The sequence below is a fragment of the Hydractinia symbiolongicarpus genome, chromosome 1 (genome assembly GCF_029227915.1).
Source record: "Hydractinia symbiolongicarpus strain clone_291-10 chromosome 1, HSymV2.1, whole genome shotgun sequence".
Lineage (NCBI taxonomy): Eukaryota > Metazoa > Cnidaria > Hydrozoa > Anthoathecata > Hydractiniidae > Hydractinia > Hydractinia symbiolongicarpus.
In genome coordinates this window covers 11,121,317-11,191,336 of record NC_079875.1, presented here as the reverse complement: position 1 = coordinate 11,191,336, position 70,020 = coordinate 11,121,317, and the positions used below count along the sequence as shown (strand labels likewise).

Here is a 70,020-nt window from a genome sequence, read left to right as displayed (position 1 = left end):
GGCTGTCACGCCTTGGGATCTAAAACAAGTAACTATATATTTGAAGGCTGTCTCGTCTTGAGACCTAAAACACATAAATATATATTTAAAGGCTGTCCCGACTTGGAATCTAAAACAAGTAACTATATATTTGAAGGCTGTCTCGTCTTGAGACCTAAAACACATAAATATACATTTGAAGGCTGTCCCGTTTTGGGATCTAAAAAAAGTAAATATATATTTGAAAGCTATCCCGTCTTGTTATCTAAAACAAGTAAATATACATTTAAAGGCTGTCTCGTCTTGAGACCTAAAACACATAAATATACATTTGAAGGCTGTCCCGTCTTGGGATCTAAAACAAGTAACTATACATGTGAAGGCTGTCTCGTCTTGAGACCTAAATCAAGCAAATATGCATTTGAAGGCTGTCCCGTCTTGGGATCTAAAACAAGTAACTTTGAAGGCGGTCTCGTCTTGAGACCTAAAACACATAAATATACATTTGAAGGCTGTCCCGTCTTGGGATCTAAAACAAGTAACTATATATTTGAAGGCTGTCTTGTCTTGAGACCTAAAACACATAAATATATATTTAAAGGCTGTCCCGACTTGGGACCTAAAACAAGTAACTGTATATTTGAAGGCTGTCCCGTCTTGAGACCTATAACAAGCAAATATATATTTGAAAGCTGTCCGTCTTGTTATCTAAAACAAGTAAATATATATTTTAAGGCTGTCCCGTCTTAGGATCTAAAACAAGTAAATATATATTTGAAGGCTTTCCCGACTTGTGACCTAAAACACATAATTATACATTTAAAGGGTGTCACGACTTGTGACCTAAAACACGTGAATATATATTTAAAGAAGCAAATATATATTTAAAGGCTGTCCCGACTTGGAATCTAAAACAAGTAACTATATATTTGAAGGCTGGCTCGTCTTGAGACCTAAAACATATAAATATACATTTGAAGGCTGTCCCGTTTTGGGATCTAAAACAAGTAAATATATATTTGAAAGCTGTCCCGTCTTGTTATCTAAAACAAGTAAATATACATTTAAAGGCTGTCCCGACTTGGGACCTAAAACAAGTAAATATATATTTTAAGGCTGTCCCGTCTTAGGATCTAACACAAGTAATTATATATTTGAAGGGTGTCTCGTCTTGGGACCTAAAACAAGTAAATATACATTTGAAGGCTGTCTTGTCTTGAGACCTAAATCAAATAAATATAGATTTGAAGGCTGTCCCGTCTTGGGATCTAAAACAAGTAACTTTGAAGGCTGTCTCGTCTTGAGACCTAAAACACATAAATATACATTTGAAGGCTGTCCCGTCTTGGGATCTAAAACAAGTAACTATATATTTGAAGGCTGTCCCGACTTGTGACATAAAACACATAAGTATACCTTTAAAAGGTGTCACGACTTGTGACCTAAAACACGTGAATATATATTTAAACAAGTAAATATATATTTGAAAGCTGTCCCGTCTTGTTATCTAAAACAAGTAAATATGCATTTAAAGGCTGTCCCGACTTGGGACGTAAAACACATAAATATAGATTAGGCTGTCCCGACTTGGGACCTAAAACAAGTAAATATATATTTTAAGGCTGTCCCGTCTTGGGACCTAAAACAAGTAAATATATACTTGAAGGCTGTCCTGACTTGGGACCTAATATTCGAAGATATATTCCGAAACAAGTAATACTTGCAGGCTGTCCCGTCTTGACCAGTCTCAATGGACCTAAAGCAAGTGAATATATACTTGAAGGCTGTCCTGACTTGGGACCTAGAACAAGAAGAGCGGAAATGTTTTATTATGTTCGAACTTAAAACAATTATTAGAATGGTGTGTTTATGGTTTGTTTGTAAAAGAGAGTTTGACAAAAGTAGTTGTTCTGGTATTACTATGTGGTAGAAAGATTTTAATTTATGGTTTATTTGATGAGATGAATGACAATATTCAAGGTACCTTACATTTATATCACAAACCACAACCCGAGAGCTGAAATAAAATGTGAGTCAATAATAACCGTTTTTGAATTGGTTTTTGCCTAATGCATTGGCCTCGGGTTGTGTTTTTTTTATTCTATTGAGAGGTTCTGCGTGCGCTTTTGTGTTTGTGTTTATTTATAATTCTATTGATTAACTTATGCGGCGTTTAAATAAGTAGAGTGGGTGGGGGGTTGGGAGAACCCGGGGTGGGGGGACAGGAGTCGAAGCGCGTTTAATTAATTTTATGAATTGTTATTATTATTATTTTTGTGTATGCGCGAAAGGTTTTCGTTGTTTTTATTCTTTTGTATTATATATTGTAGAAATTCCGTACAGTGTTGATGAACACTACGGAACTTCAAGCCCCTAAACTTAAGACATAGTTAATTTCAAAACAACACAGCAGCGGCGGCGGTTTTTTGTTTTTAATAAGTAACATTTTTGTCGTTTTATCGGAATTTTTCACCGTTCGCGTGTTTTTTGTCACTTTTGTATCAAGATCACTAAGAAGCAGGTTTGCATCACGCAACCAAATTTTTTACAGAGGATAAGAAGACATTGTGGTAAGTGAAACATTGATTATCTCACATTTTATGTTAGTTACACTTCATATTTTTCTTATAGACTGTTGATTTTTTCAATAATAATTTGAATTGCGTAATTGAATGTAATTATAAAACATAAAATTTGCCCAAAAAAATGCGACAGAGAAGCACGTGTATGTATGACAAGATATGGCGAAATTGGAAAATAATGATGAAAAATTTGTGAACACAAAATTGACAAATGTTGATTCTTGCATGAAAATGGGTACGTATAAACAGTAAGTATGGTTGTAGCTACTAAAACATCGAGTGTAACATTCTTTTTCGCTATTTTTTATCGCTTTTATCGATCTCTGTATTTATCATTCAATGAGAAATTAGACGGAGGTTTCGTATGTATATGGTTGATTTGTGTTAGCAGTTTCCATGAGTGGTACGTAATCTTGGTGTGAAGGTCTTCTTAAGCAGAGTTTTAGTTGAAAAGAATAGCAGCAATTTTGGGACTAAAAACATAGATTCTTCCAAGAAGAACGGTACGTATAAGAAGTAAGTATACTTGCAACGAAACATTAAATTCAAAATGCTTTGCTTTTTAATTTCTTCTAGTCTCTGTACTTTTCAATGTATTCAAAACAAAACAAAACTGACGAGTCAATGTAAAATAGCTTTGTACATGCATTAAAACGTTTTCAAATATTTTTAGGTTGATTTTGGAAAAAGGTTAGATAAAGGCCTCGTTCTGAGTGAAATGCTATGCAAATGCCAATGCAATAACAACCAAATAATCTTTTAACCTTTTGTAGAAAAAGAAAACATCGTCAGTTTCATTAATAAGTTGTATTTGACGACGTTTCGGCCGTACACAGCTTCAGATATCTGATAAACACCAATATCTACAACATTAATTAATCATGTAAGCATCCTTAAAAAGACTTGCGTAGTTTGTTCATAACAATTTAGGCTATAATGAATTACAAACCTTTAAGACTTTAATTCAAATGAAAGAAAATAATTATCACACACAAAAACAATTGCTACCTCTGCTGCAACAACATACACAGTCTTTTCTTAACAAATTACAAACCTTTAAACCGAGATGAAATAATTATCACACAGAAACAACCGCTACAAATGCTATCACACACCAGAAGCGATGGCCACAAATGTTGAAAAAACATACACAGTCTTTTCTTAACAAATTACAAACCCTTCAATTTTAGTAAAGTGCAATAATTATTACACAAAAAGAAAAGAAGATATTGCCATTAATGCTGCAGAAAAATACACGGTTTGTAACAAATTACAAACATGACTTCAATCTTAGTAAAGTGCAATAATTATCACACAGAACGGAAAATATTGCCATCAATGCTGCAAAAACATATACAGTCATTTCTTAGCAATTAAAAACCTTTAAGACTTCAACTCTACTGAAATGAGTTATCACATACCAGAAATAACTGCTGCAAAAAACAAACACATTCATTTCTTCACAAATGCCAACCTTTAAGACTTCAATTTAAGTAAAGTGCAATAATTATCACAGGAAATAAAAATATTGGCATCAATGCAGCAACAATATACACACTTATTCGTTGAATTGAAATAATATGCAATAATTATCACACAGAGAAAATATTGCCATCAATGCTGCTAAAACATATACAGAATTGAAATAATATGCAATAATTATCACACAAAAAAGAAAATATTGCCGTCAATGCTGCAGAAGCATACACAGTCTTTTCTTAATAAATTTACATGACTTCAATTTTAGTGAAATGCAATAATTATCGCACACAGAAAATTCTAACCATCTCACGAATTAAATACAATACTGATCATAGAAAAATAGAATTACCCTAACCAACCAATTGGTCCAATGTATTGTAAGTAATCCTGAAAATATTTACACAGCTTGTTCGTTACACCACTTGCTATCACAAATTGCATATCTTTTAGACTTCATATGAATAAAGCAGTATTTACACGAAAGCAATATTACTTAGACTTAGTTTCTTCATATCACTGCATACCACAATAAATTACAAACATGACTTCAATTTTAGTGAAATGCAATAATTATTACATACAGAAACTTCTAACCAAACCATAAGTTTAATACAATACTGATCATCAAAAATATAATGTACCCTAACCAACATTGCAATGACATACCCAATTTTTTTCGTCAGACTACAGTCCTAACAATATACAAATATTTACAACTGCAACTTAAGTAAAATGTTAAAGTGGCCACAGTGTATTGTAAGTAATCCTAAAAATACTTGCACAGCTTGTTCATTACACCACATGCAATAACAAATACATATCTTTAAGACGTCAATGTAAATGAAGAAAGCAGTATTAGACTAAATAAATATTGTAAATCAATCTTGAAACACTAACAAATTACAAGCAGTTAGGACTTTAGTTATACTGAAATGCCATAATTATCACACGAATAGAATATTGTAAACCAATCTTAAAAAGACTACACAGTTTGTTCGTGTAAAACAGATTACAAAGAGTTCAATTTTATTGAAATGCAATAACTATCACACGAAAAGAATATTCTAATCAAACGTGAAAATACATGCACAGTTTGGTCGCAAAAAAATTGTGTATAAATATTTTACAGGAAAAAATATTCTACGGGAAAATATAAAATTATAATTTCTGGGAAAAATGTTTTGTAAAAAAAAGGACGCATAGAAATATTTTTGTAAAAAAATATTTACCACGATTTTTTTTTGTTGATTTCTTTATTATTTGTGTTTGATAATCCGAGAAAAATGTTTTGCTGGAAAAAAGGACGTATATACCTTAAAGAATTAATTTTAGCGAAAACTAATATTCGCGAGATATTTCTTTGTCAAAAATTTTTTTTTTCCCAACTTAGCATATTACGCGAGAATAAAATGTAGTGAAATATTGCCCTTTAGGGACATGAAATTCTCAAAATAAGTATTAATTTTAACTACTTGCATTTGAATCTATCTAGGTAGTAAAAGTGCATGACTTGATCGCGTACAGAGATTACAATACAGATAAGAAGAAAAGAATGAATGACTAGAGAAATGAGTTAACGGATGCTATCTAAATTTTATAACATCTGCATATAAAATGTCACGAATTTTGCGAAAACGCAATTTGACATTTTTACAGGTTTTTAAGTTTTTTCTATAGGCTACTAAAAATCGCTGAAATAATTTTTAAAAAAAATCGACACTGCGTAAAAATTTGAAAACACGATGTCATTTTGAAACATTAAAACTAATGAGGTAGGAACCAAAATCAAACACCTTTTCAAATTTTGTGCAAATAAAAAATTTGTTTTGTGTGATTGTGGAGCCTTAGGATTATTATGACAATATTTTTCAAATTTCATTGAGAGAAAGTGAAAAAAAAATAGAATTTCGCGGTAATTGAACTTTTGCAAATTTACGAATAGCAAGATTTCCAATAAATTTCCCAAGATTTAAAAAAAAAAAAAATACAAAATTGTTTCCCGCGCAAATTCTAACTAACATGACAGCACGTTAGTTGTTTTTTCTACCTCAAAAATTTTAATTTCAGATAAACAAACAGTACAATAAAACAGACGAAGAGCCCACTGCAACATTTCGATGTCTAATTTTAAGTATAAGAACAGGTATGTGTATTATTTACTCTTATTTTTGTTGTTTATTTATTTATTTATTTGTTTGTTTGTGAACCTTAGGTCATAGTTTTGGAAACTTTGTATTTTTATTTATAATTGATAGAGAAATTAATTTACAAAAATTAGAGAAAGTCACATTTGACCTCCTCTCCATGGCTTTTTTCTTTTTCTGATAATCTTGTTTTAAACACCCACATCCAATATTTTCAAATATATTCTCAATTTTCTATTAAAAATTTTAAGTTGTTTATGATAAAGAATGTTTCAGTTATTCGGTGATTCTAGTAGGGAATTACTCAGTAAAAAACAAAAAACATTTGTGATGGGTGTTTTATTACACTCACGCTTTCCATTGTTGGTTGTTAGATTGAGTTGTCCTATTTTTGGTTTGTTGGTTAACTGGTTTAATTTTTTTGTTGCTTAGTTGACAAGTTGGTTAGTTGGTTTAATTTTTTTGTGAGTTGGTCGATTGGTTGGTTTCATTTTTTTAGTTAGCAGCTTGGTTGGTTTGTAAGTTGGTTGTTGGTTGGTAAACTTGTTAGTTGATAAGTTGGTTAGTTGATTGGTTTAATTTGTTTTTAGGTTTTTCATTGGTTGGCTGGTTAGCTTATTAGCTTTGTTAAGGTGATTAGTTGATTTGATTTGTTGGTTGGTTAGTTATTGGTTGACTTGTTTAATTTGTTTGTAGGTTTAATGATTGATTGATTGGTTTGTTTATTGCTTAGTAAGTTGGTTAGTTGATTGGTTTGTTTTCAGTTAGCTAAATGGCTTAGTTTATTCGATGGTTGGGTGGTTGAAGATGAGATTCTTTACTTTTTTGTTTGTCTTTGTTTTGTTTTTTGTTGTTTTTATTTCTTTGTTTTATTTTGTTTGTTTGTTTTCTTGCTTGTTGTTTTCTTGCTTCTTTTCCATTAATTGCTAAAGTAAATGGATTGCTTGTTTGCTTGTTTTGTATGCCTGTTTGATTATTTTATAAGTTTGGTGATTTGTTGTTTTTTGTTACTTTGTTTTGTTTCTTATTTTTTGCCATATAATACGCAATGCTATTTTGTATATTTGTTACTTTAATATTACGAATTAAGGATATGTGCCAATCACCAATTATGTTTAGATCGTTTTGGAAGGAACATTTTTGCTGATAGAAGAAACAAGAAGGAGGATGAATAGTAAAACACATTGTACAGTAAAGATGAACAAGAAGAAACATCGTGAAAGGAAGATTGATGCTGACAACACAAGACAAGAACCAGTGAGGATTAAAATAAAGTAAAAAGAAAGAAGCTGTATATCAAGTACAATTTATTTCTCCTTTGCTTCTGTTTCGCGCTTAAGGTAAGTTTTTAAGTAAGTAGGCAGGTAGGCAGGATTGCGCGCTTAAGGTAGGGAGGTCTCTAAGTAAGTAGGCAGGTAGGCAGGTTTGATAAGGGACGCGTCTTTCATTTTTTCTTCTATCTCGGCTGCTTACTTTTCACGATAAGTTAGGTGGTCTCAAAGGACAAGCAGTTAAGCAATCAGATCTGTTTTGTTTATTTGTTTATTTTATTTGCTTATTTGTTTATGATTTATGGCTATGTCGTAAAATGATCTTGCCATAAACATCGTTTTGCTTTTCTTAATACATATAACGCGCACGTGTTTTTAAGTGTTGTTTTGAAATCATACTAGTCTTAAGTTTACCCCACAAACGAAGGTAGTCCGAATAAGCTGTTATTTTATTATTTAAAGAGATAAAAATTATATTACCAAAAAAAATTTATCAAAGAAAAATAATATCAAAATGTATTATTTAAAAAGCTTACTCGGACTTTTGGCAACTGACAACAACCTTCGGACGCCAAAGTTTGTTTCAAAAACATGTTTTTTGAAGCAAACTTATTTTTTGTTTTACTCACACATACCAAATGTCAGTTGTCAACACATTTAGTGTACTGGTAAGTCATACATTTTTCTACATCAAGAAAGAAGAAAGAAGACAAAGAAGGGACGCTCGGACGAAAGGAAAAAAGAAGAGAAAGAAAAAAAAGACAGAAAGAGGACAAAGAAGGCGAAGAAGGAAAAAAAAGAGCTTCGCCTGACTGACATTTAAAGAATTACTTTGTGGTTAACAGAAGAAACAATGTATTTAATTCTCGGCATTCATTGATCACCCTGTTATTTGCACTTAAATAAATACAAAATAACAAATACACAATATAAGGCTGCCTTGTCATCAGACCTAGAACACATAAATATACATTTGAAGGCTGTCCCGTCTTGGGATCTAAAACAAGTAATTATATATTTGAAGGCTGTCTCGTCTTGAGACCAACACATAAATATATATTTAAAGGCTGTCCTGACTTGGGACCTAAAACAAGTAACTACATATTTGAAGGCTGTCCCGACTTGTGACCTAAAACACATAAGTATACATTTAAAGGGTGTCACGACTTGTGACCTAAAACACGTGAATATATATTTAAACAAGCAAATATATATTTAGAGGCTGTCACGCCTTGGGATCTAAAACAAGTAAATATGTATTTGAAGGCTGTCTCGTCTTGGGACCTAAACCAAGTAAATATATATTTGAAGGCTGTCCTGACTTGGGACCTAAAACAAGTAATATTTGAAGGCTGTCCCGTCTTGGGATCTTAAAAAAGTATAATATATATTTGAAGGCTGTCATGACTTAGGAGCTAAAACATGTAATATTTGAAGGCTGTCCCGACTGGGGACCTAAAACAAGTAAATATACATTTGAAGGCTGTCCCGACTGGGGACCTAAAACACATAAATATACATTTAAAGGCTGTCCCGACTTGGGACCTAAAACAAGTAAATATATATTTGAAGGCTGTTTCGTGTTGAGACCTAAAACAAGTAAATATACATTTGAAAGCTGTCCCGACTTGGGACCTAAAACACATAAATATACATTTGAAGGCTGTCCTGGCTTGGGACCTAAAACAAGTAAATATACATTTGAAGGCTGTCCCGACTTGGGACCTAAAACACATAAATGTACATTTGAAGGCTGTCCCGTCTTAGGATCTAAAACAAGTAAATATATAATTGAAGGCTGTCCCGCTTTGGGACCTAAAACAAGTAAATATTTATTTGAAGGCTGTCCCGTCTTGGGACCTAGAACAAGTAATATTTGAAGGCTGTCCCGTCTTGGGATCTTAAGAAAGTAAAATATAAATTTGAAGGCTGTCCCGTCTTGGACCTAAAACGAGTAAATATATATTTGAAGGCTGTCCACTTGGGACCTAAAACACATAAATATACATTTGAAGGCTGTCCTGATTTGTGACCGTCCCGACTTGTGACCTAAAACACATAAATATACATTTAAAGGCTGTCCCGACTTGTGACCTAAAACACATAAATATACATTTGAAGGCTGTCCCGTCTTGGGACCTAGAACAAGAAGTGCGGAAGTGATTTATTATGTTCGAACTTAAAGCAATTATTAGAATGGTATATTTATAGTTTGTTTGTAAAAGAGAGTTTGACAAAAGTAGTTGTTCTGGTATTACTATGTGGTAGAAAGATTTTAATTTATGGTTTATTTGATGAGATGAATGGCAATATTCAAGGTACCTTACATTTATATCACAAATCACAACCCGAGAGCTGAAATAAAATGTGAGTCAATAATAACCGTTTTTGAATTGGTTTTTGCCTAATGCATTGGCCTCGGGTTGTGTTTTTTTTATTCTATTGAGAGGTTCTGCGTGCGCTTTTGTGTTTGTGTTTATTTATAATTCTATTGATTAACTTATGCGGCGTTTAAATAAGTAGAGTGGGTGGGGGGTTGGGAGAACCCGGGGTGGGGGGACAGGAGTCGAAGCGCGTTTAATTAATTTTATGAATTGTTATTATTATTATTTTTGTGTATGCGCGAAAGGTTTTCGTTGTTTTTATTCTTTTGTATTATATATTGTAGAAATTCCGTACAGTGTTGATGAACACTACGGAACTTCAAGCCCCTAAACTTAAGACATAGTTAATTTCAAAACAACACAGCAGCGGCGGCGGTTTTTTGTTTTTAATAAGTAACATTTTTGTCGTTTTATCGGAATTTTTCACCGTTCGCGTGTTTTTTGTCACTTTTGTATCAAGATCACTAAGAAGCAGGTTTGCATCACGCAACCAAATTTTTTACAGAGGATAAGAAGACATTGTGGTAAGTGAAACATTGATTATCTCACATTTTATGTTAGTTACACTTCATATTTTTCTTATAGACTGTTGATTTTTTCAATAATAATTTAAATTAAAAGTCGCCAAAAAAATGCGACAAAGAAGCACGTGTATAGAACGCTGACAATTTTGTAAACAAAAAATGGCAAGCGTTGATTCTTGCATGAAAATGGGTACGTATGAACAGTAAGTATGGTTGTAGTTACTAAAAAAAATAAGTGTAACATTCTTTTGTGCTATTTTTCATTGCTTTTATCGATCTCTGTATTTTTCTGTATTTGTCATTCAATGAGTGTGTATTTAAAACACAAATTAGACGGAGGTTTCGTATGTATATGGTGGATGTGTGTTAGCAGTTTCCATGAGTGGTACGTAATCTTGGTGTGAAGGTCTTCTAAAGAAGAGTTTTAGTTGAAAAGAATAGCAGCAATTTTGGGACAAAAACATAGATTCTTCCAAGAAGAACGGTACGTATAAGAAGTAAGTATACTTGCAACGAAACATTAAATTCAAAATTCTTTGCTTTTTAATTTCTTCTAGTCTCTGTACTTTTCAATGTATTCAAAACAAAACAAAACTGACGAGTCAATATAAAATTGCAAATTACATGCATTGAAACTTTTTCAAATATTTTTAGGTTGATTTTCAAAAAAGGTTAGATGAGTGAAATGCTATTCAAATGATAATGCAATAACAACCAAATAATCCTTTAAGCTTTTGTAGGAAAAGAGAACATCGTCAGTTTCATTAATTAGTTGTATTTGACGACGTTTCGGCCGTATACAGCTCAGATAACTGATAAACACCAATACCTACAACATTAATTAATCGTGTAAGCATCCTTAAAAAGACTTTCGTAGTTTGTTCATAACAATTTAGGCTATAATGAATTATAAACCTTAAAGACTTCAATTCAAATGAAATAAAATAATTATCACACACAGAAACAACTGCAAAAACATACAGTCTTTTCTTAACAAAATACAAACGTTAGGACTTCAGTATAAGTAAAGTGCAATAATTATTGCACAAAAAGGAAAATATTGCCATCAATGCTGCAAAAACACATATGGTCATAAGACGGCAACACAACTGAGATAAAACAATTATCACTCACAAAAACAACTGCCACAAATGCTGCTAAAAAACAAACACATTCATTTCTTCACAAATGCCAACCTTTAAGACTTCAACTCTACTGAAATGAGTTATCACACACCAGAAGTAACTGCTGCAAAAAACAAACACATTCATTTCTTCACAAATGCCAACCTTTAAGACTTCAATTTAAGTAAAGTGCAATAATTATCACAATAATTATTACACAGAAAATGAAAATATTGGCATCAATGCAGCAAAAAGCATATACAGTTATTTCTTAACAAATTGCAAACCTTTAAGACTTCAACACAACTGAGATGAAATAATTATCACTCACAGAAACAACTGCCACAAATGCTGCAAAAAACAAACACATTCATTTCTTCACAAATGCCAACCTTTAAGATATATATTTGAGTAAAGTGCAATAATTATCACAGGAAATAAAAATATTGGCGTCAATGCAGCAACAATATACACACTTATTCATTGAATTGAAATAATATGCAGTAATTATCACACAGAGAAAATATTGCCATCAATGCTGCAAAAACATATACAGAATTGAAATAATATGCAATAATTATCACACAAAAAAGAAAACATTGCCGTCAATGCTGCAGAAGCATACACAGTCTTTTCTTAATAAATTTACATGACTTCAATTTTAGTGAAATGCAATAATTATCGCACACAGAAAATTCTAACCATCTCACGAATTAAATACAATACTGATCATAGAAAAATAGAATTATCCTAACCAACCAATTGGTCCAATGTATTGTAAGTAATCCTGAAAATATTTACACAGCTTGTTCGTTACACCACTTGCTATCACAAATTACATATCTTTTAGACTTCATATGAATAAAGCAGTATTTACACGAAAGCAATATTACTTAGACTTAGTTTCTTCATATCACTGCATACCACAATAAATTACAAACATGACTTCAATTTTAGTGAAATGCAATAATTATTACATACAGAAACTTCTAACCAAACCATAAGTTTAATACAATACTGATCATCAAAAATATAATGTACCCTAACCAACATTGCAATGACATACCCAATTTTTTTCGTCAGACTACAGTCCTCACCACATGCAATAACAAATACATAGTCTTTAAGACGTCAATGTAAATGAAGAAAGCAGTATTAGACTAAATGAATATTGTAAATCAATCTTAAAACACTAACAAATTACAAGCAGTTAGGACTTTAGTTTTACTGAAATGCCATAATTATCACACGAATAGAATATTGTAAACCAATCTTAAAAAGACTACACAGTTTGTTCGTGTAAAACAGATTACAAAGAGTTCAATTTTATTGAAATGCAATAACTATCACACGAAAAGAATATTCTAACCAAACGTGAAAATACATGCACAGTTTGGTCGCAACAATGTTTACTACAACAAAGTACGGACCTAAAAGACTTAAAATAGGTTAGTAGCAAAAAAATTGTGTATAAATATTATACAGGAAAAAATGTTCTACGGGAAAATATAAAATTATAATCTCTGGGAATTGTTGATTTCTTTATTATTTGTGTTTGATAATCCGAGAAAAATGTTTTGCTGGAAAAAAGGACGTATATACCTTAAAGAATTAATTTTAGCGAAAACTAATATTCGCGAGATATTTCTTTGTCAAAAAAATTTTTTTTTCCAACTTAGCATATTACGCGAGAATAAAATGTAGTGAAATATTGCCCTTTAGGGACATGAAATTCTCAATGTAAGTATTAATTTTAACTACTTGCATTTGAATCTATCTAGGTAGTAAAAGTGCATGACTTGATCGCGTACAGAGATTACAATACAAATAAGAAGAAAAGAATGAATGACTAGAGAAATGAGTTAACGGATGCTATCTAAATTTTATAACATCTGCATATAAAATGTCACGAATTTTGCGACATTTGCAATATTTTTCAAATTTCATTGAGAGAAAGTGAAAAAAAAATAGAATTTCGCGGTAATTGAACTTTTGCAAATTTACGAATAGCAAGATTTCCAATAAATTTCCCAAGATTTAAAAAAAAAAAAAATACGAAATTGTTTCCCGCGCAAATTCTAACTAACATGACAGCACGTTAGTTGTTTTTTCTACCTCGAAAATTTTAATTTCAGATAAACAAACAGTACAATAAAACAGACGAAGAGCCCACTGCAACATTTCGATGTCTAATTTTAAGTATAAGAACAGGTATGTGTATTATTTACTCTTATTTTTGTTGTTTATTTATTTTTTTATTTGTTTGTTTGTGAACCTTAGGTCATAGTTTTGGAAACTTTGTAATTTTTATTTATAATTGATAGAGAAATTAATTTACAAAAATTAGAGAAAGTCACATTTGACCTCCTCTCCATGGCTTTTTTCTTTTTCTGATAATCTTGTTTTAAACACCCACATCCAATATTTTCAAATATATTCTCAATTTTCTATTAAAAATTTTAAGTTGTTTATGATAAAGAATGTTTCAGTTATTCGGTGATTCTAGTAGGGAATTGCTCAGTAAAAAACATTTGTGATGGGTGTTTTATTACACTCACGCTTTCCATTGTTGTTTGTTAGATTGAGTTGTCCTTTTTTTGGTTTGTTGGTTAACTGGTTTAATTTTTTTGTTGCTTAGTTGACAAGTTGGTTAGTTGGTTTAATTTTTTTGTGAGTTGGTCGATTGGTTGGTTTCATTTTTTTAGTTAGCAGCTTGGTTAGTTTGTAAGTTGGTTGTTGGCTGGTAAACTTGTTAGTTGATAAATTGGTTAGTTGATTGGTTTAATTTGTTTTTAGGTTTTTCATTGGTTGGCTGGTTAGCTTATTAGCTTTGTTAAGGTGATTAGTTGATTTGATTTGTTGGTTGGTTAGTTATTGGTTGACTTGTTTAATTTGTTTGTAGGTTTAATGATTGATTGATTTGTTTATTTATTGCTTAGTAAGTTGGTTAGTTGATTGGTTTGTTTTCAGTTAGCTAAATGGCTTAGTTTATTCGATGGTTGGGTGGTTGAAGATGAGATTCTTTACTTTTTTGTTTGTCTTTGTTTTGTTTTTTGTTGTTTTTATTTCTTTGTTTTATTTTGTTTGTTTGTTTTCTTGCTTGTTGTTTTCTTGCTTCTTTTCCATTAATTGCTAAAGTAAATGGATTGCTTGTTTGCTTGTTTTGTATGCCTGTTTGATTATTTTATAAGTTTGGTGATTTGTTGTTTTTTGTTACTTTGTTTTGTTTCTTATTTTTTGCCATATAATACGCAATGCTATTTTGTTTTTCGTATATTTGTTACTTTAATATTACGAATTAAGGATATGTGCCAATCACCAATTATGTTTAGATCGTTTTGGAAGGAACATTTTTGCTGATAGAAGAAACAAGAAGGAGGATGAATAGTAAAACACATTGTACAGTAAAGATGAACAAGAAGAAACATCGTGAAAAGAAGATTGATGCTGACAACACAAGACAAGAACCAGTGAGGATTAAAATAAAGTAAAAAGAAAGAAGCTGTATATCAAGTACAATTTATTTCTCCTTTGCTTCTGTTTCGCGCTTAAGGTAAGTTTTTAAATAAGTAGGCAGGTAGGCAGGATTGCGCGCTTAAGGTAGGGAGGTCTCTAAGTAAGTAGGCAGGTAGGCAGGTTTGATAAGGGACGCGTCTTTCATTTTTTCTTCTATCTCGACTGCTTACTTTTCACGATAAGTTAGGTGGTCTCAAAGGACAAGCAGTTAAGCAATCAGATCTGTTTTGTTTATTTGTTTATTTTATTTGCTTATTTGTTTATGATTTATGGCTATGTCGTAAAATGATCTTGCCATAAACATCGTTTTGCCTTTCTTAATACATATAACGCGCACGTGTTTTTAAGTGTTGTTTTGAAATCATACTAGTCTTAAGTTTACCCCACAAACGAAGGTAGTCCGAATAAGCTGTTATTTTATTTTTTAAAAAGATAAAAGTTATATTACCAAAAAAATTTATCAAACAAAAATAATATCAAAATGTATTATTTAAAAAGCTTACTCGGACTTTTGGCAACTGACAACAACCTTCGGACGCCAAAGTTTGTTTCAAAAACATGTTTTTTGAAGCAAACTTATTTTTTGTTTTACTCACACACACCAAATGTCAGTTGTCAACACATTTAGTGTACTGGTAAGTCATACATTTTTCTACATCAAGAAAGAAGAAAGAAGACAAAGAAGGGACGCTCGGACGAAAGGAAAAAAGAAGAGAAAGAAAAAAAAGACAGAAAGAGGACAAAGAAGGCGAAGAAGGAAAAAAAAAAGCTTCGCCTGACTGACATTAAAAGAATTACTTTGTGGTTAACAGAAGAAACATTGTATTTAATTCTCGGTATTCATTGATCACCCTGTTATGTGCACTTAAATAAATACAAAATAACAAATGCACAATATAAGGCTGCCTTGTCATCAGACCTAGAACACATAAATATACATTTGAAGGCTGTCCCGTCTTGGGATCCAAAACAAGTAACTATATATTTGAAGGCTGTCTCGTCTTGAGACCAACACATAAATATATATTTAAAGGCTGTCCTGACTTGGGACCTAAAACAAGTAACTACATATTTAAAGGCTGTCCCGACTTGTGACCTAAAACACATAAGTATACATTTAAAGGGTGTCACGACTTGTGACCTAAAACACGTGAATATATATTTAAACAAGCAAATATATATTTAAAGGCTGTCACGCCTTGGGATCTAAAACAAGTAACTATATATTTAAAGGCTGTCTCGTCTTGAGACCTAAAACACATAAATATATATTTAAAGGCTGTCCCGACTTGGGACCTAAAACAAGTAACTATGTATTTGAAGGCTGTCCCGACTTGGGACCTAAAACAAGTAAATATGTATTTGAAGGCTGTCTCGTCTTGGGACCTAAACCAAGTAAATATATATTTGAAGGCTGTCCTGACTTGGGACCTAAAACAAGTAATATTTGAAGGCTGTCCCATCTTGGGATCTTAAAAAAGTAAAATATATATTTGAAGGCTGTCCTGACTTAGGAGCTAAAACATGTAATATTTGAAGGCTGTCCCGACTGGGGACCTAAAACAAGTAAATATACATTTGAAGGCTGTCCCGACTGGGGACCTAAAACACATAAATATACATTTGAAGGCTGTCCCGACTTGGGACCTAAAACACATAAATATACATTTGAAGGCTGTCCTGACTTGGGACCTAAAACAAGTATTACTTGAAGGCTGTCCCGTCTTGTGATCTTAAACAAGTAAAATATATATTTGAAGGCTGTTCCGTCTTGGGACCTAAAACTAGTAAATATACATTTGAAGGCTGTCCTGACTGGGGATCTAAAACACATAAATATACATTTAAAGGCTCTCACAACTTGGGACTTAAAACAAGTAAGTTTATATTTGAAGGCTGTCGCGCTTTTGGATCTAAAACAAGTAAACATGAATTTGAAAGCTGTCTCGTCTTGGGACCTAAAACAAGTAAGTATATATTTGAATGCTGTGCTGACTTGGGACCCAAAGGAAGTAATTCTTATAGGCTGTCCCGCCTTGGGACCTAAAACAAATAAATACATATTTAAAGGTTGTCCCGACTTGGGAGCTAAAACAAGAAGTGCGGAAGTGTTCGAACTTAAGGTAATCATTAGAATGGTATGTTTATGGTTTGTTTGTAAAAGAGAGTTTGACAAAAGTAGTTGTTCTGGTAGAAAGATTTTAATTTACGGTTTATTTGATGAGATGAATGGCAATATTCAAGGTACCTTACATTTATATCACAAACCACAACCCGAGAGCTGAAAGAAAATGTGAGTCGATAATAACCGTTTTTGAATTGGATTTTGCCTAACGCATTGGCCTCGGGCTGTGATTTTTTATTGTATTGAGAGGTTTTGCGTGCGCTTATGTGTTTGTGTTTATTTATAATTATATTGATTACTTATGCGGCGTTTAAATAAGTAGAGTGGGTGTGGGGTCGGGAGAACCCGGGGTGGGGGGACAGGAGTCAAAGCGCGTTTGTTGAATTTTATGAATTGTTGTTATTATTATTATTGTGCATGCGCGGAAGGTTTTCGTTGTTTTTATTCTTTTGTATTATATATTATAGAAATTCTGTATGGTGTTGATAAACACTACTGAATTTCAAGCCCCTAAATTTAAGACATGGTTAATTTCAAAACAACACAGCAGCGGCAGCGGTTTTTTGTTTTTAATAAGTAACATTTTTGTCGTTTCATCGGAATTTTTCACCGTTCGCGTGTTTTTTGTCACGTTTGTATCAAGATCACCAAGAAGCGGTTTGCATCACGCAACCAAATTTTATACAGAGGAAAAGAAGATATTGTGGTAAGTGAAACATTGATTATCTCACATTTTATGTTAGTTACACTTCATATATTTCTTATAGACTGTTGATCCTTTCAATAATAATTTAAATTGCGTAATTGAATGTAATTATAAAACATAAAATTTGCCCAAAAAAATGCGACAGAGAAGCACGTGTATGTATGACAAGATATGAGGACTGGCGAAAATGGAAAAGAATGGTGACAATTTTGTGAACAAAAAATGGCAAACGTTGATTCTTGCATGAAAATGGGTACGTATGAACAGTAAGTATGGTTGTAGCTACTAAAACATCAAGTGTGCGCTATTTTTATTGCTTTTATCGATTTCTGTATTTATCATTCAATGAGTGTGTATTTAAAGCACAAAATGGACAGAGGTTTCGTATGTATGTGATGGATTTGTGTTAGCAGTTTCCATGAGTGGTACGTAATCTTGGTGTGAAGGTCTTCTTAAGAAGAGTTTTAGTTGAAAAGAATAGCAGCAATTTTGGGACTAAAAACATAGATTCTTCCAAGAAAAACGGTACGTATAAGAAGTAAGTTTACTTGCAACGAAACATTATATTCAATATTCTTTAATTTCTTCTAGTCTCTGTACTTTTCAATGTATTCAAAAAAACAAACTGATAAGTCAATATAAAATAGCTTTATATATTGAAGTTAGTATTTAGTATTAATACGTTAAATAAAATTGCAAATTACATGCATTGAAACTTTTTCGAAGATTCGTCGAAAAAGGTTAGACAAAGGCCTCGTTCTAAGTGAAATGCTATGCAAATGCCAATGCAATAACAACCAAGTAATCTTTTAACCTTTTGTAGGAAAAGAAAACATCGTCAGTTTCATTATTTAGTTGTATTTGACGACGTTTCGGCCGTATACAGTCTTAAGATAACTGATGAACACCAATACCTACAGTTTTTTTTTAACAAATTACAAACTTTTAATCGAGATGAAATAATTATCACATAGAAACAACCGCTACAAATGCTATCACACGCCAGAAGCGATAGCCACAAATGTTGCAAAAACACACACAGTCTTTTCTTAACAAATTAAAAGCCTTTCAACTTTAGTAACGTGCCATAATTATCACACAAAAAAGAAAATATTGCCATCAATGTTGCAAAAACATACACAGTCATTTCTTAACAAATTACAAACCTTTAAGACTTCAACACAAGTGAGATGAAATAATTATCACACACAGAAACAACTGCCACAAATGCTGCAAAAAAAAAACACATTCATTTCTTCACAAATGCCAACCTTTAAGATATATATTTGAGTAAAGTGCAATAATTATCACAGGAAATAAAAATATTGGCGTCAATGCAGCAACAATATACACACTTATTCGTTGAATTGAAATAATATGCAGTAATTATCACACAGAGAAAATATTGCCATCAATGCTGCAAAAACATATACAGAATTGAAATAATATGCAATAATTATCACACAAAAAAGAAAATATTGCCATCAATGTTGCAAAAACATATACAGTCATTTCTTAACAAGTACAAACCTATAGGACTTCAATTTTAGTCAAATGCAATAATTATTACATACAAATTCTAGCCAACCCACGAATCAAATACAATACTGATCATAGAAAAATAGAATGTACCATAACCAACATTGCAATGACTTACACAATTTTTTTTCGTCAGACTACAGTCCTAACATTATACAATAATTTTCAACTGTAACTTAAGTAAAATGTTAAATTGGTCACAGTGTATTGCAAGTAATCCTGAAAATATATACAGAGCTTGTTCGTTACACCACATGCTATCACAAATTACATATCTTTTAGACTCCAGTTTATTTGAATAAAGCAGTATTTACACGAAAGGAATATTGCAAACCAATCTTGAAAGACTTATTTAGTTTCTTCATATCACTGCATACCACAATAAATTACAAACATGACTTCAATTTTAGTGAAATGCAATAATTATTACATACAGAAACTTCTAACCAAACCATAAGTTAAATACAATACTGATCATCAAAAATATAATGTACCCTAACCAACATTGCAATGACATACCCAATTTTTTTCGTCAGACTACAGTCCTAACAATATACAAATATTTACAACTGTAACTTAAGTAAAATGTTAAAGTGGTCACAGTGTATATTAAGTAATCCTAAAAATACTTGCACAGCTTGTTCATTACACCACATGCAATGACAAATACATATCTTTAAGACGTCAATGTAAATGAACAAAGCAGTATTAGACTAAATAAATATTGTAAATCAATCTTGAAACACTAACAATTTACAAACAGTTAGGACTTAGTTGTATTGAAATGTCATAATTATCACACGAATAGAATATTGTATACCAATCTTAAAAAGACTACACAGTTTGTTCGTGTAAAACAGATTACAAGGAATTCAATTTTATTGAAATGCAATAACTATCACACGAAAAGAATATTCTAACCAAACGTGAAAATACATGCACAGTTTGGTCGCAACAATGTTTACTACAACAAAGTACGGACCTAAAAGACTTTAATTTAAGTGAAATTATTATTAGCTGAAAAGAATATTCTAACCAATATTGAAAACACTTACACTTAGTTTGTTAGTAACACTGCATAGCATACAAGTTACAAACTTTTAAGAACTTAATTGAGGTGAAACGAATAGTCGTCACACAAAACAAATATTCCGTAGAAACGTGATAAGACTTACACATTCGTCTATAATAAATAGAAATGTGTAACACCTCATTTCAAATTAAATGCAACAATGGTCCATACGAAATACTGCATGCTATTAACGAATACAAAATATTCAATACTTCAAACAATTACAAGCTGAAGTAATCACTGAATGTCATCAAACACTTACAAGCTGCTACGCGAAATACAAAGATTTAAGCAAACATTAAATGTCTTAGACTTGGTATTGTAGAAATTTTTTTTTAGCTAAATACAGTTAATATATGTTACTATACGACCCTATTCCTATAACATCTCTCTTGTCAGTTACTCTTTTCACGTATTATCGTTCGCACCATCCCTATTTCGTTTCGATACACATTTCTCTCGCTCTCTACCGTGGTTTACTAATACTTCCAACATACTTCATTCCGATTCATTATAACTTGCGTTTCGATTGTTGTTAATTCCTCAACGTACTTCTTTCCCTCATAATTATGGTACCATATCAATTTCAGTTTCTTCATTTGCTTAGCATTTATTTTCATTTCACTGGATATCACATTAGTCATTTTTTCTTGAATTTTATTTTTCAACTGTTTTTTCTTCATTTCCTTTACTTTCTATATTTTCATGTTGTTACCATAGTTTAACATAATACCTTTCATTATCCACGTTCCCTGTTCTTCATTTCCCAAATCCTCCTTGATTACTTCCTTTACCAATCTCTTTTTATCTGATGTTAATATTTGGTGCAACGGCATAAGTTTCCTTTCTCCAATCCTATGTTAAATTGTTCAGTAACCAGCATAGATTAGTATTCCAAAATTGGCGTACTTTTCTACATTCATAGTGCACGTTTTCAAATGTTGCATTCATATTTTCTTCTTGAAGTTGGTTCATTCTTCAGTACCATGCAATATTGCAGGAACAATTACTGCTTTAGTCAAGTTTAGTCGAAATCCTGTGACTTTCATGTCAAACCTGTCAACATTTTCGTTGTATAGCATTGTTTCTATCATAGCGCTAACTTTTTTCTATAGTTGTTTCGAATTTAAGTCACCCCTCTCATTGAAACACGCTCCTAAGTACTTATATTCTTCTCTTAAATTTTTCCATTTCTTTCTTCTTTTATAGTCTCATCTATTTATTGTCCTCGCCTCAGCTATCGTTTATTCAATCTTTCATTTTGTTTTCTTACATGCCCATCTTATATACCCATTACATCGTTTACAAATACGTGGTGACGTTTTCGCATATGAGGTGAATATAACATAGCATACTTTACTGCTATCCGGTTTGTGTCAGTCGATATATCACAAACTTTTGGCCCGCTATTCTTTCTCTGACAATGTTTTCCAGTATAATTTTATCAGTACGAATGTATTTACTATCACTTAACCCATCTGGTTCATTTGCAAAATGAGCATTCTATCTACTACATTTATCCAACCTTTTTCAGTTCTTTTATTCCATCTTGTCGCCACAAGTTAATGAAGCATTTTTCTGCATCACCAAACACAACGACGTTCTTCGTCTCTTTGTTCTTTTCTTCATAATTATTGCTTGCAATGTCGTTATGCGATCAATCGTTGATGGTCCCGCAATTCCACCACAATGAAATTTACTCAACATATTTTTAAACGCAACGTCATCAAAAATATTCCCTTCCTGCTTTTCATGCTTTCCCTGTCTTCTTTTATTCTGTAAATTACTTTGATTGTTATTAGTTGGCATTGTTCTATTAAAACATATTTTTAACACTTTTTACCATGATTTTACATCTTTTTTTCAATAGTTTTAATCAAGAATTCTCTTCCCCAACTTTTTGTTCGAAATATTGCAAAAACTTTATCTGCTTCGTTTTGTTTGATCTCCATTCCTTTCTTACTCTCTGCAACAAACCCAACCTTCCATATAACAAACCCAAGTCTCCGCAACAATGTCAACTCATCACAACAATCCTAATTCTCCATAACAACCCAACTCTCTGTGACAACCTCATCTCGCCCCAACAACCCCAACTCTCCCGAACAACCGCGCCTCTCCATAACAACCCCGACTTACCATAACAACTCCAACTCAACCGGACAACTCAACCAAAATAACTCCAACACTTAATAATCCCAACACTCCCTATCAGCTCTCCATAACAACCCAAACTGGTCATAACAACCCCCACACTCCTAATAACCATACACTTCATAACAACCCCCCCAAAAAAAACCGGACACTACAAAACAAATCAACACTCCATCACAGCCCCAAATCTCCATAACAACCCTAACTTTCCATAATAACCCAACACTCCATAAAAATCCCAACATTCCAAAACAATCCCGTAACTCCGTAACGCAAAGAGTTTACGGAGTTACGGGATGCAATCACTCTATTAACTCGATTAAAATGCAATCACTCTATTAAATTCGAAACACTATCAAGACCGTAACAACTCATCATTCTACTCTATTATTTTACTTCGTTCTCCATTATACTTCGTTCTCCATTATTTTCTTTGATCTCAATTATTTTAATTCGTTCTCCGTTATACTTCGATCTTCATTATTTTACTTCGATCTTCATCATTTTACTACCTTCTGCATTATTTTACTTCGTTCTCTATTATACTTCGTTCTCAATTATTTTCTTCGATCTCAATTATATTAATTCGTTCTCCGTTATACTTCGATCTTCATTATTTTACTTCGATCTTCATCATTTTACTTCTTTCTGCATTATTTTATTTCGTTCTCCATTATTATAATTCTTCCCCTATTATTTTAATTCGTTCTTCATTACTTTACATCGTTTTCCGTTATTTTACTTTGTTCTATATTATCTTACTTCTTTTCCGTTATTTTACTTCGTTCTCCATTATTTTAATTCGTTCTTCCTTATTTTAATTCGTTTTTCCTATTTTACTTCGTTCTTCCTTATTTTACTTCGTTCTTCCTCATTTTACTTCGTTCTCCCTCATTTTACTTCGTTCTCCGTTATTTTACTTCGTTCTCCGTTATTTTACTTTGATCTCCGTTATTTTACTTCGATCTCCGTTATTTTACTTCGATCTCCGTTATTTTACTTCGATCTCCGTTATTTACTTCGTTTTCCAATATTTTATTTCGTTCTTCCTTATTTTAATTCGTTCTTCCTTATTTTAATTCGTTCTCCCTAATTTTAATTCGTTCTCTCTGATTTTACTTCGTTCACCGTTACTTTACTTCGTTCACCGTTATTTTACTTCGTTTACCGTTATTTTACTTCGTTCACCGTTATTTTACTTCGTTCTCCGTTATTTTACTTCGTTCTCCGTTATTTTACTTCGATCTCCGTTATTTTACTTCGATCTCCGTTATTTTACTTCGATCTCCGTTATTTCAATTTGTTTTCCATTATTTTGATTCGATCTCTATTATTTTAATTCGATCTTTATTATTTTAATTCGATCTTTATTATTTTAATTCGATCTTTATTATTTTAATTCGATCTTCGTTATTTTACTTTGTTCTCCGTTATTTTACTGTGATCATTTTACTTCCTTCTTCATCATTTTACTTCATTCTCTATTATTTTAATTCGTTTTCTATTATTTTAATTCGTTTTCTATTATTTTATGTTTTTCTTTTTATTTATGTTGGTGTGTGGTATTACTGTTGTTCGTGTCGTTCGTTGGGAATATTGTCTGTCTTGTTTTATGTGAGGGTGGGTTCGAGCAACTGTCCGTAACGTGTTTGTTTGTGTCGTTTTTGTCGCAGGGTGACAAAAAAGAAATATATTTTATAATTTTAATAATGAACCGTACACTTTAAAATTCAGATTTTAAAAAGAAATTATTGTTTGTTGTTGTTGCTCGGGTGGCGAACTGCAAAATCCGATGACTGGCCTTCTCGTGGCGCAGTTTGTTAAGCAAAGTCAATTTCTATTTGTTATTATTCTTTGTTGTTTATTATAATTACGTTCAGATATTATTACTTTTTGTAATTGACTTTGTGAACCAACAGTCACGGTAATACGCTACTTAACCCTATTTATGTAGAGATGCGGAAACGTTTTAACCGTGTTGCCGGGATGAGGGCAGAAAAGAGATGCAGGATGAGATTTTCAAAAACTTTAGACCTGCACAATATGTAAGCAGTACCCACCTGAGATTTTGGATTGTTTTTTAGATGTTTTTACCCTCAAGGCTACCACAAGGTCCCGTGTATGGTAGCCTACGATGTACCGTTTATCCTTACCCCCGTTAGCAGGAATGGGTTATGATACCGTCAGGTAGTCTACATTCATATCGTCAATGTCTGGAAGGTAGCAGCAGATGAGTAGAATAGTTTTGGATTGACAAGCTCATTCTCAAATTGTAGCATTCTGTTTATTGTACATGAACGACTTCAGAGAATTGCATGTCATTGTACATACGCAACCACGTCCGCTACATGTGATATATTCGTGATAGCAGTACCAGCACAACACTTTACCATTTACCACAAACCTACGTCCGCAGGTACACTTGTCATATGCATCTAGTACCCTTTCACAGTCTAGGTCATCGACACGTTCCCTCAAAAGCTTCGAATGTAATATCCATTCATTCACCCTCTCCTCCGATTCTTGTAATGCGAGGGCCAGCGCTTTTAGCGGCAGGAAGATACCAATACCGGTCATAAAAGTCATGGCTACTGCACTTCCAAATATATCAAATTTTCTCTGGCAGCTGATGCACATTTATTATAGTATCTTACAACAATGTTGTAGGATGACTTAAGACTTTCACATGTTGTCGCGTCTTGAACCGGTCCCGGATAAACTAAAATATATTATGGTACTTCGGGAAAGCCTCGTTACACATATCTAAGGACCAAGGGATACTTTTCAACAGCTTTATTGCACATGTCCTGCGTTTTGAACCTATCCGGTTTCAACAGACCTGTTGCACATGTCTTGCGTCTTGAAACTCATATATATAGATTTCAACAAATTCAGAGGATTACACAGTTATTCCCCTTTTTATTGCGCATGCGTTGATATTAAAGGAATTCAACCTTTCTACTCATTTTTGTATGATAGGGACTTTACCTTGATATACATGACTAAACGCCGCTTATTAGGGATTTTTTATGCATATTAATAGATTTTTGTGCAATGAGGCGTGACGAAAAGTTGTGACGTTAGTAGGGTATGCCATGATATACTCAGTCGAAATACTTTTGTTGGCTTAACTCTGCCCTGTCCGCCTTCTTGATCAGGCACTTGATGCAAGTTGTGCTAAATCTGGTTTTTTTGTATATTATCCTATACTCAAAGTCAAATTTAAGTTCTTTACAACAGGGATACACTATACCATTACCATATTTTTTCCGACGTTTTGCTAAGGCATCAGCTTGTCTAGCATCAAGACACTCGATGCAACATTTTGTCAGCTGTCCGTCATTCTTGATCCTGAAATTGACCATAGTTAAAAATTGTCTACATTGTGGGCATTTTGAGCATTCCATTCTTCTTTTACACCTCTGGAGTAGAGACCCTCGAACAAACGGACAGGATGTTGGTCACGTGTTACTGCGTATGCGTCTATGATCAGCGTATTTTTGTGCAATGAGGCGTGACAAAAAGGTGTAACGTCACAAGTGAGAAAAGTCTGGGTATACACCATCTCTAAACTAGCTTATACAACCTCGTTCCCAGGACATTTTGCCTTGTTATTGAAGTTCACTCTGTAGTAACGGCTCAGGGGCCACAAGACCCTGGGAAGGATGTTGATGGAAACACGGATTAAATTCGATCTACACGCGACAACTTTTATAAAATGTTGCAACGATTTTTACGATGATTTTAAAAATGGAAAGGTAAGTATAGGACAGCGGGTAGCTTGAAGATTTCGTTCGTAGTTTAGTTTTGGCCGATAGAAAGAAGACGTCTAGTAAGGCTAATTAAAAGCTTCTCGATAAATCACAGATGCGCCGTGTTTTATATAAAAACTAGTTGATTTCCCTTAAGTAGTAGTAACAAAATTGGAACATTTTAATGATAAATAAGCCTGTAGTAAAGTTTTGGCGACCTGCCAGGATGGGCTTTAAGTGCAGTTAGCTCGTGTTAATTCAGGACTTTTAGTCGGTGTGCCACAAATCCAGTTAAATACAGGACACAGCCACTTCGGCGTTGAAAACACTATTATCAACGTGGCTTTGTGTTTCAAATGCATACATTAGGTATACACCGGCATTGCTTATGCCGGTGTATGTTTATGCTGATCAAGATGGCGGCAGGACGTGATCTTTCTGAAGGGAAGATAGAAAATCGCATTTTAGAATCTATAAATGCTATACGAACGGTAAAGAAGAAAAAAGTAACACTACATAATATACTTAATTTTATTAGTAAAGGTACGTGCTCTGTTTCTGAAAGTAGGATAAAGGATGCTTTGGAAAACCTAGAGAAGTGCAAAATGATTTATAAGAAGGGGCTTGACGAAGATGCTTCGTATTTTTATACTGATACTAGTACGTATATGGAATTATCTGTGACATCGCCAAACACTGGAAACGAAATTGTTACAGGTACGAAAGAACAAAATACTACTCTCGATGAGTTTGGTAAATTTGACATGATGTTGGATGAGACGCTCACAAAAATGAAAAATAAATCTGTAGTGGATACGTTTTTCCCATGTACACCATCTCCAGGACGTTTTAAATTTAGTAAGGGCATTGGCAAAAACGCACTTCTGCCAGAGGACTACCTACATGATGAGGTAATATTTTTACGCAAAGAGCTTGACAATAAACAAAAAGTTATTAACAGTTTGTTGTTACTTCTCGCGAAAAAGTCCACCATTTTGATTCAAGGCTATAATGCATACCGTTTCGACAGAAATGGCAATGGGGGAGGAATGATTCTCTATGTACAAAATGATATTCCCTCAAAACTTTAAAACCCAATTGTGAAAGTAGTGAGCTTGAAATTTTTTATATTGAACTAAATTTTAGAAGCAAAAAATGGTTAGTTGTGTGTTTATATAACCCAAAAACTAATCTTATTGCTCAAAACTTTAACCACATAAGTAAAAACATTGATTCGTTTTCCTGCAAATAAGAGAACTATGTAATACTGGGTGATTTTAACGCTGAAATTAGCAATCTACATGTAAATGAATTCTTAACAACATATAAACTTAACTCTTTAATAAAATACATGCTTCAAAAACATAGATAACCCTACAAACATTGATCTCATCTTGACAAACCACCCAAGATCTTTTTGTCACTCCAGGGCTATTGAAACAGGCTTGTCTGATTTTTATAAATTGACAATGACTGTTTTAAAGGCCAACTTTACAAAAATTATAAATTATAGAGCATATCGGAATTTCAATAATGTAAATTTTCGCCATGCTATAATCTCGATGATTTTAAAATTTTTGAAAATTTTAAAAACAATGTTTTAAGCATCTTAGATAATCATGCTCCTCTAAAGAAAAGGTATGTACGTCATAATCAGGCAGCTTTTATGAGTAAAGAAATAAACAAGGCAATTATGAAGAGATCAAAACTTTTAAATAAGCATAGGAAGGATAAAACTCCAGAGAGTAAATTAGCATACAATAAACAAAGGAATTTTTGTGTTTCACTAATAAGAAAAAGTAAATACAAATTCTTCAACAACCTTAATGTTAAAAATATAACTGACAATAGGTTATTCTGGAAAACAGTAAAACCATGTTTCTCTAACAAGACAGTTACAAGTGAAAATATTACCTTAGTTGAAAATGGGTCTACAATATCTCATGATAAAGATATTACTGAAATATTCAACAATTATTTTGGGAGTGTTGTTGAAAATTTAGGCATAAAGTCATCAAATATACAACCTTCAAGTAATGAAAACAGACCCAAAGATCAAATAAATTCGATAATATATAAATATAAATCTCATCCTAGTGTAGAAAAGATAAGAAAAAGCGCAAAAAGCAGCACAAAATTTTCTTTTAAACAAACTGCATTTGAAGATGTTGAAAAATACATTCGAAAACTTGATCCAAAAAAGGCGCAGCAGAAAGATGATATTCCTACTAACATCATCAAAGAAAACAGTGATATTTTTAGCCAATTCATTACTGAAAATTTTACTCAATCGTTAAAAAGTTCTGAATTTCCAACATCTTTGAAAAACGCAGATATTACTCCTACACACAAAAAAGGACTGCGCACTGAAACTATAAAACTATAGACCTGTAAGCGTCCTATCGAACATCTCAAAAATCTATGAAAGATGCATGTATGACCAAATATACACCTTCTTCGAGCCATTATTTTCGAAACTTCAATTTGGTTTTCGCAAGGGGCACAGTTCACAACAATGCCTCATAAGTATGATTGAAAAATGGAAAAACAGTCTTGACAAAGGTGGCACATTTGGAGTGCTTTTAACTGATTTGTCTAAGGCATTTGACTGCATACCACACGAGCTCTTACTAGCAAAACTTCATGCATATGGCTTTTTTTTATGCGACCTTTTCCTTTTTGTCCCATATATGGACATTGTCAACTATGTTGATGATACAACCCCATTTTCAATAGGAAAGAATATCAACGAAGTTATTGAAAAGATTGAATATGCAGCAATTATAATATTTACTTGGTTTGAAAATAACGGTATGAAAGCCAACCCAGAAAAATCACATTTTTTTACTAACAAAACTGATGTACGATTAAAGGTTTGTGATGAACTTCTACACAATTCTCAAACTGAGAAACTGCTTGGTATAACCATAGACCACAAACTTTCTTTCGAGGAACATGTTAATCAGCTCTGTAACAAGGCAGGCCAGAAAGTTAGTGCGCTTGCAAGGTTATCTTCCTTAATGACATTAGACCAGCGAAAGCTGATTATTAATGCTTTTGTCACTAGTCATTTTTCGTACTGTCCATTAGTATGGATGTTTCACAGTCGTAAATTAAACAATAGGATAAACCATATACATGAAAGAGCACTAAGAATTATCTATCAAGACTATCAATCCTCATTTGAAGAGCTTTTATCAAAAAATGGGAGCGTTACAATTCCCCAAACCAACTTACGCATCCTTGTTACTGAGCTGTATAAAGCTAAAACAAAAACAGGTCCAAAAATGTTGAATGAACTTTTTATTTTTCCTAAACCAGTGTATAATTTGAGGAAGGACAAACTCAAGAGTAATAAAATATTTTCAGTCAGATATGGGATCGAAACACTGTCTAATGTTGGGTTAAAGCTTTTGAACTCTTTGCCTAACGAGTATCGGAACGCTGGTACTTTAATTGAGTTTAGAAACAAAATAAGAAGCTGGATTCCAAACCATTGTCCTTGCAGAATATGCAAAACTTTTATACCTGAATTAGGTTTTCTTTAGTTTCCCCGTTGTCTTCCTTTGTCAGTTGTGGAGCGGGAACTCAGTTAAACATGTCTTGCGGTGCGACGGTTTAAGTGGGGTGGTATCATATGAGGATATTCTAGCCTTATTATCTTGTTGCATATTATTTTCTCTCGGCCCCCTGCCTGGGAAGTTTGACTGAGTTCCTGGAACCACCACTACATAGCCTTGACATATTATTTATATTATTTAAAATATTTTAAAAAAATGGTATACGGTATTCTTTATAGATTTTTTATATTTAGTTATTTATTGTTTTTAATGTTTTTAAAGTTGACTTTAATTAGCCTCAGAGCTACATTTTCTTGTAAATTTGTCAACTATAAATAAATTAATAATAATAATAATAATAATTGCAAACATAATGGCATCGTTTACCCGTAGTTGTGGTAAAGACACTTGCTAAACATGCCCACGCAGTGGATCTAACCACGAACTTTGTGATCAACAGCGAACTCCATAACCACAAGGCCAAGTGCCACTACACTACAGCGATAAAGCCTCTCCAACAATCAACATCAGGACAATTGCTCAAGTGCGGTTAAACTGCAATGCACGACCAGGTGGAGCGCTGTAGTATATAAATCCAGTGAAATGATATATTTTTCAAACTTTTACGCAACTTTAGCAAAAATTAGAACACAGGTTGCAACCTGTTGTTAGTCCGTCATAACTCCGTTAAAAACAATTGAACAGCATATATTTATTTTGCGGAATTTGTGAAAGTTGAAAGATTACCCGTTTCTGGTAAGTTGAGCACTTATTAGAAGTAAACTATGGCGCACATCTATATACACTGCTAACATTAGATCGCCACATTAGGCAAAATATCCCTTTCTTGCTATCGGTGTGAATAAGAACACAGGTTGTTACTACGTTAAAACAGTAACTAAGCCACTATATTTTGTGAAATAAGTTTTTGTGTAATTCTCAAAATTAATTGTCACTTTAGTCGTTACCCAAATGTTTTCTCACAGTAAGCTTTAAAATTTTTGTCAACGTTTATAATAAAGTAAAAGCTGTAGATACTTAGCTGCAACCTCGTTCCCGGGCCCATTTTTCTCTTTTGACAATCTCGAACGGCGGCGATATCAAAAAAGCGAAAAATTGCCCTGGGAACGAGGTTGACTTAACTGCATACAACATCAGGTTGGTGGAATAAAATGTCAAAAGGAGACTTACAAACCTTAACCACTTCCAAAACAAAATGGTCTTCGTGGCATGTTTCCGTTGCGTTTTCGGATTTTGCTGTGATTCTGAAATTGAGCTGCGTGTAACCAAAACAAAGTCCGTAAAAATTGGATTCTGTGGAGATTTTTCAAAATAGAGTTGCGGCGCAAACTTTTTAAGCAATTACGGCTACTATTCTCGTCCTTTATTTTTTGCATTTCGTGTGTCCATGGCATAATTTTTCCTGGCGTACAGAGAGACCAAATACGTGCATAAAATTTTATTGGTCTTTATATAATATAGAGACCAATAAAAAGCAGAATAGTTTCATGGGGGCAGTTATATTTGTCCACGTGGCCACTATGATTTGCTCAGAGGAGCAAAAAATTTGACTCATTATATTTTGCAATTTGTGTATTATAAAATTTCATTGTTGATTGTGGAAATTATGAAAAAGGTATTACATTCCGGCAGTAAAAAAGTATTTTAAAAACTAGTCATAGTCTATAAAAAAATCCTTGATATTTTTTTGTCTGTTCCACGTTTTTATCACATTGTTTTTTGGTGCAATCTTCTTCGCCTGTAACCATGAATTGGTACAATTACTGTGCCACGGTATGACAAAATTAAACGACGGACAGAAATAATGGTATTATGGTAGGGAGATATATTGACCAAAACCTTGATCATTACATTGAAGGAAGGCTTAACGCGTTACAAAGGAGTGTGGTGAAATAAATTCTCAAGAATTGTATAGAATGTTTCCAATGACTTGATTCTTAAAAAACAATATGTGAAGATATATGACGTCAAGTACAGCCCAAAAAACCTGGGAGTACACTTTCGCCCTCGCTTTAATCAACCTGAACAGAGTTAACTGAAATGATTAAAGGACAATATAATTAGTTCAAAAAGTGACCACTATGGTGGAGAGCTTACATTGAAAAATATTGAGAAAATTAAGAAAGTAAGTTGATAGATTTGCAGGGATTTTAATGTTAAGAATTTGAGATCCTTTCTGCAAATCAAATAAAAATCAATAAAAATTTGCAAAAAAGTCGAACAGTCACAACACTTTTTTAACAACATGGCCAACAAAATTTTATTTAGAGAAAGTTTTTTCAACCAAAATGTGTTAAGAAAGTTTGTGAAATATTATAGCTGGATTTTGCAAAACAGAGTGGAAAAGATATTTAAAAAAAATGAAAAAATAAAATGATCAAAAACGTTTGGATCCAGCCATAAAGAGTTTAAAAGAAATCTTAAAATCTATAAGTTAAATTTGCTCAAAAGGCAATAATATCCCGTGAAATGTTTTTTGTTTTTTGAGCTACTTTTTGTTAAAATTTAAACAGCGGCCTGACTCTATAGGTTTTCACAGAACCTACTTTAAAGATAACAAACATCCGGGATTGCTGTTTATTGACGTAGCTTCCCGCAAATTCGAAATAAACTGACTTTTATTTAAAGATGATACTACAAGTGCTAAATTTTAAACTTTGGAATCAACGGTAGCCATTTATATTATCTTGGAATTTAGAACTTTATCAGATTTTTTATCAGCACTTGTTTCACTGAGCTGGATACCCCATTCACACCTAACAAAACTGATTTAGATTAGACTGGTTTTACTTAACTGATTTTTATTAAGGCCTCTTTGAAAAGAGTAAGGAATATTCTTTGGTCAAAACCATGAAAAAGTTTATGAAGAATCTATCTGATAGCTACACCATAGTAATGTTTCTTGAAAATTTATTTAACTGAAAGTTTGCAGATCACAACAAAAATCGTCTATTCGCTTTTAAAACTTCGCCTTCAGCTTTATAACAAAGTTTCTTCAGACATACATACAGCCTCATGTTTACTTTCTATATTTCGTTTAAGCAATCCTTTTCAACTTGAATGTGTAGCTAGCTACTGCTCCTAATTTGCATAACCACTATTAATAATTCGACTACATTTAATTCTTTATATTTAGCGCATTGTGCCTGCAAGTTTTGATTCAGAGTTTTACAGTCTTCTAGTTCAAAAATAATAATGTTAAGACAGAAATGTCTTTGAGTTACTCAGTTCAATTTTTTTCTGTTGAATCAAAGCTACACGGCACCCGTAGAACAGAAATAAAAAAAAATATCATATTCTTGTTAAAAGAAAATTCTTAAAAATTAACTGCGAAATTTGCAACAAAGAAATTTTCTTATGATTGGCGGAAACCTACTCAAAAACAATAAGACACGAAAATCTACCATGAAAAATCTACCAGGGTACCAGTGAAACACTACGGAGGATTCTTTCCAAACATAACATTCGTTGCACATTCTACACAAAAAAAAATCTTCGCAACACACTCAGTCATCCAAAAGATCCGGTCGATAAATCTATACAAAACAACATCGCATACAAAATTCCATGTTTTGATTGCAATGCTGTCTACATTGGAGAGAGCAAACAGATTCAAACAAAGGAGTAGTGAACATGAAAGAGCTATCAGAAATGGTGATACAGAGACGAATGAGATTGTTGATCACAGTTGGAGAAACGACCATCGATTCAACTTCGACAACAAAAAGATAATCGATCGAGAATCCAACTGGACTCAAAGAAAAATCAAAGAGTCGATTCATTCAATCAGTGATCCCAATCATATAAACAGCATTCAATAGCGATTACCTAACATTTGGATTCCAGCACTACAAAAATAGAATCATCTTCAGTCTACAACAACAAATGGAATTTTCCCGCCGATTTCTAAAAAATGTTATTGAAGGGATTACTAACGCATGTTAATAAACGAAGGTACAAAAATATGTAACATCTCCCGCCAGGATTTGAACCTGGATTCCTTATAGCATTATGTCATAAGAAACATACGTTAAAACACAGGAGTTTCGACTACTGCTATTTATGCTAAGCAGTCTAGCAATACTAACTATAGGTGATGACAAAAAGGCAAGTATATCAACATAAATTTACTTAATAAATTACCAACATTATATTGATTGACAAACACCTAATACTGTTAAGTTCTTGTACAACTTTGTTGCAAAACATTTTTGTCATTTGCTAATTTAAAAAAAATATTTGTTGAACACTCGTTCATGTTTTTAGTAGTTTATAATATGGAAATATACACACTGCATGATATTGCATTACTAATTTCTTGTCAGGTATTTTAGCGTGAAGAAAATTTGCGATTTGAAGAAACCGCGAAAATTTTACATATCTTTAAGGCGGGAATACACGATGAAATATTTCCTTAGAAACGTTCGAAATTTTTCTTTCTAAACTTTTCTGTCTTAATGTATCCCATATTTAGAAAGTATTCAAACGCAATAAAAGTTGATTTCACGTGTTGCAAAAAGTTTACATTTTCACTAACTAAAAGTTAAATTTGTCTTGAAAGGAATATCAAAGGACCAGCGGCTGATAAAAATTTAAGGTCACACCATTTGATTGTATACAAAGATTTTTGTGCATTTCTAGTTTTGCAAGAAGGAAGATGTACGAAAATGAAACGTTAAAAAAATAAATTTATTTTCGATAACTTTTTAACTTTTTGATATTTTCTTAGTGAATGATTTTACCTAGCAGATTCGTATTTTCCTTTTTTACGTTTTTCTGCTTGTTTAAAATTTCAGCAAGAAAGCTTAGTAGCTTTAACAGTCATACAGGGTGACCACTAATAAAATGACACAAAATTATGCCCTGAAAGATAGAAAATAGAGGATTTTAGGTAACAGAGAAATATGTCTTACTTGATTGGTGATGAAAAATCCATGAACATATTTCCAAAAAGCTTACGATCAGAAAAAATAAGAAATAAAAAGAAATTAAGAAGAATAGCTAAAATTTCAACTTTTTTAAGTATATTTAAGTACTTTTAAGGAGATTTTCTTTTTTCTAAGGTTATTTAAGGAATTTAAGGAGGAGTGGTCACCCTTTCATACTGGGTTCTAAAATTGTTTAATAGAATTTTTGGTCATTTACTGAATACTATCGCGACTTTTCAGGGTGTTTGTTTGGCTTTTGATTAATTTTTGACTGCCTGTCGATCACCCTGGTAACTCGCTTTAACTTATAGCACGCATGAGATAATATCGGTACTTCCGATGTTAATTCCGATGTAAGACCGATTTGTATGTTGTGATTTTTTACCCGGGTAATCCCTCCAGAACTCTGGTAGAGTAGCCGAGATACTGCTTCTCAAGATGTTGTACAGTCCTTTTGTTCTATGTTCCTGAAAAAAGCTGTCTAAAATACATTCAATTTTTGTTCGTGATATTCTTTTGGCGTCGTTCTTTAATCGCCAATGTGAAATAACAAGAGCTAACCATCTCATATTTCGAACCAAGTGTAATTTAAATGTCACAATTAATGCATGATATTGTCGAGTTTAAACTGGAATCGACAATTGCAACTATTTCCATTATCACAGTGACTTCTGTAGGACTGTCTTGTTTTACTCTGCACAGCTTCTGAGTCACAGCTATCATCATCTATGTTGGGAAGTTCGAAATTAGTCGACTCCACTGTTGTTTTTACATGCCGATACTTGGGTATTGGTATAACATTGATTGCTATAACACTTCCTTTCTGCAAGGTGATATGGTTACCGAACACAGTTAAAATTATTTTAGCTGTGCCATCAAAGACAAAATGTTCTTGCAGCGACACACTGCTCACCTGTTTTTGCTGTGACGAAGAAAGAACCATAACAATAGAATCCACCAGCTGACATTCGTTGATTACTGTGTCTATCGTAATGTGCGTTATGTTGTTATCTTTAGTGAAGGAAACTGTTTTTTCCCTTTGTTGTCGAGTTTGTTGTCAATATAAATTCTGAAGATGTTTTACCCTCCAGCACATATGATATAACACATCTAGTCGAATTTTCCCCGCACGTTTTTAGTATCGGTCTGAAATGACATGTCAACGTATAGTGTGGATGACATTTTTGCGTTTTTAATGGGGGATAATTGTAGCTAGCACATACCCTTCAAATTATTTCTTGCCTATAAATAATAAAACAAGTAGCTAACTACTTGAATGTTCCACACACAGAAATATCAAAACAAATTCCAGCTAGCAAGACAAGTTTGAGGTCATTCATTTTGAAGTATTTTTATAATGTTAACTGATATTTACACAACCAGTTAGCTATAGCTACCTTTATTTTTGAAGACATATTGGAAAAGTGAAAAATATTAGCTAGCTTAACCTACAACCATTCTGTTCTATAACTTCGCCTTAGCCAGCTAGCTAAATTTTCCGAAAATTTTTTTTTACCACCTCACCCGCTTGCGATGAAAACTGCCTTGATTATTTGCCTCTTCGTGGCCTCACAACAATGCAATAAACGGAAAAATATTTGGTATTAAATCTACACGCGGTGCGTGCGGCCATTCATCACGAATAAGAAATAGTAAGCATCGAAAGGGGCTTCTGCCTTTTTGACATCGAGACCAGCGGCGAAAAAACCCCTTGAACAGGCTTGTTACGACTAACATAGATAATTCATTCACGTGTCATAATATATGCAACGATTTACTATAAAGATAGCGGATTTTGCTACAAAAACAATAAAACATAAAAGGATTCCTGACTATGAAAAAATGTTCATAAATATTGACCAAAAAACAATGAGGCAAGTAAATATTTTATGAAAGATGTTATTTGGGCTTTCATTTTCCATTGTTGACATTTTAAATGAAAAGAAAGGTTCTTTTTATAGTTTTGTAAAACACGAGAAAAGACTAGTTGGCAAGCTATCCTGCTAACATGCATATACATTGGCAGGCGTAATGAGCCGTTACTGAATAAAAATAAATCTTATTTTTCATTCATTTTTCTACTTAATATGCTAAGTGCTCATTCCAAAGTGCAATTTTAGTCAGACAAGGTAAATGCATGTTCCAATTTTAACCAACTGATCTGACTACTTAACAAGCGTAAAAATTTTTGTTGGTATGTTATGTATAGCTAGCTAGCAGACAAAAAGAAAATTTAGCTCTAAAAACACCTCAAAAAGGATTTACAGTTAAAATGATATTATCCACAAGACATATTTTGTTAAAGATCCTAAAAACATACTAACCAAAGATAAAGTTTAAGTGACTAGCTATATAACCTTTAAGTAATAAACAATTAGGTTAATCTCTAACCACTCGGGTCAGACATTAGATTTCTAAGGCCTTTCTTGATCACAAGTTTCTCAAGTGGTTGTTTTCAGCACCTATAATTATTCTACCAACACAGTTCGGGAAATGTGAACCAGACAATCAGCTTTCGCATGTTCACTAGTAGTGAATTTATCATGCTGAAGCACATTATGTTTCTGTTTAAACGCAGTGTGTGTTGCTTCTGAAAAATATTCGCCATAGATCAACTGGGAAATTTGCTAGCTCGGGAAGGGAAGGGATCGTAGCGTAGATATAAGGACGGGAGCTTTCTGACCAAGATGCTTAATTATTCAGCCAACATTTATAAGACGTTGAAAGCATATTTTATGCATAGTTATCTACATAGCTTTGGTTTGATTTCTTTATTTCATATATAAATTTTGTTGATAAAGAAGCTGACGCATTTTGTAATAGAAGCGAGCCACGTTGTAATAAAAATAATTTTTGGCAAAAAGGGTTAGTTTTTTTCTTCCTCACTCTTGTAACATTTTAATCTATATTAACGTTTAAACAAAGATAAATATTATGCCTTAGTTCTTGCGAAAGTTAAATCCTCAAAACGCCAAATTTTCCTTTTAAAAAGAAATTCTGATTTCCTTAATCACTTAAGACATTGCCTCTTCCATCAGCCCGCTTTAAGGCGTATTATCATAAAATAAAATAAAAAGTTATTTTCCATCGTTTTAACATACTTCAAATTTTAAAATACAATGAAACCTCCTTTAAGCGGACACTTGAAGAACAAGAGATTTTGTCCGCTTTAGAGAAAAGCTTTCTTTATAGAAAAACGCTGACAAAATTCTACTTCAAAGTCGGAAATCCATTAGGCACGCCCACATTACCCTTTTCCCCTCGCTAGTTAGGCAAAGAAACACTTTTAAAGGACAAATTCACCGTTCCCATAAATAGTGAGTTGCGCAATGCATTGTGGTACTTGAAGTCAAGAAAAAAAGCCGAAATTAAAAAAAATTGCTTGCGTATAACAATTAAATAACCGTAGCAATATATTGTGGAGAATAATCATGTTTTGTTACAAAATAATTATCTCCATGATCATAGCTCTTTGTAAAAACTTTATCTCTGTAATAGATTAATCAAGTGTTTAACAAAACAAAGAAGAAAAAGGCTTATTTGAGGGAAGGATAGTGAAACGACAACTTATAATGGATATTAATGAAGATTTAAGTATATTTTTTACGGATAATGATACTGCCCTTGAGCCTAGCTTTTCTCAAAGCTCTAGCACGGTATCAAGACCAGTTTTCAGAGAAATTTCAAATCAGGAAATTGAAAGAGACGAAGAAGAGGAACTGACCTGTAGTATAAAAGAATGGTCCAAAGACTTATCTCTTTTGCCTGGCATTTCTCATAAAAAACTACAAAAGTATATGGTAGAAGATACTTTAGAAGTGGATAATAAATCAAGAGGTGCAATTAAGCACAAAATTCTGGGATACAGGTTATTTAAAGAGCATTTCGTGAAGAAGGTCAGAGTAAAACCAAATATTGTTGCAAATACAAGTTTGTTTATTGTTAAATGCCTGGTAACAGCCTCCATGAAGAAAATTTAATACAGCGTGTACATTCACCTTTGTCAAAAACTGGAGATGTTTTATATGCTAAATGCAACTGCAAAGCTGGAGCAGGGGGTTGTTGTAAGCATGTCGCTGCAGTCCTTTACCAGCTTGTAGATTACAGGGAACTAGAACTGAAAAGTGTTCCTGAGGATAAAGTATGTACAGATGTTTTGCAACAGTGGCATGTACCTGGTGAAGCTGCGAACTCTGAGGCTATTTTATTTTCAAACTTGCAGTTTGAAAATGCTGATTTTGAAAAGGACAAAAATAAAAGTCGCAAAAGACCAATAGTTACTGGTGACCGAAAGCACTGTTCGACACCGTTATTTGCAAGAGAACCGTCAAGTGAAAAAATGAAGCAGCTTAGTGGGAACTTATTAAAACTTAAACAAGGAGTAACAATGGCTACTTTGCTACAAGGAAATGACTATGAGCCTTGCTCTTTTTTCACAACATCTGTGACAAACTGTGAGATGGAAGCAGAGGAAAATGCACCAGTTAGAAAACATATTAATTAACTCATTGAAAACTTTAATTTTGATATTGAAAGTACCCTGCTGACAGAGCTTAATCTTAATTTCGTGAAAAATCATTTGAGTGTAACATGCAAAGAAATTAAGACTATTGAAGAGAAAACGATAAAGCAATCTAATAGCAAAGCGTGGTTTGCAGAGCAGAAAAAAAAGGTTAACTGCATCTAATTTTGGAAGTGTAATAAACAGGCGTAAAGGGGTCTTTCCAACTTCATTGTTGAAAAAGATTTTGTGTCAAAATAAGTCTATTTTTTCAGAAGCCTGTAATTATGAAATTTCTACGGAAAGTATTGCAGTAAAAAAATATGAATTAGCAAAAGAAGTTACTGTGGAAAAATGTGGTTTTTTTATAAATCCTAAATGGCCTTGGTTGGGTTGCAGTCCAGATGGAATTGTTAGCGAAACAAAAGCAATTGAAGTTAAATGCCCTTTTTCAAAAAAAGATTTGACGATCGAAGAAGCATGTGGCGACAAATGTGTGATGAAGAACCCAAACTTAAACGGAGTCACATATATTATTTTCAGTGCCAAGGTGTCATGGCAGTAACTGGAATTAGTGAATTGGATTTTATAGTTTATACTGAAAAATTTATGCACATTAAAACTTTAAAGTTTGAGAGTGAAAAATGGAACACGAATTGGTTACCATGTCTGACAAAATTTTATTTTGACTTTATGTCCAACGAAATATTTAAAGATACATAGCATATATATTTTTATATACATTTTATATTCGTATATATATATTGTTTATTCCTCATTCTGTGCTATAAGTGGTGGAAGAAAATTGACTAAATAATAGCAAATTACCCAGACTTTATTTAAATCAGGTGCCATTGAAATATTGACTGTAAAATTTTAAAGTTTTTAACTCGATTAATTGCTCTCTCCACATGAACTCTTACAGAAGCAATTCTTCTAGTTTCAAGTTCTTCTCCCAAATCTAGTTGTGTTTTACCTTTTAGAAACGCAGGTATATTAAGAGTTACTCCATCAGGTAAATCCTCTTCAATATCGAATCCTCGATCAGCCATTAACGAGTCACCATGTTCTAATAAATTTAAAATTCCACTGTGTCGAGTAATTTTTTGGTCACTACTTCTTCCAGCATATAAATCAGATACGAATGTAACTGCTCCACTTGGTGCAATCCCTACCAATCCTTTAGCAGTGTTGTGATGTTTATAGCTGGAAAAAGTAGCTGATTGGCTGCGGTATGAAGAAGGCATCTCTGTAAATATTTCTGTACAGTCTATTATAACACGTGTTGTGGGATATAAATCATTAAAACATTTTGGCATTGTCTCTGCTACTGTTTTTTTTGAAGCCCATATAGGAAGTACTCTCAGTTGAGTGTGCAAAAAGTCTATCCAAGTAATGAATATTCGACTTACATTACTAGTCGACATGGTAAATCGTATTGCCATATCTTCAATAGGAAATCCACAGCGAAGTCTAATAAGAATCATAAAAAATTCTGTTTCAGCTGTTGTAGCTCTGGATCGCCCACGTTTACCATTATAGGTTTTTGTGTTTTCAATGTTAGTATTTGATCCCCAGTATATTAGAGAGTCAGCAGCTGGTTGTAAATATTCAAGTACAAGTTTAAACATTTCGTAGCTTTCAAAACCAGTGTAAAATTTAAAATGTGCAGTGTTGTGTTTAAATCTGTCCACTGTAAATTTATTTTCATCAACTTCTGTTTGTAAAGAATTTATCTCTGCTAATAATGAGTTTTCTTTTTTTGTTATTTCAACTTTCATATTAGCTATGGTGGCTTCCAATTTTTGAATCTCTTGCTGTAATGCCTCTTCTACAGTCAGCTCAGGATCTTTAGGTTTTTCAGGGGAAGGTAGCTTTCTTTTTAAACCAAGACTAGTCATGGTGTTTCTTTTTTTAACCGGTGTAGGTGCTATAGTTTTTGGTACAATCGTTGGAATATTGTTCATGTACGTTTTTTTACCACCTTTAAAATGAGCAGAGCATACTCTATGGCCTGATGTTAGTTTAAAGTTTTTTATACTTATTTTTGAAAGCCAAGTCTTTCTTAAACCTTCATCTTTTGGAATGACGTAAAACGACAATTCTCTGTTTCTTTTTGAGTTGTTGTAACATAAAGGTACACAACATGTAAATCCTCCCCCAGCTGCAGCGTTTGTTGTTGAAGTTCCTGGCAAATTCTCAATGTTTGTAGCATTCTCTACGGTGAAATCTGTAGATAAATTGTTTAAGGAAACTTCGATTTTGTTTGGTGAAGTAAAGCTTTGAAAAAAGCTGTTTTTAGGTGTTGAACAAGCTGATAAAATATCTGTATTAAGTGTTTTTTCTCCTGACGCCTCCATGATTGTTTATGTTTTTGACTACATTTACCACAATGCATTGCGAAAACTCTCTTTTACGGGAACGGCGAATTGGCCTAAAGAAATAAAATTTTGCTAAACAGAGACGTTTTTGAACATTTTAGGTAGCAGGATAGAAGGAATATAAAAACCTGTTAAGGTTAAAAATGATTGCAAATTATACATAGTTGGTCAGTTCGATCCATAGAGGTAAATTCGTACAGGACCTGAAAAAATGTCTGCTTTAAGACATCCCTCCAAAGCTAAAATGCCTGCTTCCCGACAATGTTACTCTTACAGGAAGCTAATAACAAACACTGCAAAGGAAATAGAAGAAGAAGAACAAGTAGGTAGAGTTACGCAACTTCAGGTGCAAGGGTACTGGAGTAAATGGAATAACTACATCAAGCACGATCTGGATTTCCGTGTTGGTGCGAGCCCATCATTGCCCTCACTTTTACTTCTACCTCTGCCGTCGTAACTGTGGCAGTTACACTCCACTTTCCTGCCTTTATTGTTGGTGGTGCCGCTGATACTAGGGGTCCTTTGAATATCTAAGCAGTAAGTGTCCGCTTATTTTAGCAGATTTAAGAATGGACGTTAGACTTTTTATTGGCAAAGGACATGGTGAGCAGGCTGAGTATAAACAAACATTAGTGGTAGTGCGATGAAGGTGCAGCCATTTCCTTATAAAAGAAGATACCTTTTGCTGGAGAGTATTGACATACGACATTGAAACTTCGTAAATGAGCAAAGGCCACTGGATACGTGGGACAAGAAGGTGTTGAAGGATCCACAGTTTCTGAGTACTTTTGTAAAAGGATTTGTCAATCGTAAAAAGCCCTGCTGATAGTTTCTCTCCAAGCTCATCGATAGCTTTTCTATCGGAAATAGAACCGTCTATGATACGACCTAAAAATCGTACTGGCATGGAATGGATAGAGGGTATAAATGAAGAAAAATCTGTTGGATTTAAAGGCTTCTGAACTGAGAAGGGTGTAGAATTTAAGGACCTGCCTTTTACGATTACTATGCTGCGTGACTTGTGGGCACGGAATACCATACCAGCCCACTTTAAAGCGGTAGCACACCTGGTTAATAGCTTTTGCGCACCGCAAACAGACGATGACATCAAGTTTATATCGTCCATGAAAGCTCTCAGTAATGGAATTGACACTTTGCTTGATGTGATAAACCTTGGTACAGATGCTTCTAGCGTATATTCTAGGATGATGCTTATGCCAGCTAAAAAACGAATGATAGATAGTGTACAGCCAGCAAATATACCTCGCATATGTTTATGCCAATTGCTTGGGACATCTTCAGAAAAAGATTTGCTGTATATGCCGATATAGTAGTTTTTAATAAAAGTAATACAATGTTGCGGGACACCGTAACGCTGAAGAGCGAAAAAGATAAGTCTGTGAGGAATTGTGGGATACGCACTTGCAATATCTAGCCAGATGGTTGCCAAATCTGACTTTGCTGAGCGAGCGTCTTTTAGTGCCGACCAAACCATTGACATATGTTCGCAGCACCCACGAAGTTTCTCTATACAACCTTTTTGGATAGACGTATTGAAGAATTTGTTGTTGGCTATAATGTGAGCTTCCAACCGCCTTGATACAAGGCTAAATAGAAGCTTACCTTCGACATTTAGAAGTGCGATAGGCCGAAAGTCAGTTATGTTGGACTCCATAGGAGTTTTTGATTTAGGAATATAAATTTCACGGGCATAACGCCATTGAACAGGTACAACACAATTTTTTAAACACGATTTAAAAACATTAAACAAGAGGGTATTAAGATTAAGTAAGGCTTTGCCAGCTGAATAGGGGTTATTCCTAAAAGCCTTCTTTATCGCTGAGCCTTTTGCTTTATTCTCTCTGCCCCAAAGCCTTGTGCTTAAAACCCCATTCTGCTTCAAATATCAAGAGCGTGAAGCTTGTTCGCAGGGAATGCTGAGTGTAAACAAAAGCACAAGGACGAGGGACCTAAATTACACTATACTTAAAATCTCAGTTTCAAAACTGATCTTATCTCATGTGTAACCGCTGGCTGTGGTAAAAATGTAACCCCATGCCGCTTCCTCATAATTAATTCGCCAAAATTATTGTGGTCTTTACTTAGGCATGCTCAAATATTTAACAATGGCGCACTTACTTTATATTGTTCATAGATTGTCGTATCAAGTGTATGGAAACAATCTTTTGCAAAGACACGATTGCTGTAATACACTGCGTTTCCTGTTTGTCTTTAGTATCTTTGAGTGGTCAGCCAATGATTTGACTGGAGCCAGTAGCTCAGTTGGTAGAGCGGGAGTTATTTCCGACGTGGGTTCGAATCCCACTTGGCTCAATGCTATAGCTCTTTTATCTCTTTTTAGACAGAATAAAAATTTATTTATTTATTAACTCCGTTCATCAAAATTTAACGGTAGCTAATGCGTGTACCATTTGTTTTAAATTCGGGCAAAAACATAACATGAGAAAATAATTGCAACTTATTCACAAAGGGAAATTTTGAATATTGCAGCAAACCACAATGAATGAAGTACTCAACCTGTTAAGTTTTAGTGCTTTCTGACGATAAAGTAAGGGGTAACAAGAAAAAACTTTATGCACATGCTATGGAACGCTAACAAAATAATAATCGATTATCCTTGGCCTCAAAATATCGCCCGAGGTGTAAGTGCCGACTGACTGAGCTTGCGAAGTCGGTGCAATGACTGAGGGCAATATTTTTGGTCCAGCACGGGGTAATCGGTTATTATTGTGTTTGTTAACTGTCTAAGTAAGATAAAAAGAATGAAAAATAAATTATTTTAGTGTTTTTATGACACTACCTTTCACTAAACATTATATCCAAAATTCAAAACTTCTTGGACAATAAAATCAAACATTGCGATGTTCAGTTACAGGAAATATGAAATAACTAGCTATAGTCAAGAATAACGTCAGATTTGACAACTTTTTATATTGATTTCATTAATATTTATATTGATTTTATTAACGCTCCATTGCATACGCATAACAATTTTTTTTACTGCGCCATATCAATTTTGTTTCTGGAATTTAACAAAAATTGTCCAAGAATCACGGAAGCAAAATAGGTCTAAATATATTTTGTGCCAGTACTTTGTTGTGGACCACAATTTTATCCATTCTTAATCCCGTCGTGCTCCCACCATATGGAGCATGTTATACCTCATTTATTTGAATGTTCCTGTGTTTGGTGGATTCTGGTGGATTTTGTATTAAATGCATGTCTCGTGAACCCTTCAGTTTTGCGCAAAAAGTATATGAAACCAGTGGCAAAGTTAGTTAACACGTCAATGCAGTGCAGTATCAGACATCGAACGTAGCGATTGGGAACCAACCTTGATTGCAAGGGCTTTTTAAAATATTATTATTTTTCCACAGATATATTAAACAGCGGCACAACTTGTTGTCGCGTTTATCTATGCGATATTTTATTGAATTTTTATCATATTAATTGAAAAATTATTTCGTAGAACAAATTCTTTAAATGGCATAAGCTTTTGTACTTTACTTGACAGGGGATCAGTGGCGCAGTTGGTTAGCGCATTGCACTCTGAACGAGTGATCACTGATTCGGTGGTTCGAACCCGCCACTGGTAACACAAACATTTCTCTGATCGAATTAGTCTCGATAATAAAATAAAGTGTGAATATCTGTTGAGTCTACATCTATCTAAAATCAAAATGTGAATGTCGTGCAGTCTAAATAAGTAGTTTCAGTTACTCTAAGCATCGTTCGTTCAATATCAAAATAGTCTCAAATAGCTTCAATTACTCAAAGTAGCCTTCGTTTGAAATAGTCTCAGTTACTCTGAACAGCGTTCGATCGAATTAGTCTCAATTACTTCTAGACAGCTTTCATTCGAAATACAAATAGTCTCAGTTACTATGAGCAGCCTTCGTTCGAAATAGTCTCAGTTACTCACATTCGAAATAGTCTCAGTCGCTCTGTATAAGTAAGCAGGAACATAGGAAACAGTTGGATTGCACTACCAGAACGCAACTACAAATAAATTGCCGAGTTGACAACAAGAAAAATAAAAAAGGCAGGGGTCTTACTTAATTTTTATTTCGTTTTTTTTTATTAAGAATTAAAAAAAATCCTAAGATTTCCTTCAATGCACAGTGTAACTTGCTGACATGCGAAACATTTGAAAAAAAGGAACATGTCCTAACTGAATATTTGAAATAACTTAAATCTATTCATAACAACAGACAAAATTTGTTTGTTGTTGTAAGAATGAATTTAAGTCATTCCATAATCCAGGTAAATCACGTTCTTTTCTTTCAAATGTGTCGCACATCAACAAGTTACACCGTGCATTGACGGAAGACATGTGGTTTGAGTACATTGTCGAATTTTATTCGCGCAAAATGCTTACGCCCTATCCACATTCTGCTAGTTACACGTGCAATGAGAGTATTTGCTATGTTTTTGAAAAATTTAGCGTCACAGAAGATCATGCAGTGGAATATAATTCAAGCCAAGTTCGTTGGAGGAATTCACACGGTGACCGGCATTACATGCACAATAGCTCCCTAAACTGCCACCCCGTTTTCAACGCTCCTTTTATCAAAATAAAAATCGTGCCTGAGTTCTACAGAGGAAAAATTAGAAGTTCGTCTGGAATAGGTTTGACAGCCCGTTTTGGGAGATTCTTTCGCCTTATATCCTGCTTCCTGACAGACCTGAGATTTTTGCTTACTTTAGTATTTTAATTTTTACATTTTTGGACTAAAACGAGTGAGCAAAGGGTACGATTTGTTTTTGCAACTGGGTTAAAAAACCCTCCCTTACAATAACTTGGGAGGGAAAAACCGTGAAGCTAAAACAAAACTTGTAGTCTTTGCGTTTGAAAAACAATTTAGAAACGAGAATAAAAAGTTAAAATTTTGTCTTAATAATAAAATAGCTCCTCCTGTTGGAAATTGAATTTTAAAAATTTGATTGAGAGACAGTTTTGTGACATTCGTATATGGACAGAATTTACTAGAGAAATAAAAGCGATACACACATTTTATTCACTCAGTGGTATAATTTTCAAAAGAAAGAAGAAACTTTTAAAGTAAGATTGAGGCTTATTGTACGTTATTAATTCTTAGATAAAAAATATCACTGCATTACTTTTGGTGAACTGTTAAAATAAAGAATAAATGAATTTTCAAGTGTAGAAAAGTAATGCGTTGCTTGGAATAATAAAAGGACGATTCATAAAATAGAATACCCGAAAACCTTATCATTTTTAGCACTTTATGAATACATCTCTTAAAATGAAAACAAGACCATTGGTAATGGCACGTTCTTGTGCTGGAGGATAAAATAAAATGACGAGACTTTTTCGAAGTTCTATTCACTGTCAAAGAAATGCTTATTAAACACCAATACAGTTATATATCCACAAAGTTCTGGATTATTACCAAGCACAGTGGTGACATAAAAATCTAACTTTTTAATCGTATGTTGGAACTAATTTTCACAAAAAAAATTAAAGTCGGAGATTGCAGTTTTTCTTTTTTTTTTTTACGCAGTTATTTATTCTTTTTATTTTTGCTCAATCATTTGTCGCAATTAGGTTTTAGAAGCGTATTCGTTCGGAATGAATTATTTGTCAAAAAACAACTTAGTCCGGAAGAAATCTTATTCAACAAATGAAATTTTCGTCACTTGCAAAGTTCACAAAAAACGTTGTAGAACTAAACTGTAGTCGTAAGTTAAGCTGAGCCATTTTTGCCTGAGTTAGTACCATGAAATTTTGATAAGTGTTCTGAATATTTATGACAAGCTATACCAAATGAGTTCCTTCAATACTATTTCTGCTTATTATTATTTTCAGCTTTTTATCTTTCAAAATATACAAGCAGAAATGCCTCTACACAAGGACACACGAAGAAGGGCAATCAAGTTAATAAAATGGAACTACAGGTCTTATGTCAGAAAGCAATGCAGTGGATGTCGAATCCAATAATTTGAAGAGTAAAAAAAAATTGAAAATCGCTTTTATTTTTATTTTTATATAGCGGAGCAAAATTTTCTATTTAACACAAAATTTATACGAATGTCATTAGGTCGAATTTTATTGAAAACCTTCCACTCATTAAAACCTACCTAGCCTACTTATACCTTCCACACTACCGGTGTATATCCCCAAAAATATTTTGTCTTAATCGCCCAAACTATTGCCACCAACACAGCCACCGACACCGCCGCTCAAACCTTTTAACTTAAAAATACCCCAAAGCATGATCAGAAGTGACGCTACCTGACGCGCACGCAAACCTATGCATTCCACAAGTACTCATAACCTCATACCTTTACTAGAAAGTTCTCGAGTTGCATTTAGATAAAACTAAATCTTTGTAGCAATGTAACTATGGTGGATGAGATAATCAACAAAGGGCATAGCTTAATCGAAAGGAAGCTACTCGAGAACATTCTGCTTCCATAATATGCACATATAACTATGATATATAATATCGCATAACCAGCGTTCCAAAGACGCGTTATTTCGATTGATCGACATCTAAAAGAAAATTGTGAAATAAATAAGACTCATGAATACTACTAAGTCAGTTCAATTACGCTGCTTAAACAACAAAGAGCACCTCATTTTTACACCAGTTTGCATTCTCAGATCCTTAGATCTGTGAGAAGAACATGCTTAGGATATATCAGAATAATTTTTGGCAAAAAGTTACAGAGTACACTTATTAGACGGGGCGTTTATTACAGGGGCGCTTATTAGAAGAGGAGCGCTTATTAAAGGAAACATGGTGCGTTTAGTGTTTTTAATCCCAGAATAATAACTAGGAAACAGCAAAAACAAAACAAAAAAACGTGTGCTTTGTGTGGTCAAAAACAACAACAACAAACATAAACAAGTTCACCTTAAAAACATCCAATAAATACTTCGGATGAAAAAAATATTTTCATGCGTGCGTTCGCATCTCTCATATTTTTTTATCCTGCTTGATTGTTTTAAAACACAACATTTTGACGTTCAAAATTTCTCCCATAGGAGTAACACTGCTTCATTAACAGTTTATTGCCTACAGATTAAAATTACACTGCTTCTATTAACAGTTTTTAAAGTGTCTATTAAGGTTAGTTTCCATTATCAGAAAGCTGATTTATACATCGCTTTTGTTATATCGTGTGTAAGAGTTATCTTAAGCATTTACGTGTACGGGTATAAGAAATTTACTTTTTGTGGGGTGGTAACAAATTTCAACCCTTAGAATAACCACCCATTTTTATGGCCGATAAATAATTAACTACCCAAAATTTGATTTTCATGTTGTGGCAGGATGATGATCCATGTTTCGTATCGTTGGGTACACGCTCATCTTATGAAAAAAATATGCTTTATAAGAATATCAGACTGGATTTCAGGTTAAAAACAATAAGTTTATTGTAGAACGATAAAGAAATGAGAATAATGATCAGCATGGTTAAATTTAATATTCTTAAAGAAAGCGTGTAGCTCGATTTGTTGTCTTTCTATAACACGCAAACACTTTTCACAACAACCTAGTCCTTAAAAGTTTTAGCGACAACTAGGGGGTTGGTCGTTGTAAATTCTTCTATTGATTTAAGTCGGTGCCCTGGAAACCAACGCTCTTTAAACGCCTGTAAGAAGTTAGGATAGTCTAAAAATTGACGCCTAAACCTGTCCACCCAAGTTGCCAATTTTACTTTTATCTCAAATCGCGAATTTTTTGCAATTTACAAAATAAACAGTAGATTCCGTTATGCGAAATTTTGAAATTGCAGCCATGTACACGGCGGTCATATTAGCTTAAAAATTTCCCGTGTGATGTCATGGAGCTTTTCTGTTTATTGCTTCCGTACCGTCGGTCACGGCCAAAAGCGAGCGGAGATGTGTCTCTTATTCCTGTAGCTAAATATCCCTAAATATCTACTAACCAACTACACTTTTACTTATCATAAAAGTTATATAGTTAAATGACTTGTATCAAGTAAAAGACATTCTCTCAGGGTTAGATATGCGATCGAACTTTGGAGATACATTCAGATACTGTCTAGTTTGCCCATAATCGCTAAATAAAACTATATGCCATCAACTCAAACCATGCTTGTGTTGATATGAGCGGAAAGATACTAGTAGGGGGGAATTCTCTAATTCAGAACTATACAGTTTTTATCAAGTTTATTGGCACTTTCTGGATGAAATATGTCCAAAAACAGGAGTTTCTAAAAGAGAGCTCCTGTACTCGGGGATGAAACATTTTTTACATATAGTCCTGAACTAGGATTTTAAATAAACTATTTATCTTTATTTAAAACAAAAACAGATTTAGCCAGATTGCATTTGGTAGTACTTTATTTTAAGGTTCTCCTTGCCTATCTCGTAACACACAGCTAAGAAGCATGTCGGCCCTTTTGAATCAGTTTATTCAGCCAAAAAGGACTGTGTATGAGAGCTGGTTTAAGAATGTAAGATGTTGCTGCAGCTATAGCTAGTTTTTAATTTGAGTTTTTTTCCATAGTGAACTTTATGTGAATTACAGAGTTTTGTTAAGCGTCTGGATTTTGCAAGCGGGCCATACGGGTTTTTAGGCATTCTGCTTGGCTTAGTGCTCTTGGCGACGGGCCGATATGGAACGGTATTTATTGCCCGTCGTCAAAATGGTAGCTTAAAATGTAAAAAAAGCAAGAAAAATAAGTTTTTAAGAATCATTGGAAATGATTATTTATCTAACTCCTACAATTCTTTTTTCGATAAAAACATTTTTACAGGATAGAAACAACAGAAATGCCAAGTTTAACAGTTAAAATAACCAGATACAGCAACATTCTGTCTGGATGCTTTTTCAACACGGCTAGTTAACTAGATAGATTGTCCATAAAAAACGATGATCTAATATCCAGTTATATAAAATATACTAAAAACAGGAAGACGAAATTATAACAAATACGTCTCCTTCCATTTTCAGACTCACTTCTTTAGCCTTTTTGGTTACTACGTCAATATAAAACTCCTTAAAGCCCATGTTATTCTTGGCTAACTTGCCTTTACTTCAACATTCGCTGTAACTAAATTTTCGTTGAACATGACAGGACTGTTTCGAAGTTTGACCTCGAGTGTTAACGAAAGTAGTGTCAGTGGATTATATTATTATAAGAACATTAAACCGACATTCTTATTTTTTACTTTTATCTAACTTAGACGGTTAACAAATACAATAAAAACCGATTACCCTGTGCTGTACCGAAAATATCGCCCTAAATCATTGCACCGACCTCGCAAACTCCGTCGGCACTTAGACCTCGGACAATATTTGGCAGTATTTTGACTTTTTGTTATTGTGTTAAGAGTGAGGAATGAAAACAAGAGTTATGATCTGCTTCTGGTAGCAATTATTTCTTTTGAACTTACATAATTATTTCTGTTTTACTTTTCTCAGGGTGTATATGTTAGAGTTTGTTATTGTGTTAAGAGTGAGGAATGAAAACAAGAGTTATGATCTGCTTCTGATAGCAATTATTTCTTTTGAACTTACATAATTATTTCTGTTTTTTCTCAGGGTGTATATGTTAGAGTAAATAGATAACAAATTTATTCAAAAATTCATTAAAATTGTTGTTGTTTGTTAGTACGTGGCAGCACAGAAACATTTAGACGAAGTATAATAAAGATTGCAGAGCATATCCAAGAACAAGATTATTAACAACAAGAACGAAAAAAGTAAATAATTTTTGCTTGTTTTAAACCACCATGTTATTGTCTTTTGTGCATTTTTTTTTGTACAACCCTCTTCGCCAGAGATATGACATAGATATGAAAGTCTGAAACGAAAAGCAAGTGACTTGGCAGATGCAAATAATGACAAAGGTGAACAATAGTTTGTAAAAAAAAACAATGTAGCACCATTTGCTCAGTGGTTAGAGCATCTGTTAATCAGAAAAGGTTTAAATCCTACATGGTTCATAGTTAAGAATGAATGTATTACGTGTGATATTTACTGTTTTATTATTTTTTTTGCCTTCACACTTCATTTTGCCATTTTTAGTGTTCGAAATATTCAGCCTGATTAGAAGTATTAACCAGTTAAAAAACGAGAAAGTAGGGATTTGTGAAAGTGTACAAGAGTTGGAATTAAAAAGAGTAGAAGAAGAAAAAGGCACGAGGGAATGTAAAGAACAGTATAATGGCGACGAAGAGATCGCACGCGTTTTTTCTAGCTGGTTTGATTGTTGGAATTTATTGTTGTTTTTGTGTAATTAAACCAAGATTTGTGAACCTAGATGGAAAAAGTTTAACACTTAATGTTCAAGACTACTACGAGAAGATTGGAGAAACGTTTACTTTCAGTTCAATCCATGTTTGTAAACAAAAACCTCGACCAACAGTAGGTTGTACAAGACGCAAAAGTTTGTTTATAGTTTTACTTCTCTTGTGTGGTGACATAGAAGCATGTCCTGGACCGAAAAGCCTTGGTTTATTTTGTGGTAAGAGAGGTCTGAAATGTATTCATCAAAATATTCGCGGGTTACTTTCAAACTTTGCCCACTTGGAAGCGTTAGTACACATACATGATTCAAAAATTGACATTATAATCTTGTCTGAAACACATATTTTGAATGAGGATTTTAGTGACAATGATGCTCTTTATGAACTGTCTGGCTACACTTTGGTTAAAAGAAACAGAACATCTGGAAAAGGAGGAGGCGTGGCTGTTTACGTCAAAAACAATATTAAATTTAAACAAAGGCTGGATTTAGAAAATTCAACTTTAGAGTCTCTGTGGCTTGAAATTTTTATTAAAAAATCGAAATCAATTTTAGTAGGGTGTTTCTATCGCCCTCCAGAGGGTTCAAAGTACTTACCATCTAAATATAACCTATATAACGAAACATCATTTAAATTGTATCAATCAAGAAAATAAGGAAACTATACTCATGGAAGATTTCAATGTGATGTTACAAACGTCAATAAAGATTTTAAATCTACAATTAATGTCCATGGTCTTAAACAACTTATCAATAAACCCACGGGAACGTCTGCTACGTCATCAACGACAATTGATTAATTTTTCACTAATTGTCCCGAAAATGTTCACTGCACAGACGTATTCCCTACCGCGCTGAGCGACATGATATGGTTGGTGGAATACGTAGGATACACAACATCAAGCATCCTATGCCAACTCTGAAGTGCCGTAATTACACTAACTATGTTCCTGAAAGTCTTTTTAATGACGTCTCCGAAATTGAATTGGTGCCCTGTATACGACGCCAGTGATGTAAATTCTGCAGTTACGTATTTTAACTCGAAGCTAAGAGATGCTTTTGATAAACACGCACCGTTAGTCGAAAAAGAGCTAAATCACGACCTTGTAAATGGCTAACTTCAAAAATAAAATCTCAAATGAACAACCGTGACAAACTTCATCGCAAGGCTCGCAAATCAGGTAAAACAGAAGATGCAGAGAAATATATAAAAAGATTAGAAATAGTTGCAACAATATTATACTGAAAGCAAAGGCTAACCACCAGCGTGATCTTCTTAACGAAAATCTGTCAAATCCAAGAAAGTTTTGGAAGGCAATAAAATTAGTATTCCCAAGCAAACCGAAAAAAGTGTGTCAAATGTCAAAAGATAGTGAAAGCAGAAGTAAAGTAAGCAACTTCAGAAAGTTTTTTAGTACAGCTGTTAACTCCCTTAAATCCAAGTCAATTCAACTTATCAATTTTACATGGAGATACGTACCACCTTTTTTCATGACAGGTTATATTTCTAAGATTTTGGTAGAGAAAGAACTCAGATCACTCAAACGAAATAAAGCAACCGGTATAGACGAGTTACCACCCGGAATGGGAATTTACTGCGGTGTTCCACAAGATTCCATTTTGGGACCACTGCTTTTTATAATTTTTTATGAGGATTTTGTAGACCATATCTCAAATTCTAAAGTTATAATGTACGCAGATGACACCGTCATATACGTTGCTCATAAAGCTGTTACTAGAATTGAACAATTTCTCAATCAAGACCTTGAGAGACTATCAGTATATTTCCGTGAAAATGAGTTAATTATAAATCTAAAAAAAGGGAAAACAGAAGTCATGTTGTTCGGAACGGCTAAACGCTTGAAAACACATGGCAAGGCTCTACAAGTTGTATATCAAGAAAATCCGATAAATTTCGTTTCTCAGTATAAGTATCTGGGGACAGTAATCGACAGCAAGTTAATGCCTAATGACAACTTCGACCGATCATATAAAAGCGCAAGCAGCCGTTTACGCCTACTACAAAGATTACGACCGTACCATACCGCTGAAACCGCACACAATGTTTTCTCGATGATGATTGTACCTTTAATCACTTATAGTAGTGCATTGAGAATACCTTTCACAATTACACAGCTCAACAAATTAAAATCGCTTGAGAACCGTGCTAGATCGATTGTCCGGAGTGATAATATTCCATCCATCACAGGACTCGTCAACCGTAATATTTGTGCACTCGTTAAAGAGTGTCTACTAAATGAACTAACATCTGAACATTTTGACAATTATTTTGTCAGCCAACAACATGTCAATTACACACGAAATAACGGCTGCATTGTCAGGTTACCTCGGGTCAAACTAGAAATCGGCCGGCAGAGTTTCTATTTTGCAGGGGGTAAACTGTATAATTCACTGCGCCACTTGAAATTCGAAGAATCGATAATATGTCTCTTTTTATGAAGGCGCTCAGAGGGTACTTCTCGTAATAGACGATACCAGCTATTGGGCGATGTGACTCTCAGCGGCTATCTTAGTCACATTTTAAACTATACCTATGTCTTAATTAGCTCTCACACCTTGTCTGCATACTGTTGCATTTCTAGTTGATCAATTTTTCGCTTGTTTTTATCGTTTTAACTGTTTTTACTGCTTTTTTCCATTTTTATTCTCAGACAGGACGGACATTGATAATAGTTTTTTTTGTATTTATGTATATATTTGCAAATTACTGAAGTCCTCATCCTGTATAAATATTTTTAAATAAATAAATAATAAATAATAACAAATTGAAAATTTTGTTGGAACATAAAGGTTAGGCACGCAAACGTAGACAAAACAGATGAGGCAATGATAAAAGATTCTGCTAGTTCAGCTCGATACAGGTGTTGCATCGGATCAAAAAATATTATGGAATTTATCTATGGTTGTGAACAGGGTTGTTTGTATGGTACATGGGACTTATTCATAACACTGATCAGCCGTGGAGTGCGGACGTGTTGTTCAGAGGAGAATTGTTTTTATGAGTAAAGTAAAGTATATTTACCATTAACAGAGTTATTTGATAATAGGAGTAACTACATCGCAATGCAGATATAACAAGCCTTTCAAGACAGAGATGTTAATGAAAAAAGGAGGTTTCTCTCCAAAGAATAAGAAGCAACTGGAAAACTTCTGTATTCTCCCCTTTACAGGGATGATCGAAAAGCTAATGCATTTCGGCTGTACTGAAACAAACACCTATGAATGTGGAAACATGAGGATTGGCGAAATTCACTCATGCTTAGGATCTGCTGCGGGCCCTTGAGTAAGCATCCCCTGCCTCCTGCGAGACACAAGCCACATTCATTGACACCATCTGCCAAAACCAAGAACTTTTGTTAAACGTTGGAAAAAGAAGAGTCGACAACTAACAAATCGTATCGTTGTTGTTTTTACCTACTGACACAGAGCCCAGGGCTAAGAAAGGTAGACTTGGAACCCAGTCCTTAGAAAGGTTGTGACAAAGAGTGAAAAGCAGCACACCTGGAAACAAAAAAGCTTTCCAACCTCAGACATAAACACTTGAGAAATCTAATAGTAATGCATGGGCTGACCAAGAAACCACCCCTTAGAAAGGTAGATTAGGAACCCAGCGGCGGCTACCCAGAAAACCATTACATATCGTCTCGAACTTAAACAAGGAATTCACTTCACCACCCAGTCAACTTTTATGCATCGATCTATGGTCTTTCCCACCGTCAGTGGTCTTTCCCACAGCCACTAGTCCCAGTGTCAACCAGTCTTTCCTGGCAGTCAACTGGATGGCACAAAAATTAAACAAACAAACAGACAGAGAGAGTAGGACAGGACTTCTGTAAAGGGTACAAGGGTTTCGACTCATATTCCTGAACCAAGGTACCCAACATGTCTAGCTGAGTCACCTCAAAAGAGGTCTGCGAACAGTTTTCAGCAGGAACTAGACATTTCTTTCATCCATAACTTATCATCTGTCCTACTCTGTGCAATCTTGTGTGACTGGGGTAAGAAGTGGAGTCGATTTTTAATTTTCAATCTGGGACATCGCAACGTAACAATGGCATCGTTATCGTTTATTTATATCGCCTAGAGGATGGAATGTCGGTATAACAAAAGAAACTAATGCACATAATCATAAAGTAAAACTGAGAAGAAGCAAAAGCAGTGTACAATACTACAGTAATCATTACGCGTCATACCAAATTATCTTATCGGGAGATATTGAACGGAATCCGGGACATACCCTCCGTAAAGGATTATCCAATCTCCGAACGAACACGCAGAAAACTATCAAAACGTCACCAAAATGTAGTGTTTGTTTTAAGGGAGTTAGCACCAACCGAAAGAGATTGTTTTGCTCAGTATGTCAAAATTTGACACATGCAGTATGTGCTCCAACTTCTCTAACATTGCAAAAGAAAATGACGTAAACTGCACCGTGTGATTGGATATGCAGTCAATGTACTTTGACTAAACACCCGTTCCACTCGTCTAAAGATCTAGATACTAGTACCGCTAGCACTAGGACTGCAAATTGTTACAACGACGAATGTATTGATGATATACATTGTCAAACGCTACAAGACAAATCACACTTACTAAAAATTGCATATATTAGAATTCCAAGTAATGATGAACACATACCCATACTGATAAACGATTATGTGTGTTCACAGTGTGTTTTTTTCTTATTTGATTTTGATAAAACCCGGTCTGAAAATTCGCTTCGGTCGGGGTGCCATTATTTGCAAGAATGGGCTTAATTAACCAATATTAAATCGTATTTCAATTTTATATTCATAAAATCTCAATACATTGCGGCGCTACGCGCCTTACGTTATCGGGGAAGTGTTAAGTCAGTTGGGTCTTCAGGAAAAGATAGTGTAGTCACTAGTTTTGGGATGGATATCACTTTCAATGTTCATCGTTATGTCACTAAGCTTCCTTTTCGACCAGATCATGACATCTTGCCGGGTAATTTCCAAACGTCATTCACAAGATTACAGAAGTTGAAAAACATGATTGATGATAATGATCTACTTTCAAGCAATACAAAAAAAACGGAATCATAGAGCGTGTTCCTGAAAGTGAAGTGGCTGAAGCACCTGGCAAAGAAAGAATGAAAATTACAAAGTGCACGCACAATGATAAACTCGACCAATTGTTTTCTATTTACCGCACCGTCCTGTGATCCGTTACAACAAAGATGCCTCAAAAATTAGAGCTGTATTCGATGTTTCATGCTCTGTAAACCAACCATCTTTGAATAGTTGCTTATATTCTTATCCAAATCTTTTAACAAAGATTTTTGATTTTTTCCTGCGTTTTAGAACTAATTGAATTGGTATTCTCGCTGATATCAAGCAAGGCTTCCTAAATGTGGAACTTTCGCAAGAGCACCAAGATCTTGTTCGATTTTTGTGGACTGATTTAAATACCCCCGACGAAAACCTGATCATTTATCGATTTTTACGTGTCGTTTTTGGCAAAGGTTGTAGTCATTTCTACTGAATGGAACGATCCGTCTTTATTTAGAGAAGTATGTTCAACCTTGTTGAGTTTAAAGATGGATTCCTTGAAGAAACAATTCTTTGATAATGACAGAAGTGACTCTGCAAAAATGGAGTCTGGTGACGATATCAAATATTTGGAAACGCAAATGAAAGCTAGTGGTGAAGTGAGGAGAGTGTTAAGCATCGACGAGTTCGCTCAGGAAGCTTTGCTATTGAGACCTTCGAAAAGGAATGTGCTCAAGGTTGCAGCTTCTGTATACGATCCTTTAGGCTTGATATCGCCAATTACAGTCAAAATCAAGATTATCTTTCAGCTTTTGTGTAGAGATAGTATTGGTTGCGATGAAGAAGTGCCAGATGATGTTAAGTTGGTTCAGTTTGTTGTAAGAATTGTATTGTTTGTGTAGTTTGCGGTTTCCCAGATTGGTTTCCCAGATTCTTTGGGTAGTTCTGGAGTTAATCAGTTTCAGCTCCATGGTTTTTGCGATAGTTCTCAGCGAGCATATTTTGGAGCAGTTTATATTAGAGAGAAGTCATCTGTTGGAGTCAGTGTTAAATTAAAGTAACAAAGTAAGAATTACGTATACCTTGCTTGAAAATTGTTGGGATGTGTTTTGCTCAGTGAGTTGATCAGAGATATAAGTGTAGCTTTTGAGACACGTTTTAAATTTGATGTTTTTTGTTGGACCGACTCAGAAGTTGCATTGTGTTGATTGAAAAGAAAATTTTGGGTTGTTAAAATGAGAAAAAATTGTTCAAAAAGGAAGGTGGAATCATGTTTCAGGGAAGCCGATATTGCCACTAGGTCGACAGCGTTCGACAGCGTGGTTAAAAAACTGTGGTTTTGTGGACTGGAGTTTTTGTATGATATGATTTTGAGGTTGGTGAGTTTGAAAGGAAGTTGTAAATGGTGGACGTTTTGAGAGAAAGTAAAAAGGTTGCAAAAGTCAAGAAAAAGTCTGGTTTTAGCTGGTGATGAGTTGGATTTCGTGTCTGATGTTTTACTGAGTGGTGTCAGTGGAGTGGAGGATGTTGATAAGTTGAATGAGTCGTCTGGTATTTTATTAGGTGTCGTTGAAGAATTGAGGAATAAAAATAAGTTGTTGACAAATCTTAGTGGTGCGTTGTATTGTGGTGGTGGTTCGCAAGAGGAATTGTCTAGTGATTGTTTGAGTAGTGCTAATGCGTCTGTATTTAATGGGTTTGATCGGTTAGCTGATGGTAATGTTGATATGATAGATAGTGATGTTGGAAGAACTGATACAGTTATGATTAGTAAGGTGGACAGTCCAACTTACTTTGTCAAAGAAATCATTGACATTGATAGATCTAGTGCGTTGAACAAACTACTCAATAGTACAGCTTACGTTTTGCGAGACGATAACTTTAGACAAACGAAATGTGCAATGGAATTATGGATAACAACGGAAAAAGGCGAATTAAAGAAACGACTAGATTTTTGAAGTTGAAAAGTAGTTTGAAATTATTTGTTGACGATGCGAATTGTTATCCTTTACGAGGATGTTTTGGCAATGCTATGTTAGTAAGGAACAAGAAGTATTCATTGATACTGCGTGGTATCAAAAGCAGTTTTACGAAACTATTGATTAAAGATTCTAACTATAAAGTTTATCATCATGGTGTAGAAACGACTCTTTCTTATATTATAAGAACTGTGAAAAGTGTTTGTATAAATGTGTAATGTGTAAACGTTACCAAGGATAGATCCAAATAAAAATGAAAAGAAAACAACACCAACTTTAAAACATGAGAACAAAAAATACCAAACAAACGATGAAAAATGTAAGATCTTTACTTCCCTCCTAAAAGACACCCTCTGCAACGAGAAGCTCGATTCACCTACATACAGAGCGGACGTAAAAAAAATTATCGAAGATGAACTGAAAAACGATAAATCTGATCCCTCTGACTACCCAAACTGTGAAGAAAACATTTCCCGCGAGGATATAGTAACCATCATAAATGACATTGACCCTAAAAAAGCAAGTGGCCCAGATAAAATCAGAAACAAACTAATAAAAGCCATCAAATACAGTCTCCCAGATATCCTCCTTCCTATTTTTAATGGCTGTCTCAGCCAAGGTTATCATCCAAAAATATGGAAATTCGCATTAGTGACAATGATTCCAAAGGTGGGAAAAGACCATAGGCTAGCAAAGAACTACAGACCTATCAGCCTCCTAAGTAACTTAGGAAAATTATTAGAAAAAATTATGGCAAAAAAAATTCAAGAATGGGCAGAAACAAACAATTTGCTGAACGAAAATCAGAGTGGGTTCCGGAAACGTCATTCCACTCAAGATCACATATTCAGACTTAGTCAATATGTAACACAAGGTTTTAATAGAAACAGAACCTCCACTGCCATCTTTTTGGATGTAGAGAAAGCCTTTGATAGAGTGTGGCATAGCGGACTCATATGGAAACTTCAAAAAATGAATATCAACAAGAAAACTCTGTTTTGGATAAAAAGTTTCCTAACAAATAGAGAGATCAGGGTAGTAGTTGATGGGGTAGAAGGAATAGCATTCCATCCCAATTTTGGAGTTCCCCAAGGAAGCCCTTTGAGCCCTATCCTATATATATTATTTGTTAATGACCTCCCTATCCCAACAAGCCAAGTGATCCAAACACAATTTGCGGATGACATTGCAATCTGGTTTTCCCATAAAAACACATCCCAGATGAAAAAAACACTCCAGACTCAACTGGATAAAATAGACGATAGTTTAAATACTACCAAGTCAACCCAAATAAACTTTAGAAAAAAAAGACAGAATGCATGTATGAGTTTGAAAATAAAAAATGAAAATATAGAAAAAAGATCGGAAGCCAAATTTCTTGGCGTCATCTTCGACGAATACTTCAACTTCAACGCACACATAAACAATACAATAAAAGCCATAAAACACAAAACCAGTATACTGTATACACTAAAAAACAACACCTTCGGTCCAAATGTCCCCGTAATGAAGTATCTTTTCAACTGCTACGTTAGAAGCAAAATGGAGTATGGTGCTACTGCCATGATAACTTTAAATGAAACAAACCTAAAAAAACTAGAAGTAATACAAACAAAGTACCTTCGCTACATTTACGGCCTCAGCAGAAGTAGACCAAATAGCCTGCTGCTTCAAATTGCAAATGTCCCTACTATAAAAAATAGAATTATTGCACTTGCAAGAAAATGGCTCCAAAACGTGGAAGAACATAATAAAGGCATCAAAAACTACTTAATAAACAAAGTCAACTATTACCCCACGTTTGACAGAATACCAACCCCCATTCAATTAATAAACGATAGTACGTAGATAAAATTTTCGGAATAAATTCATAAAAAATAAAATAAAATAAAATAATAAAATGAGAAACTGAAAATAGCAACAAAGAATTTCTGAAAAGGAACAAAGAGGAAAATCTAGCAATTATACAAAGCCAAACCACCGCCTCCATCCCTGCATTTCTACATTTCTACTTCTTCTTCTCCACCTTATCCCTCTTTACTGCCCTTCACTCTTTACCAACGAGGTACATCATTACACGACTCATCCTACTTCCTCCACCAAACCGAGCCAACAAATAACATAAAAAACATCAAAATAAATGAAATCGAGAAAACACATAAAACAAATGGATGAAGAGGACAATAAATGTCCTGACCATCCCGTGCCCAGCGCACAAACCACTACACACATGCGTTACCAAGAAAAAGCGTTGACTTCCCCGCCGACAACGGACTTGCCTGTTTGTAGAGTACATAGGCGAAGTTTGGTAATTGTTGGTTTAGACTATGCTGGATCTTTATTAAAGACAAGGACCTAACTCTAAAAGTGTACGTGTTATTGTTTACATGCGCTACCAGTCGTGCGATTCACTTGAAGCTGACCCCAGACATTAGAAAATCTTTTTTTTACGTGCCGTACAACGCTAGAAAAGAAAAACCGTCGTTGATAAATCATGACAACGCCAAAACGGTCAAAGCCCGAAATTTTAAACAATTTCTTGTTTAGAATAAAATCAAACAGCGTTTTATTCTTTCTGTCTCACCCTGGTGGGGCGGGTTCTACGAACGCTTGGTACGATCTGTTAAGTTGTCATTGAGGAAATCGCTTGGTAAAAGTCTTCTCACGTATAAAAAAACGGAGACTATGCTGTGTAGTGTGGAAGCTGTCATTAATAGTCCTCCATTAACTTCATTTCAAATGATTATTTACAAAAAGTTTTAACTCCGTTCCATTTATTGTTTGGACATAACGTGATTCATAATAGTGTGGATGTTGTTGATACGAGTGACCCCGTGCATACTTTGAAGCGCTTGATTTATTTAAAGAATCTTCAAGATAAATACTGGAAGATATTTGTATCTGCTTACCTCAGCGAATTACGGCAAGCGCACCTGTATCGCCGAGAAAAGTCACAATCTAATGAGATATTAAAGTTAAACGATATTGTACTTATAAAAGATGAGACCGCACCCGGTATAAATGGAAATTTGGAAAAGTGGAGGAATTAATTATAGGCACGGACAATGTTGTTACAGGTGGAAAGTTGACCACTACATCAAAGACTAGTAAGATAACATCATGCCACTGGCCAATCCAGACACTTGTGCCATTTGAAATTGTCGAAAGCGAAGAAAGTTCCATTGATGAGCATGACCTGGGACCAAGTGTGAATCGTACGCGAACACCAAAGAGAGCGGCCCTTGAAGGACAGACTTTACGAAACTGAGAGATGTATATAGTTGAAACCTATGGTTCAAGAGGCGAGAAGTTAAAAAGTCACGCTTAATTACCTTTATGTTTTTTTCGATTCACCATTCAAATTTATATTCTTTGTTTTGTAAATTTTATTTGATATTGTTATGCTAATTAGTAGCAGCACATATTCTTGTATCTTGGTTTTGAAGGCAGTCATTTAAAATTTTCTTTGCAAACAGACGTGTGTTTTTTGCGTTTCTAAAAAAGTGTTACTTACTGTTTTTCAACAGCCTTGTTTGAACAGGCATTTCTTGTTCCACAGTAATTTCAGATGTTTTTAAATTTGTGGTGTTACTATTGATTTCGCCTAAAGGTAAAGTACACGTTGTTTGATCTCGTAATCTATCCATACATAACTTGGCTTTTGCAGCATAGATGTCTTCTGTGTGCTTTGATTTTGCGAACTAATTGAGCAAAATGCTGGCAGTCAAAACAAACTCATTTCACTTTTATTTTGGGAAAAAAATTGAATGACACAAATCACATTGATTATGTGACAAAACGTTTTTCTTTTCAAATCCCCAGAGAAAAGAAATAAAGAGTCATTAGGTCCATATGAAAGGCTACAAAAAAGGCAGCAAGTTGAACCAGTGATGACAGAGAAAAGTGCTGAAGGATATAATGGTGGAAATATATGGTTTCAATTTTACTTTAGTAGATGCTTGGTAAGTATAGCTAGCTAATTTCTTCCTTGTAATGGTTATTTCTAGCAACACAAACAGACAACCTACTATCTGCACGAGAAAAGATCCTAAAATCACAAGTTTGGGAAAGTAGATTATGACAACATAAACTGAAAGTTCAGTTGCAACAAACACAAGCATAATTGTAAACTGTGAAGCGTAAACTATTGGATCATAATATCAAAGAAAATAGGTTAAATTTCTTGACTGGTATTCGAAAACCTGTGGTATATAAATGGTTGTTAGAAATTGTAAATCGGCCATCCAGAAAAATTTTAATTACTTTCTCGGTCGAAAATCACCTCTAACTAGTTTTTAAGAAATTAAAACTTAGTACTATGAACAAAGAACTGGCAATTTATTTTATTATAACTAAAGGTCGAGTGTCCACAATTTATAGATCATGGTCCCAGAAATTTCAGATATTTTAAAAAAATTATTGTTTGGTCAAAAAGAGAAGCTCTGAGAGCAAATCTGCTTAAAAGTTTTAAAAATTGTGTATGCATAAATGACTGTACTGAAATTTTTATTGAATCGTCGCTAAACCTAAATGCCAGAGCACAAACTGATTTTTAATATAATGACATATCACAATAAAGTATTTATTTGGAATTACTCCGTCAGGTTGGGGTGGAAAAGCTTCAGAAAAAGTAATTTCAATTGAATCAGGTTTTCTAATTTTTGTAGCACGCGAAAACTGTGTTCTAGCAGATCTTGGACGTATGAGCAAAGAAATCTTTAAAACTATTACCAAAAAATTGGTGAAAGCTCTACAGGTAAAGCAATAGAAAAGTACAAAAAATATTATTGAATGGTTTAACAAAATTGAAAATAAAAACAAACAAATTCTTAATGTTTGACGTCAAGGATTTTAAACTTTCTATTAATAAAAGCATTAACATTCGCCAAGACAATTCTCAAAATCTCTAAAAAGGATAAAGAAATAAACAAAACATTCAAAAAATGTTTACTGTTTAACGGTAATGACACATGGATAAAATCAAACAATTGTTTATTTGACGTTAAAAGAGGCGCATATGATTGCGCTAAAACTTATGAACTTGTAGAAACGTACATATTGGATCTTGTAACGAGGAAATACAAAAAAGCGATATTGATTGGTACACAGACGATAGGTTAGCCGTGTTTAAGCAGAAAAGTGGACCACAAGTAGAAAAAAATAGGAAAGACACCAAAGAAACATTTAAAGACTGTGGATTATCAATAACAATTCAGAGTAACATGAAAATGTGAACAACAGAACACACAAACCTCATTGTATACCTAATGATGAAACCAGTTACACACAAGTAGAATTTAACCATCCTCATTCAAATATTAAACAATTTCCGATATAATTAAAAGAACGACTTTCACTGAAGCCTTCGAATGAAAAAAAGACTGATCAATGAGGTAAAGACTGATCAACGTCGTAAGTATAAAAGATAGAAGAAAAGAAAAGTTGGTAATTCTACAAATCTACACAATGGACGTTAACGACTCATCATCTGATGAAAGCTGTACATATCCATTACAACGCATCGCACACACACCTCCGGAGCTCGCAAGTACCGTGAACGAGGGAGACGCCCCTGAACTTTTCAGGACAACTCACTTCCGAATCTATCGAATCCATCCTGGCACCACTCCACAGATGATCATGGATGGTACTTTCAATACGGTCATCAAATACCACCCAAAGCTCATCCTCAAAGACGTATTTTACGCAGTGGTTCCCGACACACGATTCAAAGGCAGATTTGATGTTGTGTTTCAGAAGCCAGAGTTCAAAGTTACTCTAGTGAAACACGGCTGCCAAATCGGTCAATCCACCATCAGGGGAAGGATGAGTGAATTTACCAGAGTCTACATCCCAAACGCTCCGATTTGGGTGGGCCGTGCACGGATCGAGGAGGTGCTGGGTTTCTACGGTGAATCCCAAAACACTTCCTACAAAGTTGACAAGAACGGCATAAGGATAGACGGCGTGGTCTCATTCATAAAAACTCACGCAAACGAAACCATACCTAACTTCGTAAAACTTGCCGGACAGTGGTGTGCTCTGTTGTATAACGGACGACCGATCAGATGCAATAAATGCAACGACAGGACACACCTGGGCTCGTGCACCACACCAAAGGCATCTCCAGTGAAGTCACCACAACAGCAGCCTTCACCTCAGCCCGCCGAGGACACACAAAACCCACCAAGCGACCCACCGATCAACACCGAGCCGGCAAACACCGCTGTGGAGGAAACAAACGTGCCACTCGAGGCTGTGGAGGGAACAAACGTGCAACTTGAGGCTCCTCATAATGAAACACCTACTGAGGCCTCTCCACCACCCTCCGAAAAAGAAAAAACAACAAATGCCACACCACCCTCTGAGAAGGAAGACCACGATATTGAGGAAGCGACAACACCTCCCAAAACACCCGCAAAACAAGCCGAAAAAATACCAACGAGAACGAAGCGAAGGAAGAAACGCAACGCAGTGTTGTAAGAGCCTTTAAATGTTTACTTTAATATTTATTTTACTCGTACTGCACACACCGGAAGGTAGCCCTGAACGCCCACTCAAATTTTTAAACAGCACTCGTCTTTCCTGCGGACGCAGTAGTAACAAACCTACTTTCCGCACTTTCTTAATCTGTGTTTTCTCACAAACTTTGACGATCACTTGTGATCTTACTAATAGGCATGAAGGGGTGTCTTTTGGTGTGTGGCTAGTACCAATAAGGTTCTGCACCACTGCAAGTTTTTATTTTTTGAACGCAAGTCAATCGCTAATTATGCGCCTTTTTCTCACATTTTTGCTGTGTTTTTGCAAAAAAATCTCAGGTTTTGGGCCTCCCCCAGCAATAATTTGTCTTGCAACATTTATTTTAACATCTAGCTACATTATTACGACTAGCTGCGATGCAAACTGCACCATGTTGCTTTATTATGTCGCTCCTTTATCTAAAAGTCTACCTTTTACAGCGTGTAGAAAACACGCTTTCAGTTATACCAACTCTATACTTTCTGCGGACGCAAAAGGACAACTCTTGTTTTCGCGCGCTAGTACAACACCAATTTATGAACTTCTTAATGTTATTTATAATAATTATTATTTTACTCGTACTGCACACACCGGAAGATAGCCCTGAACGACCACCTAAACTCTCTAACAATACTCGCCTTTCTTGCGGAAGAATTAGTAACATTCTCCGCACCTCTCAAATCTGTGTTTCTTCACCAACTTCCACGCTTAATTGTGCCCTTAATTTTTGGCGTAAAGAGCCGTCCTTTAGTGTGTGGCTAGTACCAACGAGGTTCTGCTTAACTGCCAGGTTTTATTTCCTGAGCAATAGCCAAACGATATTTATAGGTCACTCATGCACATTTTTGCTACTTTTTTACAACCAAACGTCAGATTTTCAGCCTCTTACAGGCACAAACACAAGCAAACAAACAAAGGCACAAACTTTTTTTGCTATCTAAAGGCATTCCTAAGGTTTCCTTCAATGCAAACTGCGCTATATTACTTTTTTATATCGTCTCTCTATTGAGAGGCTATCGTTATGAAGTGTATAGAAAACACACTTTCCAGATATGCGGACGCAAAAGGACAACTCCTATCTTCGCGCGCTTTTACAGGCGCTCAGATGCAAAAGGACTCTCCTACTTTCCCGCGCTACCAGCCCGTTCACGCTTGTACATATTCCCCACAATCTTTACCGATTTATAATGAAGAACGATTTGGGAATATGTACCGTAAACGTGAACAGACTTCGAGACCCCAAGTCTCGGAAAAAACTCCAAACAATATGCCATATTTTTCAACAGGCAAAAGACGATTTTTTTCCCCCCGTCGACACACATCTGGACAAACACCTAGAACAGAAGCTTACTGCCAACTGGGCAGGAACGGTCACACGTGCGCACAACCAACACGGAACGAACGCCGGACTGGCTGTTTTGTCAAAAGGGAATTGCCAACCGGATCTATTAGAGGCGGATCCACATGGACGGTATATTATCGTCCAAGTGGTCTGCCAATCTACAATTTTTCTTTGCGTCGGCATTTATGCCCCGCCATCCTCCACCACACAAAGCGCTGCTCAAGCGAGAAAGAGTTTCTTCACAGAACTCTCCCAAAAAATACAACAGCATAAACGCGATCAACACAACATTGTAGTGCTCGGCGACTTCAACATGACAGAAGAGCCGACTATTGACAGAGAAAGTAACAACAACAAACAGGAGGTTTCTATCCACACTCTCCAAAGTCTGAAACGTCTTCACGACGTCGAAGACATTTGGAGAGTACAGCACCCGACAGAGCGCGGATACACCTTTACCAGCACCGCGGGCTATCGTACAAGAATAGACAGAGTCTATACGAGCCGCGGCATACGTCAGAGAGTTACACAAACCAATATTCGACCTTTTTGCCACTCTGATCACGCCTCTGTCCATGTCCGAATCTGCGCCTCTGGCGTAGATCACGGACCAGGTATGTGGATGCTAAACCAAACACTCCTACAAAACCAACAATATGTCGACACTATCGTGACCCACATCGACGAATGGAAATCGAAAAAAGAATTATACTCAGACCGCCTTCAGTGGTGGGATGAGTGTAAAGCGGGCATCAAACGCCTCTCGATTAAATTCGCCAAGAACAGACGGAAACGCGAGAACCGCCGCCTTCATTCCCTACAAAAGCGCCTCGCCAATGCAGCGAGGAAACCGGCCGATCCTCATCTAATCGAGTATCTCACAAGTGAGGTACGAAAAATAGAGGAGGAGCGCGCTGGAATCCACGTTGTAAAGGCAAAGGCGCAGTGGGTTGAAGAAGGTGAGCGATGTACCAAATACTTTCTAAGGCTAGAACAAATCCGCAGAAACAACACCACCATCAACACTCTGCGGAGAGACGACGGAACCTTTGCGGACAATACAGACGACATCTTGCAAGAGATGTCGCTGTTCTACGAACAACACTACACTGCGGAAGACACAGACCTGAAAATACAAGACATCTTTTTAGCAGGACTGAAGCCTAAACTAACACCAGTGCAGAAGACCTTCTGTGAAGGAAACATAACTCGCGACGAACTCTACCGCGCACTACAAAAATTAAACAATGGCAAGTCCCCCGGATCAGACGGCCTTCCGGCAGAATTCTACAAAAAATTCTGGAATGACATCGCGGACGACCTTACGGAGGTCTTCCAGGAGGCTTTTCGCACGGGAAACCTTACCGTTTCCCAACGCGAAGCTGTGATATCTTGTCTCCCAAAAAAAGGAGACCTAAAACAACTCTCCAATTGGCGCCCGGTCAGCCTCTTAAACGCTGACTATAAGATATTCACAAGAGCCATAGCGGCTCGCCTCTTGAAAGTCCTCCCGCTTATCATCAACCACGATCAAACATATGATGTACCAGGGCGAAACATCTACCACAACATGTCTCTCATCCGCGACGTTATAACGTACGCGAACGACCGTGACTTGGATGCGTACATCCTAACCATCGACCAAGTGAAAGCGTTTGACAGGGTAGACCGACCGTTCCTAGAACGAGTACTAAAGCAATTCGGTTTCGGGCCCGATCTCATTAAACTCGTAAAAACAACAACGCTTTCACTACTGCTTGCATCAAAGCCAACGGCAAACTGTCTCGAAACTTTAAAACCACTAGAGGCGTCAGACAAGGATGCCCGCTCTCCGCGCTTCTCTACGTAATTGTAGCGGAGGTGCTGGCAGCGGCCATCCGAAATGACCAAAACATCAAGCCGATAACCTACCAGAATGAACAATGCAAAGTCTCACAGTACGCAGACGACACCACACTTTTTCTCACCAGTACCTCGTCTCTTCATCCACTTCAACAAATACTCCAAAACTATCAACAAGCTTCTGGTGCCAAGGTTCACCCTGAAAAATGCGAGGACCTGTGGCTAGGGAGAAACCGGAGCAGAACTGACTCACCGGGGATATATAAATGGACAAACCACAGCTTTCGCATACTAGGGTTGGACTTTGGTAACGCCAACCACTGCGAAACAGTTTGGCCGCGGAGGGTCGAGTCATTTAAAAAGACTCTACGGTTATGGCAATACCGGAATCTCTCATTAAAAGAAAGAAAAATTGTCATTAACCAACTCGCCGTGGCCAAACTGTGCTACCCATCCTTCATATACACGTGTCCGAAACGAACACTACGAGAAATTCGAGACGCCATTTGGGAATTCTTTTGGAACCAGAAGAAGACCCGCATTGATAAAAACATCATCGCATTACCAGTAAAACACGGCGGCCTCAACGTCATCGATATTCAACGCAAATTCCGCGCCACAAGATTAACCTGGATCAGAGACTTGTACAACAACCGTGTCAAGGGCTCTTGGAAAACGTTCATGCTATATGTTCTCAACAAATACCGAGACTATCCGCTTGGCAAGCATGTATTCAAGACTTTCTTGTCACCGTACAACACCATAAACCTACCACCTTTCCATCGCGCCCTAATATCTGACTGGATAGAGCTAACCGACAACAAAAGACCACAACCAACCACAGTTGAAGAGATCCAGAAGGAACCTTTCTTCTGGAACCCTTTCATAACAACTGTCGATAACAACACAGGGTCACAGAAAATGGTAACCCCACCTAAATGGGTTACCAAAAACATCACAAACATCGAAGACATTACGTACACAGTTACGCCTGGCTTCCTCTCTCATGAGCAAGTCAGTGAATTAACAAACGTACTTTGTACACAAGAACGTCTTTTAAAATTGAAAGAGTGCCTGCCGCGGCAATGGCACAATGCCATATGCACACAAGCCACAACGTCGGCGGCGGACACACTTACAATTTTCACACCGACACAAAAGAATCCGACGTCAAAAATAACAGCACTATCCGCAAAATGCTTTTATCTCCTCCTACAAAAACCTCCTGAAAAATTTATCTCAGACCGGCTCAACGCCGGACAACCCTGCCACAGACTGTGGGAAAGAG

General features: G+C 34.8%; 2 protein-coding genes across 2 annotated transcripts; one reads left to right on the top strand and one right to left on the bottom strand.

Moving 5' to 3' along the window:
- The first annotated feature begins 9,299 nt into the window (after positions 1-9,299).
- Positions 9,300-15,865, top strand: LOC130638382 (uncharacterized). The gene is made up of 2 exons (XM_057446999.1): positions 9,300-9,776; positions 15,635-15,865. The coding sequence occupies exons 1-2, from the start codon at positions 9,762-9,764 to the stop codon at positions 15,851-15,853; spliced, it is 234 nt and encodes a 77-aa protein (XP_057302982.1). The 5' UTR covers positions 9,300-9,761; the 3' UTR covers positions 15,854-15,865.
- A 24,338-nt stretch (positions 15,866-40,203) lies between these two features.
- Positions 40,204-41,724, bottom strand: LOC130649882 (uncharacterized). Its single transcript, XM_057456020.1, has one exon. It carries the CDS (start codon positions 41,722-41,724, stop codon positions 40,204-40,206), a length of 1,521 nt encoding a protein of 506 aa, XP_057312003.1.
- Positions 41,725-70,020: the final 28,296 nt, after the last annotated feature.

Excerpts from the sequence above, each read along its gene's own strand:
- LOC130649882 (XM_057456020.1), bottom strand. The coding sequence starts at position 41,724 with ATGGAGGCGTCAGGAGAAAAAACACTTAATACAGATATTTTATCAGCT.